At 44.9% G+C, this 67,992-nt stretch overlaps 7 protein-coding genes, 1 long non-coding RNA gene, 1 other non-coding gene and 1 pseudogene across 11 annotated transcripts; 6 read left to right on the forward strand and 4 right to left on the reverse strand.

The window, feature by feature from the left end:
- Positions 1–941: 941 nt before the first annotated feature.
- On the forward strand, positions 942–7,181 carry LOC101777642 (pyruvate dehydrogenase E1 component subunit beta-2, mitochondrial). Its single transcript, XM_004957247.4, has 14 exons — positions 942–1,180; positions 1,301–1,378; positions 2,801–2,881; positions 2,969–2,995; positions 3,107–3,169; positions 3,267–3,353; positions 3,882–4,007; positions 4,410–4,543; positions 4,620–4,692; positions 4,949–5,014; positions 5,354–5,392; positions 5,511–5,635; positions 5,719–5,833; positions 6,636–7,181. The coding sequence occupies exons 1-14, from the start codon at positions 1,142–1,144 to the stop codon at positions 6,702–6,704; spliced, it is 1,122 nt and encodes a 373-aa protein (XP_004957304.1). The 5' UTR covers positions 942–1,141; the 3' UTR covers positions 6,705–7,181.
- Positions 7,182–8,064: 883 nt separating this feature from the next.
- Positions 8,065–14,316, forward strand: LOC101778068 (uncharacterized protein At2g33490). Of its 2 annotated transcripts, none has more exons than XM_004957249.3 (10): positions 8,065–8,407; positions 9,328–9,400; positions 9,887–9,961; positions 10,655–10,716; positions 10,805–10,873; positions 11,438–11,466; positions 11,544–11,751; positions 11,850–12,086; positions 12,608–13,594; positions 13,812–14,316. In XM_004957249.3, exons 1-9 carry the CDS (start codon positions 8,273–8,275, stop codon positions 13,592–13,594), a joined length of 1,875 nt encoding a protein of 624 aa, XP_004957306.1. In that variant the 5' UTR covers positions 8,065–8,272; the 3' UTR covers positions 13,812–14,316. The 2 variants fall into 2 exon arrangements, with proteins under 2 accessions (XP_004957306.1, XP_004957305.1); XM_004957248.4 differs by having other exon boundaries at positions 8,066–8,407; positions 13,829–14,316.
- Positions 14,317–16,002: 1,686 nt separating this feature from the next.
- On the forward strand, positions 16,003–21,311 carry LOC101778725 (annotated as a pseudogene).
- Positions 21,312–21,478: 167 nt separating this feature from the next.
- On the reverse strand, positions 21,479–26,592 carry LOC101757133 (acyltransferase-like protein At1g54570, chloroplastic). Its single transcript, XM_012844087.2, has 14 exons — positions 26,039–26,592; positions 25,181–25,232; positions 25,050–25,105; positions 24,690–24,848; positions 24,491–24,595; positions 24,066–24,172; positions 23,762–23,883; positions 23,449–23,557; positions 23,198–23,328; positions 22,613–22,982; positions 22,378–22,491; positions 22,212–22,297; positions 22,012–22,121; positions 21,479–21,817 (listed from the first exon to the last, which is right to left on the reverse strand). Exons 1-14 carry the CDS (start codon positions 26,352–26,354, stop codon positions 21,627–21,629), a joined length of 2,028 nt encoding a protein of 675 aa, XP_012699541.2. The 5' UTR covers positions 26,355–26,592; the 3' UTR covers positions 21,479–21,626.
- A 3,016-nt stretch (positions 26,593–29,608) lies between these two features.
- On the forward strand, positions 29,609–30,445 carry LOC111256494. Of its 2 annotated transcripts, none has more exons than XR_002676602.1 (2): positions 29,609–29,996; positions 30,071–30,445. It is a non-coding gene; the product is annotated as an uncharacterized LOC111256494 (long non-coding RNA). The 2 variants fall into 2 exon arrangements; XR_002676603.1 differs by having other exon boundaries at positions 30,074–30,445.
- A 5,100-nt stretch (positions 30,446–35,545) lies between these two features.
- On the reverse strand, positions 35,546–35,619 carry TRNAN-GUU. Its single transcript has one exon. It is a non-coding gene; the product is annotated as a tRNA-Asn (tRNA).
- Positions 35,620–35,844: 225 nt separating this feature from the next.
- Positions 35,845–38,370, forward strand: LOC101779141 (cysteine-rich and transmembrane domain-containing protein WIH2). Its single transcript, XM_004957250.4, has 3 exons — positions 35,845–36,005; positions 36,247–36,502; positions 38,132–38,370. The coding sequence occupies exons 1-3, from the start codon at positions 35,966–35,968 to the stop codon at positions 38,187–38,189; spliced, it is 354 nt and encodes a 117-aa protein (XP_004957307.1). The 5' UTR covers positions 35,845–35,965; the 3' UTR covers positions 38,190–38,370.
- Positions 38,371–38,678: 308 nt separating this feature from the next.
- On the forward strand, positions 38,679–41,962 carry LOC101779544 (cilia- and flagella-associated protein 20). The gene is made up of 6 exons (XM_004957251.3): positions 38,679–38,835; positions 39,299–39,419; positions 39,513–39,544; positions 40,276–40,517; positions 41,268–41,504; positions 41,604–41,962. The coding sequence occupies exons 2-6, from the start codon at positions 39,367–39,369 to the stop codon at positions 41,610–41,612; spliced, it is 573 nt and encodes a 190-aa protein (XP_004957308.1). The 5' UTR covers positions 38,679–38,835; positions 39,299–39,366; the 3' UTR covers positions 41,613–41,962.
- A 4,025-nt stretch (positions 41,963–45,987) lies between these two features.
- On the reverse strand, positions 45,988–48,314 carry LOC101779934 (transcription factor bHLH137). The gene is made up of 8 exons (XM_004957256.4): positions 47,892–48,314; positions 47,549–47,698; positions 47,360–47,425; positions 47,198–47,266; positions 46,987–47,070; positions 46,727–46,882; positions 46,490–46,628; positions 45,988–46,342 (listed from the first exon to the last, which is right to left on the reverse strand). The coding sequence occupies exons 1-7, from the start codon at positions 48,120–48,122 to the stop codon at positions 46,542–46,544; spliced, it is 843 nt and encodes a 280-aa protein (XP_004957313.1). The 5' UTR covers positions 48,123–48,314; the 3' UTR covers positions 45,988–46,342; positions 46,490–46,541.
- A 4,514-nt stretch (positions 48,315–52,828) lies between these two features.
- On the reverse strand, positions 52,829–59,899 carry LOC101781413 (ADP-ribosylation factor GTPase-activating protein AGD3). The gene is made up of 19 exons (XM_004957257.4): positions 59,475–59,899; positions 58,591–58,667; positions 58,341–58,441; positions 58,049–58,119; positions 57,719–57,781; positions 57,587–57,631; positions 57,124–57,189; positions 56,992–57,039; positions 56,806–56,901; positions 56,679–56,720; positions 56,005–56,220; positions 55,769–55,900; positions 55,429–55,650; positions 55,217–55,303; positions 54,795–55,139; positions 54,394–54,536; positions 54,195–54,291; positions 53,352–53,851; positions 52,829–53,267 (listed from the first exon to the last, which is right to left on the reverse strand). The coding sequence occupies exons 1-19, from the start codon at positions 59,517–59,519 to the stop codon at positions 53,150–53,152; spliced, it is 2,514 nt and encodes an 837-aa protein (XP_004957314.1). The 5' UTR covers positions 59,520–59,899; the 3' UTR covers positions 52,829–53,149.
- Positions 59,900–67,992: the final 8,093 nt, after the last annotated feature.

Consider the following 67,992-nt stretch of genomic DNA (forward strand, 5'->3'; position numbering starts at 1 on the left):
TTACTAATACACATCATTATAAAGCATAACTTAAAATGTCATTCTAAAATTTTATCTATGTTATCCACGTATGTCGTTATTAAAAATAACCTAAAGTAAACACCTAAATCTTAATATAATTATCTTCATGTGCATCATACAGAAATATAAAAAAAAAACTAATATATAATTTTAAATTATCTATTTATGTTAATATATGATTTTAAATTATCTATTTATGTCATTGTTAATATAAAAATACTAAGTTAAAGTATATACACATGACGAGTAAGATCATTTATATATGTATGTGAGGAATTGATGAAAAGTATTGATTTGTATGCTAAACATAATGTATGGAGGATTGGAGGTGTGATACAAAATGGAAAAAATATGAATATGGATGAAAAAGTGCATTGAGTAATTATTAATTAAGAATTAATCACAACTGGGCAAAGATAGGTACATATCTATATAAGTATTATGCTGAAGTATTGAAAAATAAGAAAGTAGTAGGCAAACAATTTTGATTATTAGTTAGGAGTTTAATTTCTAAATAATTTTTAAATACAATAACTTCTAAAAATATTAGCCCGTGCACCTGCACGGGTTGATGTACTAGTATATTAAAATTAAAATGTGTTGACTACACGCGTATTTCAGAATGACGGTCAACTAAAGGCCGTTCGAACCTGACAAAGCTGTTTGTCCAGCGATCCCAAGCGTCCAATTCCATCACCTGCGGCCGGCGTCACTGCCTGCCTAGCCGAGCGAAATGCGAAACACAATTTCTACGACGGGTGAAATGCGCCGCCCCTCGACAAATCGGCCCATTTTCTCTCACCCTCGTGTCGTCTTTAACGGCTCGGCCCACTCGCTCGACAAAGCACAACCTGTAAAATCCTACCACGCGAGGGCTTTCCTGCAAAAAGCGCGCAAAATAAAAATCTCTCGCGCTGTCACACAGGAGACAAATCCACGCTTTCCTTCGTCCTCCATCGCGGTCGCGGCCATCTAACCCATCCCTCCCTCCTCCCTGCCATTCTCCTGTTCCGCCGCGGCGTCTCCTCCCTCCCCATCACCCCGCCTCTATCGCCGCCTCCGTCCCCAACGACCGGTCGAATTTCCGCACCCGCCGCCGCGCCGATCGCCGAGGACGAGGATGCTGGGCGCCGCGAGGAGGCAGCTTGGATCCGGTCCCGTGAGTGCCGAACCCATCCTCCCCTGGTCCTACCGCCGCGGGTTTCTCGCCGCCTCGCGAGGTTCTGTTCCGTAACGGCGTTGTTGATACCTTTTTTTCTTCTTCTGTTCCTGCGTGCAGATGCTGGGGCAGGTGCTGCGTCGGCTCCGCCCGGCGGCGGCTGAGGCGGCGAGGGGGTACTCCGCCGCGGCTAAGGAGGTGAGGGCCCGCTTGATCGATCCCTAATTTTTTTCTCTTATAAACGTGGGCGGGTGGAGGTCGCATTGGTGTTAGATGTCGTGATTAAATCGTAACTGCGATGTTCCGTGGTGTCGATTGGCGGCTTCATTGTACTTGGCGGTAGGTGGTTTAATCGATAGCGACATGTGATTGCAAGTTTATTGTTGTAGTAATTGCCATGAAACGAACTGTTTATAGTTTGGTGATGGGTTGGTCGATTCGTTATGGAAGTGGTTGGTGGGTCATGGAAATGATTCGATGCTCTAATCTATGGCTTTTTTCTTAGTGGGATACGCTTTGGTTTTGCGTGATGCTTATTATTTTAAAAATGCTGCTAGAATATATTCGTCAAGTGTATTTTCTGTGCTGAGATTACTGCCTGTTCATATGTCTACCTATGAGGGGAAATGCCAAAGCCTGGCTGATCATAGTGTTTCAAACCTTTGACAAATCATTTGTGCCATCTATGTAGATAAACCATATTTGTAGTTCTTAAATGTTAGAAATTTATGCAGGGTTTATACGGGTGTCTGATCACATTATTGGGTTTAGCTACATTGTTATGCATTTTATTAGAGCTGGGACTTGGTCCGAGCTGTTTGTGTGCTGCCCGAAGCACGACATTTTGGCATGGCCCAAAGCACGGCACGGCACGATAAATTTCAGGCTGTGCCAGCACGGCACGAATGCGAGGGCCATGCCGTGCCTAGGATCTCGGCACGACGGGTGGCACGGCACAGCACGTATCTTGGGCCGTACTTAGGCCCGTACTTGGGCCGGCGCGGCATGAAAATGGCCCATTAGCACATCTGTAGGTTATATCATCCTAACACTATTCGTTCTCTGTGTCATGTAGCCTAAATAACTACTACCATGGAAGGAAACCACTGAGTCTCCCTTACATATGGAATCGTGATAATGGTCATTCATAATGTTATAATGCTACGTTCTCTTATGGCCATGGGTAGGCATAATATTCACCTACAACATTTATACAATACGGTTTGCTTCCTCTATTAATTTTAGAAATTATTTTCTATGTATGAGAGCAAAAGTATGTGCAATCAAATGAGCACCAATAAAAAACAAACACATTTATTTGCGAGGGCCGTGCTTGGGCTGGCACGGCATGAAGACGTGCCGGCGTGCTACGGGCCGTGCTTGGGCCTAGTAAAAAGCTTGTCGTGCCATGCCCGGCACGGCACGACGTGCCTAGCGTACCTAGAAGTCTAGGCACAAGAGGGCCGGACCGTGCTGGCACGGCACGGCCCAAGTCCCAGCTCTACATTTTATGTTTTGTTTCTTCTTTACACTGTGCTAGGCTGCTAGTATTCTATTCCCATGTATTTGTTTCTACATCATCTCCATGTTGTTATATACATTATTATTTTACATGTTCAGATGACTGTCCGTGATGCGTTGAACTCTGCACTGGATGAAGAGATGTCTGCTGATCCTTCTGTTTTTCTGATGGGAGAAGAGGTATCACCTGAAACAAATTCAGTCTTCTGCTCTTTCTTTTTTTCCCTATAGAATGGCCCTTTTATAATTCATGTTTATTTGTGGTAGGTTGGAGAGTATCAAGGTGCATACAAGGTTTGCAAAACTTCTAAAGACTAAATGCCTTTACTTTAATCTGTTGGTAACTGAATATTGATATCTGAAACCTTACCATTATTGATAGTATCCATGGGTGTCCTGTTGCAGATTTCTAAGGGTTTGCTTGACAAGTATGGTCCTGATAGGGTTCTTGACACACCTATCACAGAGGTGACTATTAGAATCTTGAAAAAACCATTTTGGTTGTCTATTTTCAGGCTTTGTAAACATGACCGCATACTTACTCATTTCCCTTTTGTATCCTCAGGCCGGCTTTACTGGCATTGGAGTTGGTGCAGCTTATCAAGGTCTTCGGCCTATTGTAGAATTTATGACATTTAACTTCTCGATGCAGGTCAGTTTTCGATATGGTAACTAACACACAGAATTTTACTTGCTTGTTTCATAGGGTATCCTTAAATGTCTGAGATTACAGTAATGGTTTGTAATTGCTATGCAATATGCACTTGTTTCTCTAGAATGCTTAATCATCTATCTTTTGTATAGTATTACAGTATTTGTTGTATGAAAATCAACTTGACCACTTAGTTACATTATATAGCAAAAAACATTCTTTTTTTTCTCCCACATTGATTGGAAATGATGCATAGTTATAGAGAAATTTAATGTTTGCTGCTATCAATTGCCCATGCTTATCTTCCCAGAATTATTGTTAAAAGGAATCATTTTTGCATGCTTTACTGATGTGACTGAGACAAGGAGTTTATAATGCATTGTCTTTTGGCCATCTGCTATGACATATTGTAGTTTATGCACTGATCCACTGATAAGGAATTCCAAATGTATTTGTATGACATCCGCTGAATTCAATTTTTCATTTTTTTTTTGGCAAAAAGTCACATAACTGCCTATGCATGTTCAGGCTATTGATCATATCATCAATTCAGCTGCCAAGTCAAACTACATGTCAGCTGGTCAGATCTCTGTTCCTATTGTTTTTAGAGGACCTAATGGAGCTGCTGCTGGAGTCGGGGCGCAACACTCCCAGGTTTGTGGGAGGGAATGGTTCATGTAGTTATGTGTTTGATATCATCCTACTGCTTCCTAGTTTTCCGTTGTTATGTTGTTGCCACCTTTTACTGTGCCTTTTTCTTGTACTTGCTGCTGTCAAGATGTTAATACTTTGATGCTATGTGAGCCTATTTGCAAGTGTTTTCTTAGTTAACACTGTAAATAAGTCTTGAGCAAAGAAACCGAAATCTTGCATTGTGAGGGTTGTTTTACTGTGTCTCTGATACTGTAGGGAGCCAAGCAGTAGCTGTTTAATTGGTTTACTATGGTCATGAGCTTTCAAGATGCACAGTATCTGTTTTTTATACATCTTGTTGATTGCACTTTGATTATGAGGTTATATGTACTATCATGAAATTAATAACTCAACTTTATGCAGTGTTATGCAGCTTGGTATGCGCATGTTCCAGGCCTTAAAGTTCTCACACCATACTCTGCAGAAGATGCTAGAGGCTTGCTAAAAGCTGCTATTAGGGATCCTGATCCTGTTATTTTCTTGGAAAATGAATTGCTGTATGTCAGACTGATCTTGTTTATTATTTTTCTTAGTAACCAACATTTTGTTGAGATTCTTTTATACTATTTGCAGTTATGGAGAATCATTCCCTGTTTCTGCTGAAGTGCTTGATTCTAGTTTCTGCCTGCCGATTGGCAAAGCTAAGGTATGTTTGTCTTGTGTGCATGTGTATGGGTGTATCTGAAGGGGGCTGGCAGGACTAAAACCATAAGTCTAGTAGTCTACCTTGATGCTTTGAGTGGATGTGTTCTTATTGCTGAACCTCTTTCACTGTAGAGATCATATACAGACTTCTAGATATATATTTTTTTTTGGAATAATGCTTCTATTTTCGAACAAGGCTCTCCCCCGTTCCCATTTCTGTTCTGTGCATTTAATTGTGGGCCTCATCTTTTCTGTAGATAGAACGTGAGGGTAAAGATGTTACCATTACTACATTCTCCAAGATGGTTGGCTATGCTCTCCAGGTATGTCACTATGTACTTGGTAAACAGTGTAAAGGAGGATGAGATTTTTAAATTATTAATTCATTACCCTATATTTTTGGCAAATAATTAGCATGCATTTTCCCCATGATGTGGACATCATAATTTCTGTACGGATTCGGATGTACTGCATCAAGTAGTTTTGCTACTTTTAAACTGATCTGCAAAGTTGTCCATTTTATAATTGTAACTTGTTTTTGTTCTAAGAGGGATGTTTGGTTGACAGATGGTTCTAGTAGTGCTGATGTCACTTACCTTTCTGCATTTTTCTTCATACTGGGCTGTTATTTTGGTACATTCTCATTCTCAATTTGTCTTCAGGCTGCAGAGATACTGTCCAAGGAAGGAATCAGTGCTGAGGTAATTCCTTTTATGGAAGATATAGTTTCACTTGTTCAGTATAACTGATCAATACAGCATCTTGTTTTCTCCATATGCCCTCCGCAGTTCCTTACTTTCAGTTTATATTTATTGATAGGTGATCAACCTTCGATCCATTAGACCACTTGACAGAGCTGCTATCAATGCATCTGTTAGGAAGACCAACCGATTGGTGACTGTTGAAGAAGGGTTCCCCCAGCATGGGATTGGTGCTGAGATATGGTTCTCTCTCACCCGCTCTCTCGCTCACTCTCTCTATAATGCTTGAGGGTGATTTCCATTATTCTGACACATGTTTGTTGCAGCATGTCTGTTGTAGAAGAAAGCTTTGAGTACCTTGATGCGCCAGTTGAGAGGATCGCTGGAGCTGATGTACCTATGCCCTATGCTGCCAACCTTGAGAGAATGGCTGTTCCACAGGTTCACTTCTTTGTCTTCCATCCTAGATTTTCTATTGCTCTTGCACGCACCGCTCAAGACTGCTCTCCCATGCATGTTATTGCATTTATTGACAACATCTGCTGGTTTCATCTATATGTTTGTTTAACAGCATTTATGAATAGTATGCCCAGTTCTTTGAAATTTGTATTTGGGGAATACATATTGGTTTTATCTATATGTTTGTTGCAGCATGACTAATCGTGTAAAAGATGGTCAGTAGTCATAAAAAAAGGTGACTTTTTTACATTTTGACCACTAAATGTGCATGATATTTTACCATAAGTTGGGTAGCATACGCCCACACTTAATCATGAGTCAGACACTGTTGTCAGCTCCTGCATCCTTTGCACACTTTCTGTAGAATGTTGTCTGCCACCCGGATATGCCTGGAAGACTGTCCTGTCATAATTAGGAATTGGATGGTTTCTTGTGCATACCAGGTAGCCATTGTGGTCAAAGTGGTCACAGAATGGCATCGCCATTATTGGTTGGCAGCTTGGCTGCAATTGTTTGATGCTTTGCAGCAGACTGGAAACTGTCAAGACTTGGGTGTGTAGCTCATTTGGTAGTGGCCTGATTCATTTATAAGACAACTGAGGGGCATCTTTTGGTTTTGGGTTGCTCAACCGAATAATAAAATCTTGGTGCAATGTTATATCTCGCATTTTAAACTTAATATCTGCACTGAGTGCATATGCGCATAACTTCCCTGATTTGCTGTCATTTGTAAAATCTTCTTGTTGCTGGGCCTAACAGATCATGCTGCTGTGCTTGCTCGCAGGTAGATGACATTGTCCGGGCAGCGAAGCGGGCCTGCTATAGGGCAGTGCCAATGGCAGCAACTGCCTGATCGGTGGACGAGCCTTATTGTTTTCCTTTGCTTTCGCCCTCTATAGGCAGAAGAAACATGTAGTATTCATAAAGTGCTGGCAAATTGCCCAGACTCCAAGCGAGCTAATTTTGTAGATCTGCCATGGCGTGCTCAATTCCGTTAGTCGCAGATGGATGATTGCATTCGTTTTCTGGTTTCAAGCCCCATTCCTTTTCTATGATTTATACACACGGCCTAATCATGTTGGCATGCAAAACGGGTCACTTTGTTGGGACCCGTTAGTTCCGTCGCATCCAATCTTTTGCTGCTTGGAACACAAGGTCAGTGGATGGCAATAAACTACCCACCACTATTGTACATGCCTACTTTATTGTTTATCTGCCTGAAATTCACAGCAAGGGACATCGAATCTTCGAGTAAATGTATTTCCCATGACTCGAGTAAATGTGTTACCAAGGCCCTGTATGTGATGGTAATGGCAGAACCTTTTCCTGATTTCGTTGAGAACTGAAATGGTTCAAGAATTCGTTGGAAATTCCTGCATTGCTTTGTTCTTCCTGGGATCACAAGGCTCCAAATAAAACCGCGTCTCTTCGATTTGCTTGTGCTTGCCTATGTATCCTTATCGCGACAACGATCCCCCACCGACATGTTGGGTACGCCAACGACGGCGACCCTCGTCTGATGGTCGTACGGCATGGTTAATCACGAACGCCTCAATGATGGTCCGGTCAAAAGACCGTGTGTTTAATTGCTGAGCACGGATCGCTGTACCGGCAAGCATCAATCGGTATAGAGTATAATAACAGCACGTCGTCGTCACCGAACGCGGCCCGGCTTTCTGTTAGCACTAAACAACGCCCAGAACCCCCCGTGAAACGAGGACGCCGCTGATTTTGGCATCGGATCTCGTTGAACGAAAAAAGATGGATCGAGTAGCGAGTGACTCACGCCCTTGCGATTTTTGCGTCCCGTTCTTTCGCTTTCCGCAAACACACCCTCTTTGACCGGACCAATAGGCCGCCGCAACAAGCCAAAGAAGAATAGACCAGTCTTTGTTACGAAAAAAAAAGATTAAAAAGAATTCCGAGAGCAAGCAAAGCCAACACCAACCTTTGTGCTCCGAAGAAAAATGTAGTACCATACTGGAATGCGAAGGAGTGGTCGACTAGCACAAAGCATAAGCAACGCCGACGGCTCAGTTTGACCAAACAAGGACCGGACCAGGAACCAAAGCTTCGTCGGAGAGACAAGCAACCGAAAAAGAAATCATTTATATTTTGTTTCTAATTAATTAAAAACACCTATCATTAATTAAAAAGGGGCACGTTAAAACACAGTGCGCGGACGAAGTAAAGAAAGCGCACCAGCGCAGCACTCGCCCTCGAGCTCCGAAAAGGAGGAAAAAAGAATTCTCCATTTCCCCACTCGCTCGCTCTCTCCCCGCTCGCTCCGTCAGTGAGTGTGTGTGCGGGGGCAGCTAGCCGCTAGGGTTTCCGCGACCGCGACCGCGAGCCCCTCCTCGCCGGCGATCCGGGGCGCGATCCCGCGCGGGCGAACCGGGTCCCCCGGGGGGTGGAGCGGAGATGAAGTCGTCGCTGCGGAAGCTGCGGGGCTTCGCTCTGCAGCGGCACGAGCAGCGGGTGGACCGCGACCGCGGCCGGGGCCACTCCACCGCCGCCGCCGCCACCGCGGCGGACGAGCTCCTCGTGGCTGCCCAGGTGCGGGGCTTCACCTCTTCCTTTTTCGCTGCGTGGCTGCGCGACCTACCGAGCGAGCGAGCTTGGGGTGGGCGGGTGAGTCTGTCGGGATTGCGGAGATCTCGCGAGGGAGGAGCGGCGGCCTGGTCCTTTGTGGCTTTCGCGGCAGCATGCGTGAGGTATGGGTGTTGGGTTCCGGGAGATTGCTTTTGCTGGTTGGTTGATGGTCCGGAGTTGGTGCCACTGGAGTACGGTGCGAATTGCATGGGAATCCTAGTGTTCGGATCTGTGTGCTCCATTTCAGCACACGCAGTTGGAGATCGTTGGGGTTCTAAATGGAGAAAGGAGCTTTGGGTTGTTTCTAGTCCGATGGGGTACCGTCAGCTTACATTTTTTATTTCGTGTATTCCCGAGAGAATTTCCATTCGTCTGCTCATCATTTGACAGTTTGCGAATTTCAAATCAACTTTCATGGCTATCTGTCATGTTTAGTTTGGTTTCTGCTGGGTTGCACTCTCTCCTGTTCAGTGAGGTGGTACTCGAGTGATTGTGATGCCTATGTGCGGTGTCATTCTGGAGCTAGAAAAATCCAAACATTAGGCTGGTTTGTCTGCACTAGTGTAGTGTTCCAGCTAGCATGCCTTACGATTAAGCTAAATTCCTTGCGGTTATGGGTGCCATTTTGCTCAATGAGGATCTTGTCTAATCTAGTACGGATCATACTAAGTCTTGTTCAGAAATCCGTAATTGTTTAAAAATGAGCTAATAGTTAGTCAGGATGTCCTGAATAACAAAAAGTAGTAAACTAGCGATGTCCTGCTGTTTACCAGCTGTACAGATTCACCCAAATTTCATAAATGCTTTAGTTAAATTTTTCTGCATTAAGAGGTGCTGGTTCTGCATCCTGCTAGTTTTTTCTGAATTGCTGGTTTCTTTGACAGGATATGGCAGATATGAGGAGCTGTTATGATAACTTACTTTCTGTTGCCGCAGCAATTGCAAATAGTGCATATGGTAATTTTCTTGTCTAAAGTTTTAGGTTTTCTTTTTGTGTGTGTTGCTTCTTGAGATCAATTATACCTTGTGATACTTCCTCTCTAATCTTTATTAAGCTCATTTTACCACACTTATGCCCAATGATAGTTTATGGGAATATCAGTTATCAATGAAGTCCTCTTTTCTGTTTATTACTTAGGTTTGCACATTGTTTTGCGAATAGATAGCCATCTGCTGTCACATGGATGAAATATTTTATCCTAACGCAGAGTTCCAAAGATCCCACTAAGCATATTAGGACCCATTTATCTTAATGATTTACTCAATTACATAGGGAATGCAATCTTAAACATTTCTTGTTTTTCACCTTTCTGACATTATGTAACCTCAGTTCATTTGTATTCGCAGTATATTAACATATAGATGGATTTATAGATCACTGTAAGGTTTTAACAGTTAAAAGTTGTCTTGTTGATTGGATGATGTCAATAATTACTATTGCAGAGTTCTCTGAAGCACTTCAAGAAATGGGAACTTGTTTGCTTAAAAGGGTTACGCCAAACAAGGATGGAATAAATGGTAATTATGTCGTGTCTTATTCTTTTCTATGTGAACATGCTTGTTTGATAATTGACAACAATACATGAACATAATCATGATGAATATTCTGGATTTTGATAGGTTCTTGTTGTTAACTCATTGCTCATGTTGGGTTTCTACTCTAGCCTACCCCAACTTGCTTTGAATGAAAAGGCTTTGTTGTTAATTGTTGTTATTGTTATTAACTCATTATCCTGAGGGTTGCAAAGCTACCAACTTGATCTTTAGAAAATCTTATACTATGCACATACAGAATGGCATAATTATAAGTTTTTGAATCTCCTGTATAAATTTCCATTCATTTTGTATGTTGGTTCAGTCATCTCTAGAAAAGGTGGATGTGTTGATACTGTTAATCCTCCTGTGATGATTGGTCAGAAAAAGAAAAAAGAACATGCTGCATACATCACCCTAAATAACCGCACTTATATTATCTGCAATTGCAATTAGGCTCTTCAAGGAGGATGAGAGCTAGTTAACACAAATCATTTGCACTGCCCATCTTTGCTTGTTAGTCTGCACTCTGCAGTCAACTATCTCATTTTAAAATAATAATTAAGAAGAGATATAACAATAATGGGAAATATGCCCCCTCCTAATTTTTTTTAACTTGACGTGTAACTTTCAATTACTCATTTCTCTGTTTAATTGTTACATATAAATTATCTCCAGATAAGGTTTTGCTGTTGCTCGGGAAATCACAATTTGAACTTCGGAAACTTGTAGATAGTTATGTAAGTTTCTATTTACTTATTTATTTAACATGCTAATTGCTATACTATAATTTTCTATTGCTGATCCACGCAACTACCTTTCTCTCAGCGTGTGCATGTTCTTAATACCATCACCACTCCATCACAGTCCCTTCTTAATGAGCTTCAAACTGTGGAGGTATGATCTTTCACTCTGATGCTTCTAGCCATTATGTATAGGCTTATAATATTTTCTTATTATTTTGTTCTGTGCACTGTATCATATTTGCTGTTGCCATACCTTTTCATCCTGCTTGTGGCCTTCTTAACGTATAACCGATATACAAATATGCTCTCTATTTTCTCAAGAAGGGAGAGAGCTTGCAGTTTAGGCCATATTTACTTGCAAATCCATGTCTTAATACGGCTATATGTGGTCAAGCGCTCGTATCTGTACCATGTTCTCTGGGCTAGAAAATAATCTTTGCCAAATGTAATATTGGTTTTATTTGAAGAGACTCGCAATTTCCAGTATACCTCATGGTCTTACCTATGTTTATCAAAAGGTATGTTATGCAAACATGGTTTTGTTTATTTGCATAATTAACATTCTAATTTGCACCCAATTTATTTCTGTATGCTGTTTGTTGATGATTTTATTGCTTCTTAAGTTAAAATATTTATTGTTGCAAGTGCTTGTTTTAAGAGCTTTAGTTGTATGCCCACCAGACAATTTTGTGTAACAGAATGTTTCCGATTGCAGGAAATGAAGCGCCAGTGCGATGAAAAGAGGTACGAAATTTGTACAGAATACGCCCACAACTTTCACATTGTTGACATGGATTTTGAAGTTCCAATACTCCTTTCAGAGAATTGTACGAATTCATGCTAAATGCGCAGAAAGAAAAGGGAAGATCTAAGAGTGCTAAAGGTGATACAGGAGCATCAGAGCAATTGAGACAAGCTCAGGAAGATTACCAAGAGGAAGCAACTCTTTTTCTATTCCGGTTAAAGTCATTGAAGCAAGGACAGTTCCGAAGTCTTTTCACACAAGCTGCTCGGCATCATGCTGCACAGGTGCACATTCAATCACTTGGAAAATTATCCCTGTCCTTCTTTATGACAATCTGTCCAGAATCTAATTTGGTGTAACATAATTATGTTATGCAAACCAGCTAAATTTGTTCAGAAAGGGGCTCAAGTCCCTTGAGGCTGTAGAGCCACACGTTAGGCTTGCGGCTGAGCAGCAACACATTGATCATCAGTTCAGTGCACTTGAGGAGGAGGATTACTTTGTTGAGGATGAAAATGATGATGATTACAATGACAGCCATGATGGAGAGCTGTCTTTTGATTATGGAGAAAATAAAGAAGCTGAGGAATCTGGTAATGCTACCAGGAGTCATACAGAGGTACTAAGGATAGGTCATTATTAAATTATTGTTGAATATCCTACTGAAAGGACATTCTGGAAGTTGCTTGATGTGCGTCAAATGTCCCTCTTTACTCAGTTGGTCTAGTTTAATACTCCTATATCTTATCATATTAAATATAAAATATGTAACTCTTGCACTATACTCCCTCCATTCCAAAATGTAGGTCGTTTTGGCTTTTTCTAGATACATATATTTTGCTATGTATCTAGACATAACCCTATATTTAGGTGCATAGCAAAATCTATGCATCTAGAAAAGCTAAAACGACCTACATTTTGGAACGGAGGGAGTAGCACCTTATTACGAGTGTTGCCTGTATGGTATTGAAAAAAACTTAAGTTTGTTAATCAACCTTAGCTATTAGCAGAGAATTAAATGGAAGTTTCAAAATGGATTTGGCACAAGTATATATTCCCCTTTTAACTGTTTTTTGTTTTCTTTACCTAAATTGTTTCTTATCCAGTTTTGAAATCCATCTGATTTTATGATCTCTGCAGGACTTTTTTAATAGAAGCAAAGAAGAGTATTCTTCTGTACCACGTGAAAGACAGAGAATTGTCAGTCAGTCAGCACCTCTTTTTCCTGAGAAAAAGCTTGAGACAGAAGAGAAAATAAAAGATTTGCGGCGTTCTGCAACAAGAAAGTTAAATACTTACGTTTTGCCTACTCCAAATGATGTTCGAGCTACTTCTCAGATAGTTTCAGGAAATCCTACTTTGGGACCTCTCGACAGCAGAGGTCCCCTCCCATCTCCGCCCCACACATCTGCAGATATGGGAGATTTGAGAGACAATAAACTACCTAGTCCTACAAGATTATCTAATGCACAGTCTGTGCTGAAAGAGAGCAACACCAATACTGCAGAAACAAGGAAAACACTCCCAGTGGGTGATATAGCCTTACCAGGCTATTATGACCTGAAGGCTTCTGATAATAAAAAGGTGAAGAGAGGGTCATTTTCTGGCCCAATAGCTTCCAGACCACGGTCCACAGAGAACATTGATGTTCTTTCTGCAGCGCCCAGGCACAGCTCTGCGCATCAGCCAATTCATATTAGAGTATCCCCAGGCAACTCACCACCACCTATTTCCTCACCAAAAATAAAGGAGCTTCATGAGCTTCCTCGACCGCCTGTTAATACATCAAAAAATACAGCATTTCCCAGTTTGGTTGCCCACTCTGCCCCGTTGGTACCAAATTCTGCCTCATTGGTACCCAAAGTCCAAGACCATTTTAGGGCAAGACAAACACCACCAAGTACAGCATCACCTTTACCAACGCCACCAACACCACCTGGGCCTATAGCCCGCAGTTTTTCCATACCTTCTAGGAGGACATCAGGTATTTCAGATGGTAAAGAGACAGATGAACGTCAGGATAAGGGAGCTGCCAGAATGAGCCTTTCTTCTCTTCCTTCAGCGCAAACATTCTTGGAAGATCGTGAGCCGTTGTCAGCAGCTGCTGAATCAGTTAGCAAAACATAGGTGAGTTTTCACTCCCTGTTTATGTTTTATGAACCCTGTTTCAAACTTCAGTGTATTTGCACAAGCTTATCCATGTTGATCCCCGTAACCTTAAGAACAACAGTTGGATCCGTCCAAACTCCATAGTTCTTTTTTTTTAGATAAAACTCCATAGTTTTTAGGACATTATGTTTGTGGTTAATGAGCCTCAGCAATGCTGGACTAACTTTGCTCTCAGTTACTTTCCATGTGCAGGGTATTTGGTGCTGAGGTGGATTATTACATTATCAAATCTCGCTGACGCTGAGCCCTCTTCGTGGAAGAATGTTGTACATACTAGCATGTGAACTCAGCCAGAATCGCAAAGTAGTCGGTATTTCGTGTGCCCTTTGGTTAAGATGTAGTCTGTGCAAATAACGGGTTTGCGGAAATAAAATCCCCATTTTTCTCACCGATTGATTGATTGACGCGAGATTTGTTGTTGCCCCCCTCATTATTTGCTTTGAAGCAAGTTCTGGGCGCACCAGTTTTCTGCAAGCTTATGTAATTATCACCTGGTTCCCTCAGCTTATGTAGTTATCATCAGTTTCACCCCTGATCAAAATTCAAACAATCTCTGTGTAAGGGTAGGGAAATCCTAGTTCCCACACTGTAGGAGTTGTCTGGAAAAAAGAAAAAAAACAGAGAGAAGGGCTTTGTTGTTGATGCATTGGCCCAAAATTGAAGGCTTGAGTTTGGCTCCACATTGGGCTTCTCCACAGCTCTTAATATCTTGACCACCAGCAAGTTTTGTCAGGTTCTCTCTTTTGGCCTTGTGAACCATGTGAAGCTAAATAAACAAGACCAACTTTCACTGTTCAGTAAATGACTTGCTCCCCAGTTTCTACATAAATGCAACGCTGTGCATCACTCAGAGCTTTGGCTGGGGAAATCGTCCAAGATGCATCACCTAGAGAAGATTTTTCCTTTTGGTGATAATGGACACCTAGAGAAGATTTTGAGCCTGTAGGGTAGGGAGTAGGGTAGGCACGCAACTGTCATGACCAACCTGTTTGAGTCCAAGGGCCCGCAGGAAAAGTGCGGAGCACCCACATTCGATGCCTACCGAACTCGTAAAGTTGCAGCATGACCCTGGGCGCGGTTGTAACGCAACTCCATCAGACACGACGACTCAGGTGTGCGACTTCGATGAAAGTTTCTTTGGAATTGTGGGCTGGTAAGCTCGTGAGATTCTACGTACGTGGTGATCCTGACAAAACCATGACTCTCCGTGTCGACTGCACGACCCGGTGCAACAACCGGTCAAGACATGATTCATGAACTGCATCGCCTACCACACCTGTCAATCTGCCATCTTTACAGAGGAGGAGTAGAGGACGGGCATGAAACTGTGCACCTTGACCACATGCCTCGATCACGAACGGAATGGTCCGGGGCCAGCCAGGCCCCGTGCCGTGCCGCGGTGCCGGACGTGCCTGCCCGGCTGCCCCTCCCTTTTTCCGCGGGATGGCTTGGGGATTGGTGAGGTGGGGTGGGCCGTGGGCGCCGTGACGCCGTCGGGCGGGCGGAGGAAAAAGAAAAGGAAAGAAGGGCGCAGCTTTCAAGGCACGCAAACGCGATCTTGGGCTCTTGGCCACCACGTGCTTGGTCGGTGGCCACGCGCCCACGGGCGGCGTTTCTCTGCGCTTTTCCTGATTCTCTACGGTTTCTTTTTGTTCTTTGACACAAAGAGAGGAGCACACCGAATTCAGCAAAGCCCCTTGCTTTTCCTAGGGCTACTATATGAAGTTTTGGTGGCTCTCGGTGTAATTCTAGGACATACTCCCTCCGTCCCAAATGACTATTTATTTTAACTTTTCTAGATACATAGTTTTGCCTACGTATCTAGATATAGTGTATGTTTGGATGCATAGCAAAAATTATGTATATAGAAATGCTAAAATGAACAATAATTTGGGACGGAAGGAGTACTTGATACTATCTTTTCGAAGTTTTTGTTCGTACATCAGTACCGTGATGGCGTGGTTGACAAGATAAGAAATCGTATGTGTATAAGATTGGTGAAGTGATAACGTAGAAGAATCTCAACGTTCTTGACATTACCACCGTGTACATGGTATGTAAAATATAATACGAGGTTTTTGACTTGACAATATAGAGAATATATGAATTTAATATGATATCTCAAAAACTGTACAAGAAACATATTAAGAACATGCGGCGCGAAAAGGATAATCGTGCATCCTACTCCATGAACGATTCAAATCTTGCTTGAACAATATTTATCTCAAAATCAAATCAGAAGTATTCTTGTACATAAACTTCTATCGACAAAATTGTTGACAGGAGGACCAAAACACAAACAAAACCAAGTGAATGAAAAAGAGAATAAAAGTAAGAAAAAGGGTCCGATTGCTTATCGTAGGAATCTATTTAGCCATGGAGGAGGAAGGAGAGCGAAGAACCCAAGCATTCGCAAACGGCGTCGGCCAGAACAGATCGAGCGCCCTCGCGACTCGGTGGCTCCCTCTCCCGGCGACGCTGCTCCTGGCGCCGCCCGCTCCCGGCGTCTGCGGAGCCCGTGCACGGCTACGCATCGGCCCCTCTCTTCCTTTCTTTCCTGGCAGCGATAACTGGGCGATCGGCCGCATCCGGTCTTCGTCAGGCCACATTCCATCCCCTTCCCTTCCCGCTGTCGAAATCGAGCTCCCCATAGCCTAATGTAAGGCAATTATATTCGGATCTGACCCAATTATTAGTATATGGTATTGTATTCACTAACTTCGATTATTTGCAAAAGAAAATTATCCTATACTGGATCCGCCCCTGCTGCTGTGTGGTAGAGTATAGATACTAGTTAATGTCGGTGGTTTGCTTTTTTTATTCCAAAATTCTTGGGGATTTGCTAATTTTGCTGCATTGCATGTCTTAGTTCATAGTTTGTTAGCATTCCTAGGATGAATTTGCAGCTTAGTTAATATCGTCAATGCGGAATCCTCTTTGTGATAAAGTCTTGAGAAAAAAAATTGTCATAAACTCATTAGCTAGCTTATTTAGCAGTGTCGTGACCTGTGATTATATTTGCAGGGTTGTGATTTGATCTCTTGGTATGGTTCATCCGAGGTTTCTTGTTGCTTGTTCAGGCTCCAAGTTGTGCTTCATCTCAAATTGTGGCGGTAACTATAAGAGCATGATTGGTGGCGGGACGGTGATATCCTCTCTAGTCATGGGTTTGTGTCAGAAATCTCGATGTGGTTCTAAGGTATAAGTATAACCCTCTCGTGTTGATAGAGTAGGATAGATTGTTATTGGAAAATTCTCGTTGTTACTGGAAATTGGAATTTGGAAAGTGAGGGGCTCATTGTGACATCTGAAAAAACACCTTCTCGAAATAAGATTAAGTTCATTTTTCCATTTGCTGGATGGGTTTGCCTCAAATTCCTATGGTCAAGGAGGAAGTTCCTACTACACTGAGTACACCTGCAACCAGTCCTCATTCCAGTGTTAGTGGCCCCTGCAATTTGGATAAACTTCCTGTAGGATGCTCAAAGAGTGCATTTCCCCCATCCACCAGTGATTTCAAGAGAAAATCTGCACTGAGTGCATCGAATGGATTCAATAGCCATTTCAGAACCAGCCACGCAACTGATGGTCCTGCAGGCTGCCAACGCCTAAATCCTGAATCAAGAGATCCGAGTTATAGATCATGCCATAAATTCAGATCTACTGTCCAGATGCCTGCAATGAGGGTTGTTGGGTTTGATTCAGGATCTGCTAGTTCCACTGGAGTTCCTGATATGATGGTAGCTGACAAGATGAATTCATCTTTAGTCATCGACAATTGTGATTTATCAGCTGAACAGCACGGCCTTCATGCAAGGAAAAGGGTATTGTCACCATTAACTAATGTGCTTCCTGCTGGACAGTTCCATGGTGATGCACTGAGCATTGGTTCCGGCAATGTAAAAAATCAGCACACTGATTGCGTTAGACAGCTCTCTTCTTCTGGTTTCCATGACAGCAAAAAGGCCAACACTGGAACTCTTGATGCCTTTCACTCACCTACTGAGCCAATATTGAGATACTCCAATTGGAGTACGGAGCAGGGTGTTGGTAAGTTTAGCTCTAATATATTCACTGATGGTCCTCTGCTTGAGGGCAAGGAATTCTTTTCATGCTCAGATCAACCATTTGCTGAAAGGATTATGAATCTTGCAAGGGTGTCTATACCGCCTGCAAGATTATCACATTCTCCACCACTCACTCTTTCTCCGCTTGGTCCAAAATGGATGCATAGAATGACGACTACTAGAGCTCAGAGGGATTTATCTGGAGAAATTGAAAATGATTTCCTTGGCTTGAAGGAAATGGGGGGATCAAATTGTGAAGATCATTCAGAGTATGGTGGTAGAATAAGGATGAGTGATGTGTTAGAAGAAACCAGTATTTTTCATGATGGGTTTGGTACAATGATCCCTAAGAGGAGTTTTGATAGAAGATATCGAAACTGGGTCCCAGAATCTGCTCCTGTGTCTCCAAGCATTGGATGTATTAGGAGTTTGAACCTTGTCCCTGTAAGGAGGTCATTGGTTGGCTCCTTTGAGGAGTCTCTCTTATCTGGGCTATTCATGTGGAAAAGACAATCAGGTTCGCCATGTTTTCTATTACTCTTAGTTACTCAACTTTTGATGAGGATACCAGTCGTGTTTTTTTGTCTTAATTCCATCTTCTAATAGTGCAGAGTATTGATGGTTTTCTGGCTATTCTTAATGTGACTGGTGGTAACTTCTCTCCCCCAACTCAGAAGCTTCCATTTACAGTAACAAGCATCGATGAAGATAGCTCCTTGTTGTACTATTCGTCGATTGATCTTGCGGGGAGGTTGCCTACGAATAATAGCAAAAGCCCAAAACTCAAAAGAAGCCTCAGTAACAGTGATTCACGGTCAGCAAAAAGTCGGTTACGCATCCCTGTTAAAGGCCGCATACAACTGGTACTGAATTGCTTCACTTTATAATAATATTTGATTGGGATGTACTATGCCTGTGTATTTTTTATATTTCTTTTGAATTGGTTTGTAATGCCAAGATATTGATTCAGTTAATGATAATATAATGGAATATCGCATGATTTAACTCAGTTTAGGACCTAGTCATGAAAAGTTTTTTTGTGAGCTTAACTACCTGTACTTGCATATGTACCTTTCACTTCTTGATTAAGTTGCTATAAGATCGTGGAAAAATGTACATCTCATTTAGTTTGATAAATTCACATGTTTGGAGCACTTCTGTTAGACATGATGGCACATATTACCAACTTGAGCTTGAAGTCTGCATGCCCTTGTGTCAGATTTAAACTTGTGATTCAGTTGGTGAGCTATTCTGGCAAGAAATTACAGCACCTTTCTGCATCCAGAGAAAATTGTGTTATTGCTATTTGGATTTCAGTTTCATAGTACAAAATTGTGATGGGACACTGAGCTCATGATGCCACATTATTGCCATGTTTGTAGCTAACTTTGGTACTTAGCTAGTGAACCTCACTACCCTTGGATCGCTCTTTGATTGGATAGTTCTTCAAAAACTTATGTTAAATTGTCATTATGCTATTCATTTGTGTATTTCACTTCAAGCAAAACTCTTGTTTATTGGCAGTTGGTCAGTAACCCAGAGAAAACACCACTTCACACCTTCTTCTGTGCCTATGATTTGAGTGACATGCCTGCTGGAAGCAAGGTATGAGGCATCAGTATATGTTATTACCTTTTAAGTATACCCATGTTTGAGAAGGTATGAGACATCAGTATATGTTCTTAATGGAATGATACGCAGCTCTCCTGCGTATTCTAGAAAAAAAAAAGTATACCCATGTTTTTTTTGCTTTTTCTAAACTATTTTTGTCTTATTGTCTTATCTGTTATGGCTCAGATTTGTTTCCTTATTTTCACATGCATGACAGAAAATATGCATCATGTTGACATTCTCTGTTGCGATTCTCAATATTGTTGATTAAAATGGCATGTTTTTTTATTTCTCAGCTTCTATGTTGAAATTCCATTAATATTGTTGGCTCCCGTATACTCATTAAGACACATAATTTCTATTTTTGGTAGATAGACACAAGGAAAACGTTTGGGTCATCTCAGTGATCTTATGTAGAGTTGGTTATAGAAATTCTTCTAAATTCATTTTATTTGATTTACTCAAAGCATGGCTCTCTATGAGTCTTTACTGGTTGTTGTGTACCCTACCAAGGCTACCAAGCCAGTAAACTAATTTCTGCCCTTTAGTGAAAGTATTGCTTCTTCAATTTATATTGGTATATGTATCATAAGGTGCAAATACTTAATTATCTGGTACCATTTTGCAAGTATTGCAAGGCGCATGAATGATGCCTACCTTTTCTTATGAAATGGATGTTTGATGGGGAGTCACAATTTTAGTTTTATTTCTTTACTTTTTTTCTTCTGAAGTCCATATTCTGATATTGTAAATGGGACAGACTTTCATGCGGCAAAAGATGACTCTATCCTCTGCTTCTCCCTCTTATCTGACCAAAGAAGGAAGCAAGGCCAGTGACGTAAAGGTCGAGTCAGTCCAGTGTGGAAGTGAACTTAGAGAGCGCGGTGCTCTATTTTCCGAATGTAATAAAACCAATACCATTGGTAGATAAATCCAAATTACAGAGTTCAAAGTTAATGAATTTTGTTTTGACTTTGCAGTTTCTGAAAAGGGGCATAACTGCTACCCAATTGATGAGTCAGAGAATGGAGGTTACTCAAATACAGGATGTTGCTCCATGGAATGTGACGTTATAGTGAATTCAGAAAATGTAGCCAATGCTGGTGGTTGCTGCTGTCAAATAGACACATCTCTGTCAGGTGGAAATAAATCTTGTTGCAGATCTTCCAAGGTCAATGATATTTCAGCTGGAGGTGTTCTTCGGTATGCTTTGCACCTACGTTTCCTGAGCCCCTTCTCCAAGAAGCCATCAAGATCAAGGCAGCAATGCAAATCTGATCTCTCATCAGAACCACACAGTCGCAGTACTCAGACTGAGGAAGAAAGAAGATTTTATCTCTACAATGATATTAGAGTTGTCTTCCCTCAAAGGCACTCAGACGCTGACGAAGGCGAGGTATGTGGCAATTAAGATACCTACAGGCTGTCTATTTCATCCTTCTAAAACAATCTTAGTTTTGATTCTTTACGGCACAGTGAGATTGAATTATCTGAACATATAACATAGAAAGTTCCAGGATCCACAAAACTACCAATTGGATTGCAGAAGTTACAAGCTGTCCTTTGTTGCTTTTTGACCTCTTCATTCCAATATATTTGCATTACTAGATACTTTGACATGTTTAAATATGTTTTATAAAACTTAGCACACGATTCCATCTAAATCGACTACTGCTCATGTTGTTACATTTTATGCTAGCTAATGGATTTTTTCTTTCCTGGCAGCTGCGGGTAGAGCATGACTTCCCAGCAAATCCCAAATACTTCGACATAAGCAACTAAGACCTCCTTGGACACACGTATAGCTGCAGATGAAATTTGTAGATACCATTTCCTCACTAACTCCCTTATTAGTTTCTTCTGTTTATTGCCATTATCCAGATGTACAGTACTAACCTTCTGATCAAATAGCTCATTTCATCTACTTTTATGTATGATCTTCAATTAGAGTGTTGCAATCTCTTATGAATTAGGCTGCTTCATTGTGACTGGGTGAATGTCTTGCCTCCCATGCATGCACTGCTTTGGGTGAGATCTCCTTTTTTTTTTAGATAATGGGCAGAGTTTTGGCTGTATGCATCGTCCCATGGATGCAGCCCCAATTCATTTTGGATGAGATCTGCCTAAACAAATACCCTTTGTAGATGTACTTAACACATTCACAGGTATGAACTGAATTTTATTGACCTTATGCTTTGAATGAGATACAATCAAATCAATGAACATGATTGTTTTGAGGATAATGGTAACAAAGCACTTTATTATTGACAGTTGGTTTGGATTCTAACTAATGGTATTATCGAGTGAACATCTCATGGTTCAAATGTGGGTATTTCTGCATTGGGACCATGAACCGCCTGGTAGAGAAGCCTGGGCAGTATACTCCTGTAGGGGTCATTTTGTCTTTTCTCCTTCAGATAGTTGATGCAGCTCTCCACTTCAAATTTGACTTGCAAATAGAGCTGCTGAGCCTCCTCTTTGTCTCTCAGCTCCTTCTCTCTCCCTATGCAAGAAAGCAAATCAAATGAGACTTTGTTTGCAGAAATAGTACCAAACTTCAGGTTCTGGAAACATGTCAGCATGTCTCCTGTCTTATCGGTTGCTGAACAGATAAACAATGTTAATTTGTCATGAGAGAATGCATGAAGAACACTAAACTCTAAGAGGATGTCATCAGATTGTTTTTGGATTTTGTACCTCTTGTTTCAATAGGCTTTCCAAAGACGAAATAAAACCGCCCTGGTACCTTCGGTGCAAGCACTACTGGGTGCATCCCTTGATCTTTCAGCTCCCCCATGGAATCAGTCCTTTGAAACCACAACTCAACATCACTAGGTCAAATATTATCCAAAAGTAAAAAAGAAGGAAAGGAAAGAGACTTTGAATTTGCAGCATACCTTAGCTTTAGGTCATCGCGGTTTAGCGCCTCGTCGAGCATACCATAGAAGGGAAGCTTCTGAATATCATTGTAGTCTAACAACAACTGAGATAGTAGATTGATCATCATCCAAGTCTATGTTCTCAACTGATATAGAATATTGGCAGGTAGGGGATAGCACTTACATCGCCTATATCATCTTCTCCCACTACTCCAAATGGTATGATCGTTGCTCCAAACCTGGATGCCATTCTCACAAATTCAGGCTGCTCCGGCCAAAACAACTTGTACTCCTCTCCCTGAAAACCACAGCCCTCAGTGAGTCCATCTCACCTTTACTGCTGCGACCTTTCAGTCTCCGAGATATGACTTAGGACAGAGCAAATAAAAAACCGCAACCTCTCCACATCTAACCCTCACCTTCCTATGAAGCGCTTCCCGCGCGCCTCCAGGGTACAGCAGCACGAACTCTTTGTCTGCAAGGAGCTTGTAAAAATTGGCCCCCGTGACTGGTACTGCCCCCAAGATCCGGTGGAGATCAAAGTACGCCGAGTGAGGCATGAGCTGCTCGGAGTTTTTGTCGAAAATGACAGGGTGAGCCAGGCCCCGGATGTGGACTCCGGTGCTGCTCAGCACCCCTGTGACCATGGGTCCAAGCTCAAGCCCCAGGAGCATGTGGTACCCGACCAACACGGCAGGACCCTCCCTTGGCAGCCCAGCCAGGCCCCTCACTATCTTCCCATCAGGCAGTGTTGATAGTAGCACTGGGTCAGTGATAAAGTTTAGGACCCTGAAAGTTTTCATAAATTCAGTAGCTGCCATGGACTGTTTGGGAACAACTTTTTCACAAAATTCCTATGGGATTAATATCATGCGTCGTAAAATTTAATTGCTGTGTTCTAAAACAGGGTCCGGCACTCTCTGGCATCTGCCAAAACTTTGTGTGGGTTTTATTTTGGAGGACCAGGTTAGCACTGCTTGTACTTAAGTTGCTAGAGAAATGACCTGTCGCGGTTGATAGCCTGTTGGAGCTCATCAGGAGTTGGCGGTAAATAGTCTGAAACAAAGTCTGTCTTCCTAGAGCGGCGATAGTACCCAGCTCCTTTAATGGTGGTCGCGAGATCAAATTCATCTTCCTGTCAGATGTTTTGTGTAATTGCCATGTGAACTTAGAAGTACATGTAAGTAGGAGCTAGCAGTGGCCATAACCCATAAGAAGAATGATGTAAAAGATACCAAATATTTAGCTTCTATACCAGTAAGATTTTGTGGCCTTTGTCTCTGAAAAGGCGTGTTCTGCATTTCTCTAGAGCACCACGTAGCCTCTCAGCCTCTTGGCTGCTTGGCAGCAGTTCATCATTTCCACTGGCAAAATGATATCAAATTCAGATCCAATCTAAAGTAGGAAAGTATGTTCAAAGTTAAATTTTTCATGCATTTATTCCATGAGAAACATGTTTCAGACTGCTCTTCTTAACCTTTTATGGTAAGGACTGAGGATATATATGCTATATGGAAGATGAAAGAGCATTCCTCTTATTTGCCTGCGTGGACTGTGGTAAGTCTTACCTGGCTAGTACCAAAGTCTGGGCCTTGACTGCATGTAAACGGGAATTTACAAATGATGATGCTGTCTTCAACATTTTTAACTTCCAAACGATAGATTCCTTTGTCAATATATCAACCAAAAACTGCAAGAAGGCGTAAAGAAGAATTTAGATCAAGGCATAGAAAGAAACTGAACTACTGTATGTCCAACAGACTAGCAGGTATGAACTAAAAGAAGTACCAGCATCAAATATTCATAAAATCAGATTCAAAAACAAACCAGGAATAGAGATAGGTTTGCATGTTTTGATACTTTTGAACTCACCAAAAGGGAAGCAAACAAACTGGAGGTGATATCTGATAACGTCTGACCAGCTTCTTCAAGAGAGAGGCCACGTCCAATAAAAGTTAACGGCATATTCATGAAATTCCCTAAAAGCATTAAACTATGATAAGCACTCAGTAGATGTAAGTCAAATGAGTGTAGTTTTCATGCTATTGTCACCTATCTAGTCATTGGCTCATTGTGCAATGTTCAGTGAAGAACTATAAGGAGCAGATCTGACAAGGGGCAGCAAACGTGTTTCATACATTCAGGAAGATGATGCCTATATATCTCATCCATCTAAAATTTTTGCAAAAGTAATTGCCTTCCGAGTGAATCAAAAGCAAGCATGCCATTCCTCTAACAAAACAAATTCTTAGTGTAGAATTCCTCAAAAAGACTAGTGTAGAGAAGTAAACTAAAACCTGTCAGAAAATTTAGCAGCTGTGGAGTGGTCAAATGGAAGGGTTCAGGGACCAAGTCCAAGAAGGCTGAGAGAGTTTGCAGCTGTGAATTATGGAATGATGTTCCTGCAAGACGAGGCAAAATCCATGAGTTGGGGGAGAAAACCATATCACTGAAAGATCAGAGAAGCACAAAAACCATAGTCAATTGCAGCAAGACCTGGGTTTACTAGGACCAGTACCAGATCGATGTCTGGGTTTCGCACTGCCACGGCTAGAGCAATGCACGCTCCTACTGATTCTGCAACAAGATAGACTGGTCTGTCTGGTGCTCTTGAGCTCTCTGATTTCACTGTCGTCTCCACATACTCAACAAGTCCTGCATTCATTCGACAAAGTTTTTGGAGATTTTATAAGTGGAAATTTTAACTTAAGATACTTTAATTCAACTACTTAAATTGTGATAATTTTGGATGAAACTGGCTAAGCTACAAGCACATGTGCATTTCCATCAATTGTTTGAATAAAAGGCACGTCACTGTTTACTTGATTCTGGAAAATCCATATGATAAAGACGCACCTTCGAAGGACGTACGATCTTCAACTGGTATATGCAAGCACCACAGCTCAAACATCCTGCAGCTCAGAACAGTTCATCGGTCGCATCAAGGAAAATCAAAGTCACGAATTTCCATCTAGAATTGCTCTTACTTTGCCAGTTTCTCATGGTGCCGGATAAGTCCTAAACCAACTCCGTCGATCCCTGCAAGGAACCAAAATCTAAAATCAGATAAAATTCCTCAGAATCCATGATCCTAAACCAACACTGTCTGAATCTGGCAAAGACCAAAGTTCCGATTCAGCGACTACTACATCATCTGTTGTTTCTGTCCATCTAACAGTCAAACAGCATGGATGTCGCTGTCCATCAAGTCACCAACCATTCTACTTCCAGGAGCCATCACCCACCACCACAGTAAACTGTTTGCCATTTTCCCGATGCTAATAGTGAGAAAGCAGCACATGGCCCACATAGACTCCTGTGGTTTTGTTAGATCATCTTCTTTTTGTTTATGTTATCGACATGATCTGCAGATGATCGAGCAAGTCAACAAAACTAATTGGGTGGAATGAGCAGGCAAGCCACCAAATCGTCGGCAAGTTGCCGCTATTTTAATGCTGTGTTATGTTCATGATGCGCTTAAATAATATCATAACTGTTGGTCTGAACTATTGTGTGGCCACCAAATCTTGTTAGTATATGCTGCACTGCTACCTATGGCTATGGAACGCACATGACACACAAGATTTGAATGGTAATGTATACAAAGATTCGAAATATCGGCTGGAATGGTCGATATGGTATCGCACTATTGGTGTAGTGCTGGAAAGGACGGGTAACTAAAAAGTGAAGCGGCAATGGCTGCACGTCGGAATATTCAGGTTGAACTCAATCAGCTGTGTGCTTTTGTCAGAGCTGAGGCGCATTTGGATTGCAATTTGCAAATGGTAGAGAGATCACTAAAAGAGAAGACACAATTTTTTTTTTATAGAGGGTAATGGTCGTACCGGGAAGGTAGAACAGCGTGGGCGCGCCGGGGACGCGCCCGCCGGCGTCCCCGCACTCGATCGGCGACAACCATCGCGGCGGCCCGCCGTCCTTCCGCCGCGCCATCTCCCCCGCCGCTTCCACGTACTCCCTCAGCCCTCTCCTCCTCGGCGGCGGTGGTGACGACGCCGAGGCCGAGCCAGACGCCACCGCCACCGCGTGCGGCCCGCGCGCGGCGGGCGCGCGACGACACCGCGTTGCCGGCGCGCGGGCGGGGGCGAGGGTCGGCGGCCACCGAGCGCGAGGCCCCGCCGCGGCGGTGACCGCCGGCGGCATGGCCGGTGGCTGGAACTGGAAAGCTAGCAGTAGGTGATCGAGGAGCGAGGTTGGCTGGTTGACCACTTGGGCCGGGCGCTCGATCACCGCGACCAGCAGCAGTGCGCGCGCTTGTGTATGGCGGCGGCGTGTTTGCCGAGAGCCATAAAAAAAGGGGGGAAGCGCGCGTCAAAGGCGGGCCGCTCTGTCAGAGAGAGAGAGAGAGAGAGAGAGAGAGAGAGAGAGAGAGAGAGAGAGAGCTTCGTCAAAGCGGAAGGTGAACGGCAATGTCGCTATGTCTGAAGTGTGAAGTCTGAACGACTCGGTTAACCTAAGAAGGAAGGCCATCGACGCTTGCAACCTTTTTCCTTGTCCATTTATGGGAAAAGACCATGTACATCCAAAGCCACTCGTCCTGATACCGTACGGAACTAGACTCCTCCCAGCCTACTCGTACGGCGTAGCGCGGTCGAGAGAGGTGAGCGTGTAGACGGATGCGGATGCGGCAGGTGGAACCGGCGTGCCGGCGACGTCCTGCGTGGTCCGCCGTCCACGGGCACGAGCAGACGCACGCGCCGATCCTGCGGTGCCGTACCGGCGTCACACGCCTGTTACTTTTTACGGTGAAGCCGCACGCCAACGCGTTGCTCAAACGCGATGGAGTTTGTGACGTGTGGAAATGTCTGACCAAATGCTCGCTGACCACGCGTCCACGGCCGGCTCCGCCCACCCACGGCACGCCACGTGTGCGGCCTGGCTCTCTGCGCTCAGAGACTCAGACCGCCTCAGCGCGCGCCCGAGCGTTACCCATCCGCGCGTGCACCGTGTTTTCCTGAACAATCACAAGGAAGGGAAGCAGAGCGGAGATGCTGCTGCAGTCAGAAGTGTTTTCCTGGCGAGTCGTCTTCTCCTCGCTGTACTGCTGCACGCGCGTTATCCCTGTCCACTGCGAGAACCCGAAGCTGTCCAACTTCGTGGCAGGGGCAGGGGCAGGGGCTTGCAATTCCTTCAAGTCGACGGCTGTCGGCTTCCAAGGAGGATGAGTTAATCTTCTGCCTGCCGCTAGACTTGGTTCCAGTGCTGCTTATTAGCAGCTGAAAGCAAAGCAGGCGCAAGAACACTGAACGCCCAGGAACTCGAAGGTACTACCATTGCCAATGCCGGGCTGCTTGGAAAATTGGCGATATTGTTGAGCTGTTGAACTTCAGTGCATATAAACTTCAGTCAGTGAAAGGACAGGACACCAACAGGTGGACTCATGGTCGTGGATGACACGATGCACCGGGGGTTCAGCAAAACAAGCTGGGCCCAGTTGAGCCATCCACACGTGGTTCACAACTTAGGATGCACCAACCTTCAGCAACCATGGCCACCGTCAACAACGACCGAGTATACAGTAGTACTCGTATGTGAATAGCGGCACGCACTGGCATGGCATCCTAGGCGCCGCCGTACGTGGAGCAAGAGGTGGCTGGAGCCCGGAGGCAGGCCGTCGGCGCGGCGCGCGTGGAGCACGAGGCCACGAGGGCACCGTGTCGTCATGGGAACGCGAGGACGTGTGTGCGGCGGCGCCAACAGCCGCATGGGGGGGCTCTCGCTCCGCACGTGGCGGGCACTCATCGTTTGCGGCGACGCTAGAGGCGGAGGGAGGGAGCGTGCGCTACAATTTATTTGATTATTTCAGCAATAAAAGGGCTACAATTTATTTCAGCAATAATTTATTTGATTACTTCACAACGCATTATTCTTTGATTATTTCAGCAATAAAAGCGCTACAATTTATTTGAACGTGCTAGTTGATTTCTTCTCCAGTTGAGTATCCGCTCTGCTCATGCTATGACTGTAGAGAGATGTTAAATTATATGGATATAAAGATTCGAAGGATCCAGTTTTTATGGTAGGATTATATTAGTTTTTCATCTATATTTTTAGAATTGCTAAGATATCATGACTCTACATAAACAGTGCACGAGGCTCAATAGATCAAACCACTGTCTATCCAGTGTTATTCTTTTAGTAGGAGGCGACGTACCCGTCGATGCGGGGTGCATATGGTGACTTCGTCAATCTCGAGATCTGTGAGCTCATATGTGCTTATAGGAATAAGGTTGGGTGCATGTATTCATATGGATGGATGTGTTGCGTGAATGTAAATGTTCTTCTGTGTTTCCAAAAAAAAGATAGTTATGTTTGCTCCTCTCGTTTTAATGATTCAAGTGGTCATGACTAGCTCGTTTAGACATTGAGTTGGGACTCCGATCATAACAACATTTGGCGTGATGCCTAATCAACAGGGTGATTCGCGATCTTGCTGGATTACGGGTGGAATAAAAGAGGAATTTGGAGTTCAAGAGAAAAAAGGTGAAAGAACACACCGAGCTTCCTCTCTAGAGGGAAAAATTAAACACGTCGGTGATCATTGGACAAAGTGCTGGTAGAAATAAACAGGCGAGGGAAAAGATTCCAATGGTTGGCCGAAATATGCAATAGCGAGCGACAAGTTATCATGGGCTTGATTTAGAGTTGGAGCAATTGAGGTCACTGGTGACGTTCAGATAGCCGCACCGAATTGTAAAACCCCCCAAAAATGGAAAAAAAAATTCCCATCTCCACCAGTTTCCCTAGAGCGGAATAATCAGCAGGCAATAGCTGCGTAGAGCGTAGAGCAGCATTTTTCAGTTTTCACGCCATGTTGAAGCATGGATATGGTACAGCCTAGACACCCGCAAGAACCGAACTGTTTGCCACGAAATTCTCCTGCATTTCCGGCGAGTTCTTCCAGGACAACAGAGCAGGGATTTAGAGCCCAATGACCTCGCATTTTGCACATCTTCTTTAGAGATTGAAAAAAAAAACAGCACCACCTTTTTTAAAAGAAAAACTGAAACAAAATCCTTTGATATCCATTTTTTGGGGGATGCGCAGCATGTGATGTGTTTTAGCTGTTTACCTTCACTTTCAGAAGGTCAACAGATCTCCTCATTGCAAGCTGCAGTCTTGCAGAGATGCCCCAGCGTGGCGCTCGACCGAGCCGCATGGTGGGGGCGGCATGGGCATGGGCAGCGGCCACCGGCCACCGGCCACCGCACAGATCATTGCGGATGGGGAAGAACATATTCCTGTACATTTTCCAATTAGGGAAAGAGATCTGTTCAGCGCCATGGGCGGCCCTGATCTGACCCACCCTTTTCCGGTTGCCCTCGGCATCAACTTGATCCGCGACTGCTATAAATGGAGGCGCCGAGGTGGTGGTCGACCAGCCCAAATTGGGAAAGTGTAGGGGTGAGAGCTGGGGAGGTGCAGTGCAGTAGCAGTGAGCGGTGTGCGAGTGAAGCTGCAGAGAGAGCAGGAGAGGAGGGGCCTCGCATGGCGGTGAGAGCTCTCTGCTCTGGTAGCCAAGGATGACTTGCCTGTGTTGGCCTCCGGCTGCAGGAGGCTCTCCTGCGGCGTGTGGTCTCGCAGGCAGTCTCCTTGGCTAGCCTGAGCGGCTCTCATCCTTCATGCCAGGCTCATCTCCTCTTCAGTTTATGTTTATCAGTTGCTGCACGCGCTCGAGTTCACGGAATCATATATCTGCAAATGCTTGTTCAGTTATGCACATGACATTGCAAAAACTAGCAGATCAATGGTTGTATGCATTAACACACAGCACTTGGCTAGCTGGTTTGTTGCATTGCTCTTCTTCTTTCGTGAATGTAATTTGATAGCCTTCGCTTTACTCTTGACGACGTGTGCAGCAGAACCAGGTCAAGAGCTAGAAATGTTCGTGCAGACGAAATGCAGCCGTGTATTGCTTTATTTTGCCCGGAGCAAGGGACACGAGGGCAGCCGGGCAGGGGTTCTTGTTGAAGGGCACGTCCAAGTGAAGAAGGAACACGCAATTATTTGCCTTCTTCTGTCCATATTCTTCAGCTGCAAAGTCAAGCTAGATAGGTGGTTATGCAATCGAATGACACTAATATTCTCATGTATAGTTTTTCATTTGAACTAACGGTACATGTTTTTTATGAGGACGTACCTCTTGAAGGACTGTAAAAGCTTTTTTCAATTCGGTTAAGAGTGAGAAAAGACAGAAGCACAGAATAGATGGAAATCTTTTAATTTGTTCCGAAGTATCTCCTAGTTAATAATAAAATTATTTTTTTTGAACGAAATAACTCCTGGAAGCCGCCTAGAAGAAAATTATTGACCCAATTACTTCTTTGTCTGGAGAAATTTGAGAACTGATTGCCTGTGATCCTGAAGTGCATGTTCTGTTCCGGAGTCTTTGTTCTCCACATCTCTATAATCTCTAACTATCGAAATCTGCCCCATAGATTCTCAAACCACAAACTTCCACGTCATCTCTAAATAAGAGCCCTGGGATGAAGCTTTGGGAAAATCTCAATCATCCGTTCGTTAGCCTTGCATATCGTTTTTCCCTCGCGAAGACTCAGCGACGTTTCACGAGGACGCCCGGACCTGAACAACCTCGCCGTAACTCTGACTCTAGCGGCAGTTCATCTCCTCATCTCCCTGATCCCGAGCACCGCAGTTCCAGCCAGCCGATGCTTCTTCATCCCCGTCCACGAGCACCGGCCTCGATCCCCCTCCCCACGCGGCACTGCACCTGTTGTGTCGATCCACCGAATGTCTGCATCATCGACACCTCCATCGGTGTTCACCGGTTAGAGGATCAGAACAACTCCATCGAATAGGTAACGATGCATCCAGTGCTGCTCTGGAAACTGAAGAAGTAAACGTAGGCAGGGTCATCAAAAAAGAAGAAGAGGAAGAAAAAGACAAGTTCTTTTTGCTGCTTGAAAAGTTTCCACGGCCTTGAAACCCATGATAATTCAAGTTCTTGATTCAGATGGTACAGATCTAAAATTAGATCCCCAATCCTTTTATTCTTTTGACGAATCCAGATTTCAAAATGCTGCAATTTGGTTATCCAGTGCTCGACAATCCATCGATCTTAAATACAAAAGCTGTGGCCTCAATTACTTGATTTCGTACTTGGTAGGCTATACGCTTCACCTCATACATTCACTGTATGAGTTAGCATCGATGTACATTTTATATGTGTACTAAATTACTGGTGGCCTTTATTTTTTTTTTCACCATGAACTCTCAAGCCACATTGTCCGTTTGATTTGCTGCTTTCACCAAGTTCCAGTTTTCCACTAGGAGTTTTTATGCATGCATTGGTGCAGAGCCCATTGAAAGATTTGGTTAGCTTAAAATGGCACTTTCTTTGTGCCACACGATTTTATGTTTGCAATACTAATTGGCAATTTGGCATCTCTTCATTTCGTCTTACTCTGCAACTAGTGGTGACCCTGCACTCCACAACAACAGGGCACTAGTCTGTTTAGGCATCCATTTCGAACTAATATGTTTGCTCATTAACTGAATCAGCGGAGAAACTGCCATTATCCCGTAGAAAATAGGCACTACTTGCAAGATAATTAGAGAAACTGGTCACATGCACACGCGGCAGCACATTTCCATTTCCTAAAATAAAAGGAGCGAATTGTTCACATGTTCGGAGGTTCAATCTATTATATGCTGACTGTACTCATAGTAGAAATTCAAAATATAATCGCGAATTAATTTGCTCAAGTTCGACATCTCAATGTATGAATGATGTAGCTAGCTGCCTAGCCTAGCTTACTGAACAATTAAGACCTTTGTTCGACTGGCATCCGGCAATCACTGAGCAACATCACAAATTCAGTAATCTGTTAGAGAGGTCAACATCCAATCCAAGGGCCCATGGAAAATCACAAGAACACTATTCTGTCTTCTGCACCAGTCAGTATAGCTACACAATGGATCAAATCCACACGTATCCTATAACAGCTTTCTGAAGGTCAGAAGATGACCCAACCTTTTGAAGGTCAACATGATCTTCGCTGAGATCTGCAGGCACGCATTGCGAGAACGACGGCATATATTCCCCGGACCAGGTTTTTCCAATTTCGGCAAGGGATAAGGTGCGTAGCCAAATCGTTGACACACGGGCATGCAAGATCTGGATAGGATCTGCACATTTCTAGAAAAAGATGAGCCAGTGAGGATATGTTCTATGCTGCAAGTGTCGTTCTCCGTTGAGAGGAAGCATTGGTATAGCTTTCAATCTTCCATGACCTCATCACTTACTCATTTCTGTACTTGACAGGCAGTATAAATACCCGATGGGAACGCACTGCATAGCATACAAGGCGCGCGCACACACACACACACACACACACACACACACACCGTACCGTGTGAGAAAGAGATCAGTGGCAATGGCAATCGATAGGAGCCTGTCCAGATAGCCAAGGATGACTTGCCTGTGTGGCCTCTTGGAGTGAGCTCGAGCTTAGCTAGCCTTGTGCATGATGATGCTTTGCTCTCTTCCCGTGGTCTCACAGGCAGTCTCCTTGGCTAGTCCGGGCGGCTCTTATCTGAGGTAATCGTCTGAGGCAATGAAGCATGCATCCTCCTGAGTATAGCTGGGCAGAGGAGTGGCCTCGCATGGCGATGAGGGCTCTGCTACGGTAGCCAAGGATGACTTGCCTGTGGTCTCCTGCTGCAGGAGGCAACCCATTTGGCGTGGATCTGCTCTCTGCTGCGCGCGGTTGGTCTCGCAGGCAGTCTCCTTGGCTATCCTGAGGGGCTCCCATCTTTCCTGCCAGGCTTATCTCTTCTTCGACTGAAAGCCAGAGCTTGGCATGTAGTAGAGCACACGTCATGTTATTCATCCTCGATCTTTTTCCTGCACTTAACCCGATCGACAGTTTAACTTGACTTGGAGTGTGCAGCAGAAGCATCCATGGCCGGAAGGACCTGAGGAAATGTAGCAATGTGCCGCATGCTTTTCGATCATCCAAAGCAAGGGGCAGCCCGGGCATGGTTTCTTATTGAAGGACACACAGAGGTGAAGAACGAACACGCAAAGGATGGAGATGAGATGTGCCAAAAGAAAAACTCGTTGCTCTATTCATTTCTTTCGGCTGCAGCCTGCAGGCAGAGTTGTAAAGCTAGATGGCTCGATATGAAATGCAATGGCACTGAGAAAAAAAATATGGCTCAGAATGCATGGAAATGCGTGTTGTGCCTTGTGATTTCCTAATTAATGAGAATTATTTGCACAGTTACTAATTTGTTTGGAGAAATTTGGCCGTATGAATTACTTGCTTGAGCTGCTTGCCAATGTTCCCATGGAAACTGACGTATATATATGTTATGTTTCTGACCTGACCCTTGGCTCCCACGATATTCTGGAATGCAACACTCAGTTTGTGCAACAAGAAAGGGACATCATTTCTCTTTCTTAATGGTAATTTTTTTTTTTGGAAAAAATTCCGTTAAAAAAATCCTGGGAAAAAAATGCAGAGTGCTTCCAGAAGCAGAAAGGGCTAGGATACATGCCCTTGGCACCCTAGCTACCTGATGCCAATTAGGACCCCTTGTAAATATCCTAGCCCTTAAGCCAAAGGCATAATTATAGGACGTAACCTGTCTTGACAACAACCCTAGGGCCTCCAGGGAGGAGGTTCCTAACCTTCTCACCACACGTTTGCACATTTCTTTTGCTTGACCTTCCCTTAGCTTGAGTTTCTCACCTCGAGAGGCTCTCACCACACTTGTTCGGGCAAATGCTCTTTTACCCAACAGTAAGGTCCAATTCTTTACTTCCTCCGGCTGCTCTTCTTACTCCTCTTGTTTGTCGGATTTGGAACAGTAGCCACCAGTTTTTGGGTTTATCTTCTGCTCCCTTTTGGGGCGCCTACCCCATTTGTCTAGGAACCCCTTCTGTAATCAAATTGTTCCTATGTGAATGGATAGAACACTTGGTAAATCCCTTAAGAATATATCCGTTCCTTACAAGTTACAAAATCAATGTTCAAGAGCTCCAGAACTCTTTTCCTTTATCAAAAAAAATTCAAGATCTAGATCAAGAGAATGCTCACTTGTTCAGAGCTACTATGTTGACTGGAAATGGAAATGCAGGTACAATTTGAAAAAAATTCAAAGTAGTGCAAATGTGCAATGCACAAGGGAAAATAACATAAATTCGATATGCCAATACATGTATGATGCATCTAGCTGCCAAGCTAACTAAACAATTAGCACGGCTGTTGGACATCCACGCGCATCCATGGAAATACAATTACACAACTGACCATCCATATTTTCCCATGTCTGAACAACTTTGTGAAGCAACAAAGGATGCAACCTCTTGAAAGACAATACAAGACCTTCATCGAGATATACAGGCACGCGTTGCAAGAACAGGGGCATATATTCCTGGTCCCGGTTTCCAATTTCGGCAGCGATAAGGTGTAACCGAATCAGTTACATGTATAGTCTGGATGGACCTGAATATTTGTCGGAAATGGAGGAACTTGGATATGTTCGATGCAGCATGGGTCTTTCTACTTCTCTGCCAATTTAATTTCTGTACTTGGATAGACAATATAAATAGCCGATGGAGGCATTGCATTGCATACAAGACACACAAACATGACTACACGAGAGGGAGAGGGAGTTGGAGAGAGATGGCGATAAGAGCTTGTCAAGATAGCCAAGGATGACTTGCCTGTGCCCTCTCTCTGAGTGAGCTCGGGCTGCTTGCCCTTCATGTGGTCTTACAGGCAGTCTCCTTAGGTAGTCCGGACAGCTCCTGTCTGTATGCCATATTTTAATATCGAAAATGCTCTGAATATTGCAACAGGGGGCATCTCTTCTTTATGCAACACATCTTCAATTCAGAGCAACTAACACTAACACATCATATATGCAGAAATTTATTTAGTTTATGTGCTCTAAATATTGCAGAAGCCATCTGTTTTTTCATGCAAACACATTTGTTGAAAACACACACCCCTTCTTTATGCAAACACACATCTAGTTCAGAGCAATTAACACACCATATATGCATAAATTTATTTAATTTTTGTGCTCTGAATAATGTAGTCGGAACCATATATTTTTGAACATATTAATGGTTGGAAATAAACAATATGCATACAGTCTAGAGAGCAGAAAGGCAAATCTATAGAAAACGGTCAAAAGTCAAATGGGAAAAGAATAAAAAAAATTGAAAAATGAAGTAATGGTGGAAGCAAATCTATGGCAAAAATTCAAAAGCCAAATGGGGAAAAATAGAATCTAGAGAACAGAAAGGCAAATTTAAAGCAAAAGGGTGAAAAGTCAAATGGGAAAAAAAAACTAAAAAACGCTAGAGGAAGGGCTTGAACCTTCGACCTTGTGGTTAACAGCCACACGCTCTAACCAACTGAGCTACTCCAGCCGAACGGACACCACGTATCTTAAAATTTTTAAAAACTAATGCACACGTGCTACTAGTCTGAGAAATCCCGTCGTGACTCAAGTAACCGCAATCCGAGGCCCATTCTATTGATATGGGCTGCAAATGGGGAACGTAGGCCCATGACGTACACCATCTGTGAGCCCACTGCGGCTTAGTGGACCCGCAAGCCTCCGCCGAGCCACAAGAACCCACGAGACATCATTCATCAACAGGCACGCGATGCTAACGCCCCGCCAGTTGTGGAACTGGAGGAAGAAGACCTGGACGAGAAGCGATCGGGCATCGGGGTAAAGCGAGCAGGGCACGGCGAGGCGGCGACGGCGCCATGAGCTACCAAAAGATCCCGGAGTCCTACCCACCGCCAGGCAAGTACACTCTTCCTCTCCGCCCTCCCCAATAGCTAAAACGTTTCTTGATCTGAATTCCCCGTCAGAGATCCCATCCTCTCCGTTCCCAATCCGTCAGGTACAGTACAGATCGAGCCGTCGCCCTTCTGGGAGCCGGAGTGAATTTGCCGTGCAATGCAGCGCCGGATCTTATCTCGGATAATTGGGGTTTGGAAGGCTCATCGCTGATCTGATCCGGGTTCTTGTGCTGTTTCCACAGGGTACTCGCAGCCGTACCCGCCTCCTCAGGCTCCACCGCAGGGGCCTTACTACCCGCCGCAGCAGCTGCCGCCTCCGGGGTACCAGGGCTACTTCAACGACGGGCAGCAGCCCTACGGATATCCGCCACCGCATGGCGGGCATCACCACCACGGCCACCATCACCACCATGATGACCATCATCACCACTACCATCACCATGGCCACCACCACCACCACGAGGAGGATGACTGCTGCCTCGGCTTCCTGAAAGGATGGTAATACAGACCTTGCTCTGATCTGATCACCTGAGGATAGGAAGAGGAAATCATACCTGTTCTGATACAATTTATGTTTCTAGGAAAAAAAAAAGACTGACCAGATTTTATATAAGGGAAGGAACACAGTAAATGTTGCCATCGTCAAAGAAACTTTTTTTTTTACCAAAGGCATTCGCCCAGCTTTATTGAAAGCTTAGAGAACATTTACATCGTCAAAGAAACTGATTACCAATGTATCTCAAATGGAGGTGGATCATCAAACCTGACTATGAATAGCTATCCTATCCATGTATGGTTGGAACAAAAAACAAAGGCAAATTTGTTGTGTGCAGACCTCTTAATGAAAATGGGTAACTAGGCATAAAAAAGTATATACTGATTTGTAAATATGTGTTCTTATCCCATTATTAGAAAAGGTGGATAGCCTCAAAAGCAAAGTTACATCATGAAAGCTTAGTAGCATTTCACTTATTTATGTCCCCTTGCTTGTTATCTCTATTCACTGTCATTGTTAGTTCCCTTACTGTTTGGCTGTTTGCACATCTTTGCAACACTAAAGTCAAATCCTGAAATTATCCGCAAGTAGAAACTGAAAGCATGTGTACAGCGCTAACAAATGTGATTTTAGTAAACTGATTTTGACAGGTTTTATTTACTGTATGGATAAGAGCAAACATGTTTACGTGATTAATACATGGCCTTTTTATAACACTCTATAATAGTACCATGCAGATAAAAAATGAACTATGGCTGTATGCTGACTTGCTGAGCTTTGACTATCTGATTTGTTCTGAAGTAGTTTATATGACTAATGTGCTGGATTAGTTTATTTATCTTGTGGTCTGATCCCGACATCAGTTGACTTGGTCTCAATTATTTTCTTTTTGGAGGAAAATATACTGCCTTATAGGTGTTCTCTAGACTCTATTATTTGCACCAGCCACTTGTGTTGACTAAAAATGTTTGTTATTTGATAAGGGCATTGACCTAGTTTCGGTATATACCTGTTGAGCTCAATAAAGATTCAAAGAAAATAGTATACAGATTGACCTCTGTGTTATGGAAGCACTCGTAAAAGTACTATCGTAAGAAACATCATTTTTGGGCTTGATAATCATTCTAAGTGTACTTTCATAAGCGAGGCTATCTCAAAAAAAAATCATTCCAAGTGTACTTTGCATGCAAAGTTATGCAGAATAACATTAAATCTTAAATAAGGACTGAAATTTATACGTTGAGATAGGCCTGGTAAAAATGACAGTGTTTATGAGGTTTTTGTATGCGCAGTACTTGCTGAAAGCAAACTTTGTACCGATACAGGTGTATGTCTTGATTTAAAGGTTGCTCAAGAAAATTATGTCCAAATGCAGACATGCTTTACCTAGTGAAATACTCCCTCCACCCCGAATTACTATTCGTTTTGACTTTTCTAGATACATCAGTTTTACTATGTATCTAGACAAGTACATATCTAGGTGCATATCAAAGATGTGTATCTAGAAAAGATAAATGAATAGTAATTTGGAACGGAGGGAGTACTAGAGAACGTTGTGGTGCTGCCGCCTATTTCACTTTATTTCAAAATTGCAGAGTTCTAAGCTGACCTGACCGTGTTTCCTTTTGCAGGTTGGCCGCTCTTTGCTGCTGCTGCATACTGGATGAGTGCTGCTGCTGCTGCTTCTGACATACATGCCCTTGAAGCCTCCTTGTGTCTGGCATCCTGGGACAGCAAAAATTATCTGTGCATTTGACTTGCTATGATTTTTGGACAGTATGAAGTGAATCTTGGTTGTGTTACTTTTCGTAAATAAGTTGACTCTGTTTCTGTTAATAAAAGGTTTATACAAATTACAATGTTTCGTCTTTATCTTTTTGTACTGGTTTTCGTCGGTCCATGAAAGGATGGTATTGCATAAGGATCACGAAACACTTTCGATGTATTACTAGAAGTGGATGAATTGCTTCGTAGTTTGCCCTCCATCGGATTCTGATGGGGAAATAGAAATGGGCTTATTGATTTTTTTTGGACTCCATCGCGTAGAGATCTTATCATGGCTCACTCGGCCCACAGGAGACATGGCCCACTCTAGAGGTCTCAGGAACCCGCTCGGCCCATGGGAGGCATGGCCCGCTCACCCGGGAAGGAAGGCCCGAGACTCCGAGCGCGTCGTGTCCAACCTCTTTTTTTCTTCCTTTCTCCGCTTTACGGCTTCACCCCTCTCTATCGGCCTCTCTTTCCTAGCGGTGATCACAGGGCACCCGGCGGCGCCCTTGGCCAGGCCAGATCTTCGTCGGGCGCTTCGACGGCGACGAGCATCCGACACCGCCAGGTTTTTCCGCCCATTCTCTTCCTTTCCTGCTGCGCGAAATCGAGACCCCAAACCCTAACGTATGTTATTTGTATTCGGATCTGACCATGTGTTTTTACCTACTAACTTCGATTTTTCGCAAAAAAAAAAATGCGTTCTGCATGTGTGTACCCATGCCTTAAACTGGGCTGGAGTTAGGACTTAAGAGTCACCTTTATTTTTTTTCAAAAAAAAAACCCTTAACAAGCACCTCTGTTTGTCTAATTTCATATCTCAAGTTCTCAACTCGCTGCTGAGACCAATGATGCCATTTTACCTGTAGTTGCCTCGAGAATACAATGATACAATTAACAGACGATACATCATCAGAGCCATGTATATTCAGAGGAACAAAAACCTTATGTCCTTACATTCTCATCTCAAACCGTTGTAATGTTTCTAAATGTTTAAGCCTGAGCCCCTAACTGATACAACATTTCTGCAGATTGCAGAGTGAAGGTTTTCTTATTTCTGTTCCTGTATTTTGGAGTTTAACTCTACAAGCTTCGGAACATGTTCAAGAATACATTTCAGTCTGGGTTCCTTTCCATTCTTTATAGCCTTGGGTAGGTAGTGTGGTTATCCCATATTAGCTCCTTTATGCTCTCATGTGATCTTTGAACAAGATATCTCATGCTTTTGTGTTGTAATTTATTCAGGACCAAACCATTGCAGATATGGGACAAGGAAGGTTCGTTATCTTCTTGATGTCTCCTCTTTAATATTCGACGCTTCTATGCTGCAAACACCTTTTTTTCCTTTGTTCCATTCTGTTTTGTTGACAGGGAATCAGGGCATTGTTTAATTTGGTTTGGAATTGATCTTTCAGCTGCTGAAGCACTGCTTCTGATTGTTGTTTTTCTTAACTTTTTGTTTGCTTAGTGTGATATAAATTATGAACTTCATTTGCTAGAACATACTTGCATTGGGTTGATTGTTGGATTCCACACTCAGATAATCTGTTACAATATAAGTTAAATTCTGGAGCATGAGTCAGTCTACTGGCAGATTCTTTACAGTTTACATATTTCTTTTTGTATGAACACTGTGACCTTGATTTTAAGGAAAAAAAAGTGCTTTTGATATCATCCTGACATCTGAGATTATCACTCAGAAACAATATATAATTTATATGAAATAGTTATATGAAAAGAGTATATGAAAGCTTGGATCGTAAATTCCTGAGTTCTGCTAGATAGCTGTTGTACCCTAGTTATAGTTGACTGTACCTAGGTGAGTACGGTGTTTAAATACTAGAAAAGTAGCATATTTAAAATTTGACTTGTCCATCAGTACATGTGTTGCAACTTGCAAGTGTGAAACTTTTGCTAGAACCTAAAGACATTCATGCTTCATTCTGATTTACACTAATCTTTTTGTCAAATGCATCATTTGTGTTTCTAATGCTTTGTCCATATGCAGTTGTGGATGGGCACATTAAACGGCCTCAGGATGAGGATATCCAGTCTAATGTACTTGAAATCATTGGAACAAATGTGCAGTCAACTTACATCACATGCCCAGCTGATCCTTCTGCCACTCTTGGAATCAAGCTTCCGTTTCTGGCCATTATTGTGAAAAATCTTAAGAAATACTTCACGTTTGAGATCCAAGTTCTGGATGATAAGAATGTCCGTCGGCGATTTCGGGCATCAAATTTTCAAGTGTGTAAGAGCTGTTAATCATTCCATTTTCCGTAGCAGTAAATTGTGCGCCGTGCTTATCTGTTAGATTTATTATGTTTTCATCGGTGACCCCATATCGTTACCTCCTTTCTAACTTCAGTTTTGTTGATCCTTTTTACTGTTGAACATCATCAGCTATCTGTAAACAGTATTTCACAAGAACATAGATCCTAGTAAAAAAATGGTGGAATTGCATGCCGCTCTAGGATCAACATTTGGTACTTGCAATTTTCTATTTCATACTTAAGAATAATAGAACTATGTCAGTTCTTGGATTAAACAAACAGTACATGCAAATACAAGTTTTATACCTCAGCTATTTTAATTTATTTGAGTAGTGTTATCCAGTCTCCAAATGTCTTCTGCTTCACCTTTACCTTGGGCTTTGGGAAACCGGAAAGAAGGATATATCATTATCCCTGCAAACTTCTACTCATGAATTATGTAATTCTAGTACTTAATGCTCCTTACCTGGGCCTGTCGCTGTTTTCGGCATCTGTCAACAATATGGGTGTGAAAATTCTGCAGTCGTCATGCAAATATTTAGTCTTATATTTCACCTTGTTTTTTCCTTCCATTAGGCACCTAGAAGTAATTGTAGACATAATGGTTGATGTATTTGAGTTGATTGGCGTGTTCCGTTTTTGCACCTTTATTTTTTATTTGAGGCGCCTAAAGTGTGTACACAATGTGCATGCAATCATCCTGACTTGTAAAACCTTTTTGCAGTCTGTTACAAGGGTGAAGCCATATATCTGCACAATGCCGTTGAAGCTTGACGATGGCTGGAACAACATTCAGTTGAACCTCGCTGATCTGACAAAAAGAGCGTATGGCACAAACTACGTTGAGACGCTCCGGGTGCAAGTTCATGCAAACTGTCGGCTCCGCAGAATTTATTTCTCGGATCGCCTCTACTCAGAGGAGGAGCTGCCACCTGAATTCAAGCTCTACCTTCCAATCCAAGTGAGAACTCCTCGACGTCTTTACTTTGTTACTTTGTTCTAAACAAATGTTTCTACACTTCTTACCTATCTACTATATCCTTTTTTTTGTGAACTTCAGAAATCATAGGAATCGGAGCAAGCATGGTGAGACTTTGGTCACCAGAAGGCAGAAGCCGGACCACATATCGTTTCGACGCTCGCTAGTGCACAGCTGCGCATTTTGCCTTCCTGAGACCAAGAAAAGTGTCGGAATGTTTTTGTTGGTTTGCTGATTGGTGTCCACTGAACGACTAGGCTCCTGTGCTCAGAGCAAGGTGACTGGCTGTGGTCTTACCCAATGACCTTTGTGTATGTGACGACTTGAAATGTTAATGGGAACCCTTTATGTACTGGTCCTTCTGGTCCAGAGCAAAAACCAACCCTTACTGGCCGCTGCCTGGCCATTTAACGTGCTTCTTCCGCAGTGGTGTGGTACTATGTCTATGATGGTAGTGTCATACTGTCATGTGACCACTGATCCGTTAGATGCATGCCAAGCGTGATCGCATTAAAAGCTTCACTTCTCTTCAGCGTCAGCCGTGCCGACTCCCGCAGTCCTCCAGTCCTCTATTCTGGCTCTCTGAATGTACCCGTCTACCTCTACCCGAGAGCACTGCGTGATGCTTCAGAAATCTGTGGCCCTCTCTGTAACCTGTATCGAACTGTTAACTGTTCGTGTGATTGGACACGAACAATTGAAATTACTGACTGGGCACGAACAGTCGGATCGAGCAGCGGCCTCTCGCTTTTCAGTGGAGATTGGAGGCGCTGCCCTGCCGGCACAGGGCTCAGGCCGGCAGCACTAGCAGTTCAGCTGAAACGCTTGCTGAACGCATGTAACCATGCCGCTTTGACGCTAGCGTTCGTTGTTGGCGTTGGCGGCGAGCAAATGGTCGGGCGGCCTGCGTGCGGGCCAAGCACGCCACCAGGGCCGCAGCCGCAGGGGGACCAGCGCGGCGGGGCGGGGGCGGTGACCACCGGCCGCGCGGCCCCGGCCCTCATGCCGCCTGATCCACGGCGCAGAGACGGGGGCGGCAGGGGCTCGGGAGGGCCGAGCGGAGTAAAAGGCACCGCGCAGGTGCAGTGCAGTGCAGCAGCATGCGCCGCACGCCACGCGCACAGGCGCCGCGAGCGGTGAGCCCGCCCCACGCCCACCACCCGCACGGCACAGCCGGCCCTCGTCCGTGGCGGGGCAGGGTGTGCGTGCGCCGGGGCGCGGGCAGGGGAGAGGGCGTCCAAGGCGCTGCGCGCGGCCAAAAGCTGGCGTACGTAGCATTGAGTGGCCGGTGCAGCAGGTCGGTTACTTGGCCGTTGTGGCCGGTATGCGCGCCGCCCTCGTCGTACGGGCTCTCGTCGCCGGGCCCCCGCCATGAATGACGGACGGACAGATCATCGTGCCATGGCATTGGCATCGCAGGTGCACGGCGGCTGATCTCTGATCGAATAACCCGGCCCTGGATCGTCGTGGCGACTTGTTCGTGTGCCGCCATTAGAGGCTTGTGTTGTGTCTAGAACACAGCGGCATTTGGAACTTGGGAACCTTTCGTGACTGCCCTAAGTTACAACGGGTTCCCATGAATGAAACGAAATTCCTGGCTTTTCAGACGAGATGGTAAAACCCCCCACCACGGCGGCGAACCCGGTGGCGACACGTAGCATCCTAGGACAAGCGCCTCCGCCACAAGCGCCAGCTACAAACAGCTCCGATCCAAATGGCTGTTGGCGGCATTGCCTTGGCTGTTGGCTTGGCTCCCACCGCGCGCCAGCGCCTTGCCCCCACCCCGGTACAGTGCGTCCACGCAGACACGCCGCCGTCGCCGCCTGCCACCTGCCGTCGCCGCTGGCCGCCTGCTAGCACGTGCATGCAATGGTGCAACCGGCCGAGCCGTGCCGGGGGTCCATGCGACCATGCGCCCGTGTCCCATCGATCCCACACGGCCGGTAGGGATCGGAGAGCCCGCGCGCCCATGGCACCGGCGGCCCCGCGCGCGCAGAGATGAGAGATCCATCGACCGATCGATCCCGTCCGGGCGTCCCGCCCTGCCCCGGCCCGCCCGGGATCGGCAGCTCCGCCTCCATCCCTCGCTGCCGCGCACGGTGCCCGTGCATGCATCTCGTCGTCGACCGAGCGGCGCAGGGCCCATCGCCTCAGCCAGCAAACTGTGCGCGCGACGCGACGCGACCGATGGGCCGGGGCGCAGTGATCTGAAGATGCTTTTCGGACGCGGCTGTGCTCGGCCGGATCGGTTGGAGCTGCCCCAAGTGGGACAGCGACAGGGACGGGGATGGGGAGGGCCACTGTTTCGGGCATGGCTGGCCGATCGACGCCTCGACGGGACTCCGCCGATGGTTGCAGGCGGATGAATGGATTGACCCGGGCAGCCAGCCAGCGCATCTCATCTCGCTGACCAGCGGCAGCCCGGGATGGGAATCGGGTGACCAGAGGACCATCGGTCGAGACACGAGAGGCTCCCTGGCCCTGGCCTTTTCTCACTTGAGCTGACAGCCTGAAGCGACGCGGCTAACAAACGATTAGACAGACGAAACGAAAACCTCCATCCCGTTACCGGCACCGGCACTGTCCCTACTCTCCAGTCTCCATCCTTGGTTTAGTCTTTCATTTTCCTTTGATATTTTTCCTTCGTCCTGCATGCATTGAATTGGCTCTTGCAGCAAGTTGAAGCGACTGTTTGTGGTTGCTTTGCGTCGCAGGCACAGGCTTTTGCGTTAATGCCGTCGTCTGGATTGATTCAGGTTACTGTGCCTGCGGCGGCAGCTGCCCCAGCCCACAGGAAACGTAATGCGCGAGGATTCAGCAGCAGTGGCATCATGGCGGGTGTACCCCTACTACCGCTGGATTGTTTTGACCGGGCCGTGCTTCTTCTAGTCCGGGACGCTGGAACACCCTGCACTGCAGGCCGTGAAAAGTGAGGAGAATCAGGGAGGGCATGCAGCATGGAGCATCGTGCCTCCTTCGGTTCGTACATCAAGCCTGCAGTGGGATCTCTTCCAAATAAACATGCCCAAGTTTTGCAAATTTTACTTGAAACGAATCAAAACTTGTGAACAAGATGAAGAACACTGTGGTGATAATTAGGTAAGTAGCATGTCCCTTCGCGAGGCAGCCTCGTTCTGGCCCCAGGCCGCTGGCCGCGGCGACCGCTCCGGGACACGGCCACGCATCGGCCCATGCCCCCGTGCCGGCTCGCTGCCCTTCCCCCGCGCCCGGCCCCGGCGCTAGCACACGCATGTCGCGTCGTCGTCGTCATTGTCATCGGTCATCCCCGATCGATCGGACGCGCAATGCAACAACGGCCTGCCGCTTCGATCGATCGAGCGAGCGAATCCGGCCGCGCGCGAGGGGTTAGCGTCGCCGTGTCAGCCTCGTCCCCTTTTCATGCGTAGCCGGGCACCGGCCGGCCGGCGGGGTCCGGGCGGAGAAGCTAGCCTATCGAGATCGCCCTCGCTGTCCGGCCGTCGCCGTCGTCGCCACCGAACCGAGCTGGCCGTGTCGCGCGGCCGGGACGCCGAGCTGATGTGCTAGCTAGCGACCGCGTGCGTCAGGGCCGGCCGGGCTGATTGGACGACGGCCGTGGGGGTTATGCACCGTCGCCCACGCGGTTCCGGGCATCAGATGGCGCCGCGCCATCGCTCGAGATCGACACGGATTGTTCGCATCGGTCAAGTGGCACTACTGGCAGATGGAGTCTGGAGGAGAGGCACAAATGATTGGTTTCCTGCTGGAAAGCTTGGCCACCCACCTGCTCACTGAACTTTGCGGTTTTTAACTTATGATGATACGATGTTTTCACCAAGAATTCGGTTCACAAAAAAGAAGTAACCTAACCCATGGAGTGAATAATTCCCTTGTCGTTGCAGTAGATGGTAAGGGGCCGGCATGATGGTTCTGTTTGGTTTCTATTTTGCGGTTTTGCCAGCAGAACGATGTTGTGGTTGAAGGCTTCGGCAAACAAAATTGGTGGATCGGAATAGACGGCGCGAGTCTTCTTGCATTCAGGGTGGTGCAAATTGTTCCTAACGTACAACGCCAATCTGAAGAGGAATCACAGCTGAGCCAGAGCCAACTTATTGTACATGCAGGGACCAGAAGTACCCGATGGTACAGACACATTTACTGCACGATATTATTAAGTACACTATTCTAGCTACTTGGTTAAAAAGGATTAACAACAACTCACGAATAGTCCCATCATCGTAAGGCATATTTTGGTAGACGAAAAGTCTTCTAGAGTAGATTTTGACCTTTAATTCTCCTGCAATAATTTTAAGTTGATATAAGATCACTACCATCTGAAAGCTGATTTGAATATAAATCTATTGATGCAACTTTTCTGCTCTCAATATGTATATAATGTGATTAACCTTTGGTCAAAATTTATAAAGGTTGTTTTTTCCTAAGTCAAAATATGCATTAAATTTAAGGACAGAGGGAGTACAGAACATTGACCAATTTCCATGCTGTAAATATATATTCAAAACTTAGTGAGACACAGTCGCTCAATGGGCAGCATAAATTTACTTTTTGTATGAACAAATGACCTTTTTTTTCCTTTTTCCAGGTAGAGTACAATGGCAAGAAACCCTTTGGGAAGAGCCCCAAGAGCAACAATGCCTAACTGAGGTCATACTAACATAGACTTCAAATCTAATAGCGTGTAACAAAGTCTACTACTACTGCTAATGCTAGCTACTGCAGGGTCCCGTTACAACCACCAGACAAGGGGATGGATTACGTCCAACATCACAAACTCATCTGGTGCTACCTTCTACCTCCGTCGATCACAGCATTATTTCCTCCTGCAGATGCGGAAAACAAGCAAACAAACACAATTATTCAAAATGAATTTTGAGAAAGATATATAAATTCTGCAGGATATGTGTCCTAGTTATCTTGGAACATAGCTAGAACTTCAAACATGGCTCCACTAAACTTTGCTGCATTACCTGTCGTCATCGCGTAGGGTCCTCTACTTGGTTTCTCCCTCATTCTCTCTTTCTACTGGAAAGAGCACATGTGGTTACTGAAAGCCACTTGATTGAACAGCTCTTGCCTTGGCTCTTGCACCATGTAGCTGCCACTGTCCTGAAGGTTAAGCGACGTATAAGTGTCAGCTGATAACAGTACTTTGGAGCTGAATCCTGAATGATCATGTGGTAGAGGGCAATGAACAGAAGACGAACCTGAGGGAAAGTGATGTTGGCGCTGCCATCGCCGTGAAGCTCGTAGGAGGGAGAGGAGTTGGAGGTGTTTGTGTCCATGATAGCTTGGGATGGAGCTCGGTTCATGACAGAGGTCGGCATTGCAAGCGCCTCATGGTGGAGCATTCCTTCCATTTTCTGATGCAGTTATGATTGTGAACAGTGAACACCATGACAAGAGGGGATGGAACAGAGATGATAAAATATACAGTTTAGCGAAAAGATTGTAAGATTTTGCATACTTGAGTGTGGTCACTGAAGGCATCACTGTCCATGCCAAAACCATACAGCACAGGACTCAGGGAAGCAATTCTCATGGAAAGGAACTGCAACACATTACACAACCAAGAAGTGAGCTTGTCAGTTGTCACATAGTAATATCTTTTTTTAAAAAAAAATCAACTTTTATCATCTACTCTAGTTTGCATTTATTTATTTGGTAATGTGTATTACCTCAACTTGGTTCTGCAAGGACTGAACATAATTGATAATCTCATCCAAAATGAGGGCTTTCCCAGTAACCTACATTAGAAAAAACATATATTTCCCTCTGAAAATTAGTACCATGCATTAATTTTGCAACAGGCAATTTATTTGGTGGTTAGCAAAATTAACCTTGTCACAGCCAGGGACCAGGGCCTGCAGCATCCTCATCCTCTCACTGATTCTCTCCCTCCTCACCTGAAGAAAAATGCCCCAACAAAATGAGCAAAAAGAGGCCCAAACAACCACGCTAAGCAACACAAAGCCACAAGTCAACAGGAAAGATGATGGTGAAAATTTGCAGGCAATGGTGCGCAGTACCCTCTCTGCAAGGCTGTGGCTGTCTGTTGCTTGCCCTCTCCTTGCCCTGACATGGATGTACCCCTTGGGCTCCTCCTCCTCATCTACCTCCTTGCTGCTTCTCTCTCTTTTTCCTCCCCTCTTTTTGGTGCTCTCCTTTGAGTTTGAGTCCTGCTTGTTCAACCACACAAGATCAACAAACTGTATAATGAAATGCAGAGCTCCTGCCAATTTGCTTCAGAAAGGGAAAAAAAGATCAAAACTGTGTGCCACACCTTCATGAAACTAATCTCTATCAAGAACTATAAGCTTTTTGTTATGAATGAAACACTTTTCTAGTGTTGGATGTAGTAAGTTAAACTACCTTGGATTGAGCAGAGCTCAGGCTGGCACAATCTTCCCTGGTCTTCCTGATCTTCTTGTCCTCAGAAGCAGTGCCTCGTGGAGGGGTGTCAAGGACCCCAGATGAGGTCTCCAGCGAGGATGAGTCTGCCGGGGCCGTCCCATGGCAGAACAAGAAGCTCGGCGTGCCGTGGGAGGCGTTGGCGAGGCCATGCTCCATGTGCTGGTGGGAGAGGTGCGAGAAGTTTGCCATTGGCCAGCAGCTAGGCGCCTGCTAGTGATAGGCTACTACCTGCCTCCTGTGTGCTGATGCTTAGGCGTAGTTTTCTTGGCAAGGAGGTGGGGTGGAGAAGCAACAGGCCGGGGGTTCAATGGTGACTCGCCATTGGTTTATATACAAGAAGCTCGGGAGGGCAGAGGAATGTGTGAGAGAGAGAGATGATAAGACCAAATCATTACTCCTACATCTCTATTGATGGATTATGGCAGTAGTAAGAAAGGGCCCGGGTGTCCCTTGCTGTAGTAGGATATGATGAAATAATTGAAGAAATGTCAATCAGCAATTCAGCATATTGGTATGGTCATGTGGGTAGGGCCTTACCCTTTTCTCTTTTCTATTGTGCATTTGTGCCCAAAGTTTTTTTAAATTTTCTTTTGAGGGGTAGGACTATTTGATGGTCAAGTGTTGTGTGCAAGGCTGTGAGCAAGCACACTGTTTTCCCTCTTTTGGCAGCAGCTGTTTGCGTATGAGAATTCGGAGGACAAGAAGGAGCCTCTGGCTGAGTTCGCTAGTATGATGTGGGTGGTAGCCTAGCCAACCAGGGTTTGACCCTCCCTTTTGCTAGATTAGTATAATTTCAGCGGGGCTTATTGAGAATATGACTCTTGTAATGGGAATGGTTTTTAACTTTGATCACCAATAACATGTGAAGAATCTCTACAGTTTCTATCTCTGGTCGTTGGCTGAAGTCTAAACAAATTAAAGTTTGTGAACAGTAATATGCAGGTTAAGCATTCTTCTCATGCACGCCATGAGAAGGTTATATGAAAGTTTGCAGAAGTTAAGGGTAGAAGAGATTAAACTCACCTGCGGTGTGTGGTGGTCCTGCGTGTCATAATGGAAACATCAAACGTGATTGAGGACTGAGCCTGAGATAAGAGCTGCTGCCCCTGCCCTTCTGGTTTCCGGGCTTCTTCAGTCCCCTGCAACATCACCTACAAAGTAGCTGCGTCATTAACTGCAAGTAAAAAAACCATGTGACAGTAAATGGTAACTATCACAGTGACACAACAGATCTTCTCCCTGGCATGGTCATCAGGATTCAGGACGGGGTAGCTTTTGAGTGGCTGCAAGCATGAAGCAGGCAGGCAGGCAGGAGCAGGACGGTCCACGACGATCGATGCATGTCAGTCTACGGCCTTTTGTGCTTTCCGGAGGACCCAAGAAATTGCAGGGTTTTTTTCCGATCTTTCAAAAAAAATGCAGGTTTTTGCCAAGCATTATTCTTGGTGTTCTTTTTTGTTATCACACCAAAATAAGGTTTTTTCCATTTCTAAGCTGACTTTTGTAATATGTCTCCTTTTTTTTCCATTTGAAGATATATAAGGCTCCTGTTCGGTCGCTCTCAAATATGAATGTCACAGGTTTCCGTGAACGATCAAACTCTCCGAGACTTATGTGTTGTTTTCTTTTCTTTTTCTTTTATTAGATTACATAAAGGAAGAGGTGTGTGTTGTTTTCTCCTAGCATGGAGTTGCATGAGTCGATCAGATGAACCCTAACACACATTGTTTCTTCAGCGTGTAGTATATGCATCTAGCAGGCGACATTGGCGAGCCTTGCACCTCCGGTTCTCGATCTGACCCTGAACAAAACTGCAAGGTTTCTGCGAAGCTGATCGTGTACTGCAGTGTTATTAAAGAACTGGATCACAGGGTAGCGAGCTACGTCCTACGTTGGTAGGTGGCTAGCTCATCAGTTACTCGAGATATTCAGATATGCTACTCAAATCTTTCACGCACACTGTAAGGACCGATCTTTCCTGCACGTACGTACCCCGTTCCTGAATTCTGCAAACGTGCCGTACGCACGCACGCACGTACGTGCATCTCTAGGTAGGAAATAGTGTATTATACATGACCCCCGAAGGTGCTTTCGCAGGCTCTCGCAGCTGGGTACATGTCACCTACATGTGTGCGCACTTGAGCAATAAGATTACTCGTACCCATGGACCGTCACCATCTGGTAAAAACCTTTTTCAACTTCTGAATGGACACAAAGTTTTGGTGGGAGTTACACTGATGACTGATCCACTGATGATCGAGGACAAAGGTAACTTAAAAAACAATATACAAATAGCAGCGCTACAGCGGTTGATGCTAGCTGCCGCTACAATCGTATTGTACTAATTAGCGGGTTATAGCGGTACTATAGTAGGCTATAGTAGCACTATAGCGGTTGAGTATAGCTCTACGCTAAATCCCATAGCCACTATTTTGTACATTGTTAAAAACAAATGGTTTGGATTTTTTTTAAATACGTATGTGCACCGGTTTCAAATCCTAAACTCAACATAAGTGCTTGTACACGCTGATGAATTTATTCTAGGAATCGAATAAATCCTATATTTGGTTCATGCCTAATGGTTTGGTTTTTTTTAAATACGTATGTGCACCGGTTTCAAATCCTAAACTCAACATAAGTGCTTGTACGCGCTGATGAATTTATTCTAGGAATCGAATAAACCCTATATTTGGTTCATGCCTAACATAGTACAATGCTAAAGGTTAGGCGCACCATAACTTTTTATGCTGTTGTTTGGTTCATTTCCACTGTTATGACTTACCACGATTTCTTAATCACATATCCCATATACCATATCCATATTTTCATGCCAAACTTAGCCACAAGTGTAGCCAATTTTGTTGGCCACACTTTCTTTGGCAATTTACAACTTGTCTAAAATTAGTACCAACCAAATAAGTCTAGTTCATCCGAACGCCGCCAATCGGGGTAACAGCTAAGGATGGCGGCGATGGGTGAGAAGTAATGTAACAACAGACTTAGCGAACCTCCTTGTTGGTTCTTCAATTTAGTGAGCGAACTCTGACCGAGACTTTGCAAATTTTTGGTATTTAACAAATTAATTCGGAGAGTCAGAAAATTAAATAAGTCCGTATACATACATCGGGTACATGTATCATTGAACCACTCGGCAGTCGGTGCTAACCGTTATATTAGTTACCGAATTTTATCACATATATATATATATAAAAAACATATATAGCGAAAGGCGTGCGCTGCTGTGTTGATGTTCGATCGTCCTATGTATATACCGTACACGGGCGCGAGAAGTTGCTTATCTCCGTCCGTAGGCTTTAGACCTTTGCATGTATGTATAGCCATACATGTACCTGTACTGTGGTTAATGTTCTTCATTGCACACTGCATTTCCGGAAATTTGACTTGTGACGCGCGCTGCTGTGTGCAGTATCTATCATCCTTTAACTCTTCTCGTCACTCATGCACACGTACACGTACGGTTTGCTGGGCACCAAAATTCTGGGCACGCACGTACGTGCCACGGATATGATATTTCCCATCGATGGACGACGTCAGTTGGGCAGCCTAGTTGAGGTGATGGTAATGTAGCCGTTCTAACGTGGGTCAGAAACAAACCCCATAGACGCCCATTCAAGTTTGTTTTTCCCTTCTTGCTCTTAGAAGAGGCGACAAATTGACTATTGTTATCATCTTCATAGCTAAGGATCTATTTGTTGAGCTTTCTAATAGCTTCTCAGCGTGAAAAGCTAAAAGCTCAAATAAATAGTAAATTTTTTGTGTAGCTTCCGGGAAGTTGGAAGCCAGAAAAACTAAATTTATATGGAAAGCTGGAAAGCTCATTTTGTAAGCTTTTTATAGTTTTTTAAGCTCAGAAAACTAAACATATCTTCTAAAGGCTAGTGTTGTTTTTTCAAAACTAAAAAGTCAGAAGCAGTTTTTTAGAAAAGCTCAAAAGCTGCAGCTCAAACAAACATCTCCTAAGATATCAAGATTATAAGGCCAGTCTCAAATGCTTTTATAATTTTTTAGAGGTTCTTGACACGCACGATCTTGGTAGCGAAGGCTGAAAATAGTCTTGTTTTTCCTAAAAATAGCTGCGAATATGCTCCCACTTAATTTAGTCGCCCTCCACCGTGTTCTGAACGCCCCAACTCGCGTCGGTACCATTGGACTAGCCTAGCCACGGGTTCGGCGGCGATTCAGCCTGTTCGATCTTGTACGCCTTTGCTCGTACAGCCAGAGCCAGCCTTGCAACCTTCCAAAAGGCCCGCCCTGCTGCTCGGCCTCGGCGCATGCGTGCACGCGTACACGCCGCTCCAGACGCCAACCAAGTGGGCCGCCGGGCATCTCTCGTTGTTGCCTTGCGATTTAATTTCGGCATTGACATCTGCGGGCGCTGGGCGCCCTGTTCATGGCGCGTACGGCGCATCCGCGCGAGATCCACTTCTCCCCGGGCGGCGACAGCGACGCCTGATCGGCGACCTGGGCATGGACGACGCCTTCTCGGGAGCAGCAGATCTCTGATGCGGCAAAGCCACCAGACCAGCCATGCCGCCATGCAGCCGATCCTGGATCGGACTCGATCTGTTGTCACTTGTCATCCACAGGAACTGGCTGCAGACCTGCCCATCCATGCTTTGTTCAACCTGACTCTCAGCAGCCAGTGCTAGACCCTGCACAACTGCAGCATAGCGATGACTGCAGGTGGCGGCCTGTGTGCAAGATGGGTGTGACACTGACGATGCTGTGGTGTTTGTGTTACGCTTACACACATCTTGCTCGTCAGATTCGGAGCAGGCTGCTGCTGTTCGGCTACATGTAGAGCAGCGGAGTAGAAACATCAGGAACAGCGGTTTGAGCCGTATTTACACACTTTTTTTTTTGTATCTGATCGATCAGGGCAGCCACATTTCTCAGCTCACCAATCTAATTCTTGCATGAATTACGACGACACATCATCGCTATATGTACAACTGTCACAACAACGGGCAGACACTTCCCAATGTACAAACTTACACCGCAACATCTGCAAACAAAACCAAACAGCTTGCAAACTGCATCCACGATGAACAGGTCACCTTCACTCTAACCGCGACCAAAACCGCAGATGGCCCTAGAAAGCTATAACTTCCTCTTGACACAAACTGAGAGTATCGGCGAGGTATACTTGGCGCCATGCCACCCACCGGTACTGGAGACTTGACTACCTACATGATTTATCTACTCGGGTCCTCTAACAAAACAAGGATCTCTTCATCGTCTATGGCTCCGCCATCCATTGCATACTGTAATGCTGTTCTATCATCTCTGTCCGTGGCTTGAGAATCAGCCCCCCTGCACGGGATGTTGAGCAAGTAAATTAGAATCTACACATCCCAACTTTCGATTAAGGTAACCAACATGACGAAATCTGCATACCTGGAAAGCAGCAGCCTGGCGTACATGGGTCTGCCTTTCATGATGCAGTGATGAAGTGGTGTTCGCCCTCTTGAATCTGTAGAGTTTACATTGGCGCCGTACTGCAAGAGTAGCTCAACCATGCCCAGGTCCGCAACGCGGCATGCTAGATGAAGCAAAGACAACCCTTCGACATAATCATCCAATTCGTCTATACGGGCACTTGTGCTGGCAGGAGAAATAGAGTCCCCAGAAGAATCCTTCTCAAGCGGATTGCGATCAAAACATCTAGAACTTCCATTTGATGGTGAAGCTGGTTGCTCTTGTAGGAGGAGCGCTTTTCCCAGAGTCAAAGCCGAATTGAATGATGTATGTCCGTAAGAAAAATTTACATCGGCATTTGACCCCACAATCAGACTGTACACCCCCTTTTTGTTGTTTGAACTTACATTATCCCACATCAGTTGTGCTAGCTGAATCTCATCCACATTATGCTTCCGCACAAAATCCTTTTCAGCATACTGAAATAATTAAGAAAAAAAATCAACAGCTGAGTATACTTTACAAAGTTAGAGAGGAAAAATGTCTCTCGACTATATTCCTTTTCAACAAAAGACAATTAATTAGCAGTCCCAGATTTAATTGACATTTCTAATATCCCAAGGATTTAAAACCCCCTTTTCCAAGCAGGGCCTTAAAGTTTCGCAGACAACTCCTAAGAACAGATCTAACCTATAGATGCTGCTCATGAAACATCACTTGGTACATATAAATCGTGATACCATTGCTGATCACGATGAGTGATATAATAATTTTTGATGAAAATTTAGAGTAGACAAAACTAACAAACAAACTATGAAGTACCTTGGCATGAATAAATTTCTCCTTCACGGTAATAGGATCAGATTGTTTAGGCTTGCTGAGTGTAAAGCCATGCAATGTGTTTTCTAATTCATCAGCCCTGCATAACAGTAGAATTTACAAGTTAAATGAATGGCAATAAAAGGATAGTAAATTCTACAACTTTTGTAATGTTGGTTTGTATAAACGGCACCAATGCTACCTTGAAATATCACCATGGTCAGCGCAGCTTGACGAAGGTAACATTCCTTCCCAGACAGTATTGGCAAACGTGTTGCCTAATGACTGAAAGAGATTGATTACAGATAGCTCCCAAACCCTGACATCAAGCGTCAGGGATCTTACCTGCCATTGAAAGGTAAGTTCGGTTGGCTAGTCACATTAATGATAACTTCCATCCAACACACCCAATCTATAGTAGAGAGCTACATGTCACTAGTGCTACCTGCGGTGCCTGGTTGGCACAAAGCCATGGGCAATGCACAGATACACATCATCCCAGACCCCAACAATTCCAATTGCAGAACAACAATGTATATGAATTCTACAGTAACACGGTGAAACTTTTGATCATGTAAATTGCAGACAATACTGCTCGTTTACCTTAGATATATGCACACCCATATTTCTGTGTACCCCAGAACACTCTATGCATAAAAGAATTCCAAGGTTCAGGGATGCCCAATCAGGCTCTGCAGCACCACAGTCAGCACAGTTACCATTGCCAGCCACTTTCCTAAGCAAGTCAATTGGCTTATCAGGCTTCATCATGCTTGTTCGGTGATGCTGTGTACCCCTGGCAGAATGATCGAAATAACCACTTCCTGAGTTCTTTTCCAGCATGCAATCTTCACTTATTGAATGTTCAAGTTCTGTTGAGCTACTGAAAGAACTGCTTTCGCTGGCAGTTCGATGATGGCTGCTGCCCTTAGGGCTCAGCAGAAGACGCTGTAAACAAAAATATAATTTCATATAAATCAAATTCAGATATATAAATAATTCAATGTATGCCACTCATCACTAACCCGTTCAGGGGACTGGGAGCTCAGCAAAGAAGCGATGACGCCAGTAATTTTTTCAATCCAATCCATCTGATCCATTGCACTCTCTGCCTGCATAATTTTAGGTGCGTGTCACTAGACTGAAATCAATATGGCAACTATAGCTATTAAACAGCTTCGCACATCATTCTGTATAAAGAAAAACAGAAATAAAAACATACACTTAAGCTTCATACCTGCAATGTATAGTTCTTTGTGGGAGAAATTATTCTGAAGCAGAACCGCAAGTCTGATTGGTCTGCATCAACTTTAATGGTCGATGTTAGCAAGTTTACAGTATGGCGTGCAACAGATTTCTCATCATGCACGCCTCCATGGTAATGAGATGAAAACCATCTGCTGAGCAACCCAGAACCATGTTCGGAGGGAGTGCTAGTTCTTTGATTAGAATAACCGCTCTACAAAATCAAAAAACAAAACAAAAAAAATGATGAAATAGTATTTACCTGAGACACTCCTTAAGCGTGTGAAAGTATAATGTGAGATTGAATGTTGTAAGGTGTTGTGAATACTTACAGATGGCCTACTGTTTTGCTTGCGATAATAGTATAACATTCCTCGACTGTCGAGTACAAAGAACCTCCTTTTCCAGTCACCTCTCAAATTTGAAGATCTCTTAGAAAGATAGCCTTGTCGAATAGTCTGAACCTGAAAATAGTTGCTTACTTTCAGTATAACGTGAATTTCCCTTATTGAAGGTACACAACCATGCATACATGAATCGATCTTCAGATAGCACCAGTATGTGTTACCTTGCCCTTTGAAGCTGATTGCATCACTGCCTCAATCATCTTATGAGAACTTCTACCAATTGCTTGTATTCCATCACCATTAGGGGAATCGTTCATTCCATTTGGTGACCACCGACTTTCCCGATCAATTTGTCGTTTGAACTCTTGCATTCTCTCAACAAGAGCAGCCTGCTCATAGTTAGACCTTTCTCTTGATTGCTGTGCATAAGCAAGAACCTGCAAAAAGAGAAAGCGTGATGAATGATGTAAACAACCTTTCTCAGGTTCAGAAATATGGAAAGGTGAGGAGGAAATTAGGTCTGTAATACAGCCATGCGAACAATTACAGAATTCAGTAACCAAGGGTGATGCATTGTAATTCATGAAATCATAATATATGAAGGTCAACATGACCAAACAACAAAAGGATTTCAGCAATGAAGCAAATGGAGCAGAAGCACCTAACACCTTAATTACAGGTATTGTAAGGTCTAAAGAAGTCAATATCTTGAAGCAGGAACAAGGCAGTTGTGTGATTGGCAAGGATAATGAATGGTGCACCAGTTTCAGGATGTGTTGTTGCCTCCATTAAGCAGGACATGTTTACTGCCTCAACAAAGTTTAGCACTGTATGATGTATTCAACAAGAGCACTACAAACAATATCAAAAGAAATGCCATGGCTGAAAGAGTTACTTGGTTGATATATGGTTCCATCTGATGTAGGAGTTCATATCCCTGAACAAATAGCAACAGAGGAAGCTTGAATTACATTTGTACATAACCTAGAAATGTCAATATGAAAACAATGGCAAGAATATACTTGTTTGAAATAACGAAGATGCGCGTCCATTGTCCCACTAACAGCCTCCAAAAATTCAAACCTCTTCTTAGCCTCGATATTTGAAAGCGAAGTCACCTGAATATAAATACAGATAAGACAAAAAAAAGGCATTGCAACAATCTAAATAAAGAATCCTGAACAGTGGCAAATAAATAGGGTATGTACCAGATTGAAACGAGCTTGTTCAAATGAAGATCTGGCACTGTGGAGCTCCTGATTATGTCGCAAACAATTTAGTAGCAGAATGTAACCTTACCTTTTAGGTTTCAAAAGACAATAAGGTCAAAGTAAACTTACGTCCTCTACAGCAGTTGCTACGTCAGTCCTTGTACCTTTCTTCAAGGATAAATACTTCTCACGAGCCTAGGTAAGAAGAAAAACAAATGGAACAGGCTTACTAAAAAACAACTTAAGTTTTGTTATAACTGCACTGTCAACTGATATGTCAAGCATGATAACACATATCAAAAAGACAACAAAGCTACAAATTTCATGCTAGCCCGTGAAACAAACAGCAGACTCATCCTAGATAACTTACTAGAACATTTTCTATGAGTTAGAATTCAGTAGCTGGAAAGAAAAATAAAAAATAATACCTAAGCATCACCAACAGATCCTATCTGAATCTAGTGCAAGTTGTCTATTAGGTAACAAGGTAAAGCAAATGGAACAATAGATCATTTCTACCATAATGAGCTATTATACAAGCTTCTGAGTCTCCTTGTATGGCCATTACAAAATAGCATCAAAGCAGAATTACCTGGTCATAAAGAAGGCTAGCCTTGTCAAAACGTTTCCTAGCATCCTGCAAAAACGTTGTTAAATTAACACCATATGTAATTCCAAGTGTGAATTCTACAGATTTAATGTTGATACAAAATTATGTCAATACCTTCATTTCATGTAAATCAATGTCCACAAACTGGAGCAGCTTGTCATTTAGCATATGCTCAACCTATCACAACAATACATCAGCAGCTATACCACCTAAGGTGAAAGTGTAATTGCAAGCTTGTAAAACCTAACAAAACCGGAGTAGATCCCCTCTCAGTGATGAATGTAAATCAATACAACCACAAGAATGAATTCAACCATGTAATTGTCAAAATAACATTAAAATGAAGTATTGCAGAGCCAAGGAGATGAGTCATAGCCAAGTTACAGTATCAGAAGAAGGTGACAGGCAAACACTTCCATAGTAATGTATATATGGATGCTCTACCTGGGAGCGCAATACTTCTTTGTATGTTCCAATTTCTCTCAAGGCAATTGTAAATTTGGTCATAACAGGCCCTGCAAAAGAGGTAAGCATCATGATTTAAAGAGAACCGACCAACTAGGAAAGCGAAAAGGGAAAAACAACAGTGCTGAAGGTACAAATATAGTAAAGGTGACACGATCAAATTAATCAGTTTCAACAAAGAATAAAAGAAAAGGAATTTACGTAGACCATATAACAAATTGAGTACAGAGCTGAATACATGCATTATAAAAGAGAACACCAAATAACTAACCTCCAAATGCAACACTGATTGGATCATTATGACCCCCTCCAAAAGTTTCAAGTGAACTTGCGAACGCAATATCTCCATCATATGCTTCCCCTAGTCCTTCCCTGAAACAAAAGGGAGAAATTAGATAGAGTAACCCTGATAATTAAAACACAGCCTATATAATCCGATAGAATTCAAACATCAGAAACAAAATTTTCAGGTTTGGTAAGTCCAGATATGCCACATAAATGAGATGTGAATGATCACTTACGTGTATTTCCGGCAACCTTTGTGAAACTTGAAACATCTTTCTCTTAGCAATTCAGCACCTTCTTCAAGTGATTGCATCTATTAATGCAAGGAAACGAGTTAAATAATGTTCATGAACCACAGGAAGCAAATACTGGAATTTAATATCGAGATCCCCAAACATAATACAAAGGTTAGGTTGGCCTCATCGAATCAATATGACGCTTCATAACGAAATTGAATAGGCTATTAAGGATGAATAAATCGAAGGCACCTACTTTACAAACAATTTGTGACTCCTCATACTCCTTGCATAATTAAGGCAACCCTTTTTCTGTCGACAACTGACAAATTAATGGAACATTTCCAAAAATGTACACCAAATGATCACAATGCATGCCAAATTTACACATTGAAAAGCAAGATGCGCTACCTAATTCGCATCGAAACAAACAACAAACTGTCCAAAAAGAAATAGCAATCAGAAGACCAGAACACATATAGAGAATCTAAACTTTTAAAGGGCAAAGTTCCAAGTCGTGTTCGCATCAGTACAGCCTAACAACACAAAGTGCACTCGTGAACAATCATCAGACAGTCCACAAAACGGTTAAAAGAAGCGGTTAAACCTGCAGGTCCTACACTATTAATTCAAAATTGATTGGAGACCGAATTACACCGCAAGGGATCAGAGTCTCCGCCCTCATTCCCCATCAGCACAACCCAAAAGGAAGGGCAGATCCGCGCAACCACCCGCAACCCAATCCGGGAGCCACCGGAGCAAAGCATTGCACCCAAAGCTGAAAACTTTATCCCTCCCGCTCGCCCGAGAGGCCGAGATCAATCTCCCAGCAGCTACGCAGGATCCCCGGACCGCAGAAACCGAGATCCGGAGCGACCCCTCACCTGCTTCCTGAACATGGGCGAGTCATCGAGCCTGCTGAAAAACATGGCTGCCTCCGCCAGCCCGCCTTCCGCCGCCGCAGCCACTTATTCTCCCCCCACTGCCGCACTACCTCCACATCGACCCCCGCGCAGCCGCGGCGTCGGAAAGACTCGCTCGCCGGAGACCCCGCTCCGCAGCCACCGGGACCACAACCACCGCCACCTCCGCTTCACGGAGAACCGCCACTCCACCTCCGGCCTCAGCGCGACACGCTTGGAGCGCGACCCACGGCCGTAACCCTCCGGCGCCGCTGGGACCGAAACCCTAGGCGGCGGCCGGAATCGGCGAAATGGCGGCGATTCGCGTGGGGGGCGCGCGGAGAGAGAGGAATCGAATGGCTCGGCGAGAGTGGGGGAGGGGACACGCAGACGCAACGCCTTGGGGGGGCGGGGGGGACAGGGAGGGGTAAAGAGAAAAGTGTGAGATGGAAAATAACGGGGCGTTGTTTCTGATTAAGCCTAAATATAATTTAATATTTTTTGTTTTCGGGGTTAATTTAGTCGCTGATCGTGTGGGAGTGGCGTGGTAGGCCTGGTGCATCGTGGTGCCGAGACGTGGGGCCCGGGATACAGCGAGTGGGGAGAGGGAGGAGGCGGATCACCTACCGGTGAGTGGACGGGTGACTTACCGTTGATTGTATTGCCCGTGTGCGCAGGGTGCCACTTGTCCATTTCTTCTTTTTAATTTTAAAAAATTATAAATTTAAAGAAAAATCAGGAACTTTTGCACTGGTCAAAACAAGGTGAGGCGTCCGAGTTGTAGAACCAAGTGCATAACAGGGAATTAGATGGTGTCATTCGTACCTGTAATTTTTTCTCTTTCTCTTTCTCTTTTTTCTACTTACTTAATGCTCAATTCAGCTAGGTACAATATCCGTTAAGAGCAATGGAGCCCTGTGCAAAAAGTTCGGTATTGATGCAATAACACCATAAAAGATTGGTTGTTGGTTGAAGACTTGAAGTGTATTCTGCTACTAAAATGTTCTTGAGGGGATAATAAAGCACGAGTTGAGGAAGATAAATAAATGTATGGGTCGAGAAAGAGAAAAGAGATTGCAATTTTGATCCCTGTTACAGTGTGAGGAAATAAGGGAGACTGTCCATTTGGCAAGCAAAGCGTTGGAAGTCGTCGCCTTGGATATCTTTGCCAAGAATAGATGGAGAAGTAATAATAGACTTGGCTTTTAATTTTCTCCGATTGACTGTATATTTTTTCATTATTATTTGTGATCATCCTGCGAGCTGAGAATATTAAGAAATTAGGCTGTGTGTGGTCGCAGAGGCTGGAAAGGATTCCTTTTAAAAAAAAAGAAGAGAAATTAGAAAATAATATATTATTGTAGCAAGTATGAAATTGGCTCAAAATGGGTGACGTTCCCATAAACATTCCTCGAAAAAAAAATCTAAAAGTATGACACGAGGAGGCAAAATTGACAACACTATGTAACATCCATCTAGCGATGTAACGTAAGATTAAAATGGCAAGCAAGCTATGAACTTTGCATATGCTCGGCAGAACACCTCCTTTGCTAAAAAACACAAACTGAAAAAAAAAGAGAAGTCGAACGTAATGGGGAAAAAAGGAGGTGGTAACCTCACCGGTGGCACGGCAACGGCACCACGAGCGATCGTGAGGCGCGACAGTAATCATGCACGAACAGCGCAGCTCTCGATTTGAATTCTTTTTCTTCTTGGTTCGAGATTAAACAAAACGTAATTTACGAGAGGAATTGGAAGAAATAGGAAAGGCAATCAGACAGTTCGTGGACGCTCGTGAGTGGGCCCAAAATGCGGCCTCTGCTCTTCTTCGGCTTTATTGGATGCCAACCCCCTGCGGCCCCACCAAATAAACCCCCCTCAAAAAAATGTTTGGAAACGCGCTTTCGCTAATCTGGTTATCAAAATAAGCTGCACTCGTGAGCTTCTTTCATCGGCCTTCCAGATCAAATTCCGAAGTGAAAATTTTCTGAAGGTTTTGAGGGGGTAAAAGGAATTTTCTTTATAAGCGGCAAAATGGCAAAACCCTCTCTCATTAGGAAGCGGAACTGGACAAATACATGCGCTCCTTTTCGTCGATTGTGTCACCCTAATCATGCTAGTGCTCCTGTCCATGTATTAGTGTTCGCCGTTTGTCTTGTCTTTGTTTATACTTTCAAGAAAAGTTTTGTTTTAGCTTGCTCTTAATACATCCACGCATAAACTATACTAATTTGCACTGCCGCTTTGGACAAATTGAGTTCATCATTATGAGTCAAACTGACTATCTTATTCGCCCACGATCAGCGCCATTTAGCATTCAAATATAAAATTCTGAATCATAGTGCAAGACTTTTTAGTGCAGAAAATCTAAACATTCAAACGATTAATGGAAATGACCCTCGATTACAGTTAAACACATGATTGCTGGGACACCCACTGGATATCCCCACAATCTACAACATGTTCCCTTTCGCCTCCCTTCCCTCCCGCCTCCTCCCCCACACATATCAGTATCTACACACATCAGTATCTTTGTCAGCCCATATGCTACGTATGTATATAAAGATCCCAAAATAAACACATCCTAAAAGTGGTTTTAGGGGGCGTTTGGATTTTTAGCTAAAGTCGAGTCCATATCACATCGAATATTCGAAGATTAATTAGGAGGACTAAACACAAGCTAATTATAAAACTAATTACACAGATGGAGGCTAATTCGCGAGACGAATCTATTAAACCTAATTAATCCATCATTAACACATATTTACTGTAGCATTATATTGTCAAATCATGAACTAATTAGGCTTAATAGATTCGTCTCGCAAATTAGTCTCCATCTGTGCAATTGATTTTTATAATTAGTCTAAATTTAATACTTCTATCTAAATATTTGATGTTACAGAAATTTTAGGAGGAATTAAGGAATCAAACGGAGCCTTAGCCTAAAACCAGTTTAAAGATGTGCGAACTGGCAGATGCTCTTGAGTCTTGGCTGAGGTTAGTGAGTAGGCAGCATGCACTGCAGTACTGCACTGGCTTTTTGGTAGGAAATTGGTGTGGAGTGTGGACAGAGTGGTACACAGCACAGAGGAGTCCTGGCGACGGCGACGGATAGATGCGACATGATTGCGCTCAGGTTTCCCTCCCTCCCTCCTCGGTTTGAGTGGGGTTGGCGCCCACTTCTGAGAGTCCGCTGTTTCTCTACGGTCTGCTCACCTCCACGACCTCCTCCCCTTTTCTGAATCTTCTCTAATGCCGCGGTTAAAATTCAGGAGGCGATACACAAAGCGACTTCAGGGGGGGGGGGACTTGATCACTCGGGCATAGCGTCTCCCTTTGTCTTTTGCTGAATTGCTGTTCCAGCGTTTAACTTTAGGGGCCATGCCGTGGTGGTCTTGACATGCTTTGCTAATATAATGCCGACGCTGGGGGATTTACGGTTCCCCGTTTCAGCCTCGGTGAGCTTCTGTATGGGTTGGGCTGTGCTAACTGTGAAGTGAAACACAGCACGCGAGCAGGCGCCACGGCCAACGAGGGGGGACAACAAAGCATGTCGTCGCAGACACAACTCTAAAGACGCCGCCTTTCTTTTCGGGACGGCAATGATTCCTGCACGGTGCCACCGGACCGTGCTGGTGGCCGGCACGCCCAGCACGGCAGCCACTGCAGTCCCCATCAGCCTCTCCCCGCTCTGCTCTGCTCTGCTCACCGGCGGTGGCCGGAGCGCCGGCGTACGTGCGTGAGCGTGAAGGACAAGGCTCCCCGCTCCGGCGGCCTGCCTGACGTATCCCCCGGCCCGCGGCCAGCAGCCAGTGAGCGACGAGCAGCAGTGTGTGCCGGTGGCGGTAGGTGCCGGAGGCACAGTGAGCAGGCCCCCATCGTCAGGGACTGCTAGTCTGCCGCTGCTTGCTGAGCTGCTAGTACCGAGTTTGGTGAGGAGCATTGAACAAAGTCGGCGGGTTCACATCTGCTTTTATCCAAGGAATCTCCTCTCTGTTCCTTGCGGCTCGCTTTCTGGCCGTCCACCCGGAGAAGCTTTGAGCCAACGCCTCCTTTTTCCGCCGCTTTGTGTTGGCCTAATGACCTTGGCCGATGGACGAGGCCCCCTTTTTTTTCTTTTCCGTGTGTCGTTGATCCTCCGTTGAGGATGAGATATTCGTCGCCCAACAGAAAACATGGTCAGGTCAGCTGGTACGAACAGTAGGCCTGGGGTTCGGTTAAACCGAACCGAACCGTCTGTTCTTCGGTTTTTTGCATAGTTTGGTTCCCAGAAAATCGGAACCTTAAGAACCGAGCCATTTCAGTTTCAGTCAGTTCGGTTCGGTTATTAACTGAATTAATCGACCGGACCTGTTTGGCAGGATCCATAGAAAAGTGTGGCAGGATTTTAGGTAAAAGTTGACATAATCAACATTTAGCAGCACAAATCGCAAATCGGCTAGGCTGTCGAGGTCTCGAGGAGGAGCTGAGGATGGGGCACTGGGGGCAGGTCCGACGCCGGTGCGGCAGGCTGCGCGGCCGCCGTGCCCCCAGGCTGTCGGGAGGCTGGGCCCACGCCACCGGCGGTCGAGCCCCTGCTGCAACCCCGCGCTGCCGGGCTGGGGTCGACGCCCCACGGGATGCTGGAGCTGGACGGGATGCCGAGCCAGGCAGCTTGCGGCGGCGGCGGCGGGTGGGGTGGGATGGCCGGTGCGCGCCTGGACGAGACGAGGAGAGGGTCAGGGGGCGGATGGGTGGGTTGGCCGGGGTGGGTCTGAGGGTGAGAAGTGGGGAGTGGAGGTTATATACGTAGGGTTGATAGTTCTATTGGGCTGGGCTGAAAGCATTTGTTATTGGGCTTCAGTGTATATTTTGGTTAACCGAGGGGTTGATAGTACCTGTAACCGAAGTGAGAACCGATTCTGTCGGTTCCGGTTCGATTTTTTCACTCGGTTCTTGGTCAATTATGCCCAGCGTAACGAATAGTTCGGCTGAGCTTCCAAGGCGTACAAAACACACGGGTGCAGCAACAACGGACGCTTCAGATAAGAATAACCACGAGATTCGCATATGCGGATGGTGGTTGCACTGCAAGCTTGGCGACATCGGTCGCGCTCGCGCACTGGCATCTCCGCATCTGAACTGAAAATGGATCCAAGCGTGCCCCTGAAACCTCCCTTTCCTCAGGGCACAAGGCTTGTCTCCGACCGGACGCCTGAGATTGGCCGGTAGCGAGAGCAGGCCGAGCAGCGCTGCCGCGAGCCCATGCGCGCGGCGCGCGTGGGAGCACGCGAACAAAAGGATAAAGGACAGGACAGGCCATGCGGGGAGATGGAAACGACGGTCGACGGGGTCGATCAGGCGCGGAGGAAGCGAGGTGGTGAAGTGATGGGCAGGGGCGCAGGGCAGAGCCCTTGTCAGCTTGTAACAGATGCCGGTGACGTCGCAGTCGCGCGTTCGCTCCTGCCCTGCCGCGGCGCGGCAGCCGGGCGCGCGAGGGTGGCGCGGGACGATAGGCCGTGTCCCCTCGCTCGCACCGCGCTGCCGCTGCTGGCAAATGTGTTACTGTTTCCGCTTGCAAATGTGTCTCATGATCTCTGATGGCGTCGGATCTCCAGGAGGCCCTGGGACCTCGGGTCGGGGGGCGTTTGGGTTTGGCATCGCCGTACGTTCTCGGCAAGCGTTAAGGACGGACGGCGCACGGCAACACGAGTCTATACAGCCTCTACGCTACGCCGTCGTGCCACGTACGTACCGGACGCAGCGACATGCTAACGGGCCCGGCACTGGCCGTCAAGTACAGGTGAGTACTCACCAGGTGACGTGCGGCGGTGGCTAGACCCCCTGCCGCGGCCGGCCAGGTGAGCCCGGGCCCCGTGCGCGGCCAGAACCCGGAATCAAAGATGCCGTGCCGGTGGTGGTTCCAACTACCAACGGCCGTGACGACACGCTAAGCAATTGTAGAGCTCTGGAGTAGGTAACAAAAGCAGGGTGGGCACAGAACGCCATTACGCCAAGAACTGCAGAGCAACCAAAAAGCACGCCCGAAGTGTGCCGATCCAACCACCTGAACGACGACATCTGAGAACTGAAAACATCCGCCCGTCGCTGTCCTTGGGCGTCTTGGGGGCATCGAGAGCGGCAACGCCCACCTCTCCACCAGACCAGAGCTGTCCTCTCGTTCACCAAGCATAGAACCCGGTGTGCTAACACGATCCAAGACGCGGATTTTGGGCGCCTTTGCATGAATGGAAAATTGTGCAGGCATGGGCAACAGATAAATTTCAATCACGAATCGGAGCACCAGTTTCTGAATGCAACCGAGTCGTTTCAGAGAAATAAAAGGTACAGTCCCGGGCCCCCAACTCTTCTGAAAAAAGTTAAAAAATAAAAGGGCTTAATCTTCTATCCTGGGCCGAGTACATACCACACTCACCCCTGTTTTCTTCCCAAGGCCCAAGGCCTCTCAGACCTTTCGGATTTGCTTTATCTAGTTGGCTGAAAGGGCCACAGGTGTGAAACTGTGTACTACTAGCCTGCTAACACTGCAGCGGTGTACCTTTACCTGCTTCATGAAACTTTTCAAAGCACGTGTCGTGCCTGACTCTGTCAAGCAGGTGCAAACAGGAAACCTACGAAATCGAGATGGCACATGTGAACACGGACGGAGCTCTTGCCTACAGTTCACACGCGCTTGGACGCACACGTTTCTGCGCGCTCATACCGCAGGCTGCAGCTAGCTGTGGAATTGAAAAGCTCTAGACGCTAGGCCTGAAGAAGAACGAACGGAACACTGCAGCTGCGAGCTTGTGAGATTGTTCAGCCACCACGAAATCGCTGCCCGCTTCCCGCACGGCTGAGGGGTTATTTGGATAACAGGTGCTAAATTTTAGTCATGTCATATCGGATATTCGGATGCTAATTAGGAGGATTAATCATAAGCTAATTATAAAACTAATTGCAGTACACCTGAGCTAATTCGCGAGATGAATTTATTAAGGTTAATTAATCCATCATTAGCAAATGGTTACTGTAGCACCACATTGTCAAATCATGGACTAATTAGGTTTAATAGATTCGTCTCGCAAATTAGACTCCATCTGTGCAATTAGTTTTGTAATTAGCCTATGTTTAATACTTCTAATTAGTATCCAAACATCTGATGTGACAGGTGCTAAACTTTAGCACGTGGGAGCAAGCTCTATAGAAGTGTCGAGCTCTTTAAAACTCCATACTATGCTTGGTGCTATAGTATACGGATGATTTAACTATCCATTACTATATCCGGTGTTATGTGTTATTTAATAATTATTACATTATATGAAGTGAGATCCCAAACGAAATTGCGTTGCAGACTTTATGCTTGTTGTATATAAAAAAGTATTGTTGTGATGTTATTTGTGGTTTTGTCTCGTGATACCGTTATATTATCTATACTACCCATATATACCACACATTACACATAACGTTTTTAATAATATACAATTAATCTTAATAAGTAGATGTTTTTATACCGATTCTTTCAATATTAGTCTAGTATATATTTACGAACGAAGGGAGTATAAGACATCATAAAAGAGTTAAACGTCTGCCTCCTGTGCTCCTAGCTACTTGCCATCGTGACTATAACTGCCGTGCTATAATCGACAACTAGGGTAAGGGAGAGTCCAACAATAAAAACGCTGAATGGTTAGGGCATCCGCAATGGTTATAGTAAGATGCTCTCTATAGTGATGTTCACGTAGGATGTAGTAAGCTCTTAGATCATCCACCCAACAGTCTTACTACAACATTAATTTCATGTGGGTCATATGCTCCAAGCCTTATCATCTCCTCATACCTTTTCTCTCTCCGACTCTCCCATGGCCATGGCGTCACAGTCGGCACTACCCCTGCTATGGCCGCCACTTCGACTTTCGTGCCACCCGCTGCCCATGGCCATGGCATCGTGGCTGGTCCCCGTCGAGCGCCACCCCTTATCTCTGTGCCACCGCACCCGTCCCCGGCCAAAGCCCGCCCGTCCTCCCCCGCACTTGCGCTAGCCACCACCCACACCTCTGCTAGCGTCGCCACCCCCTCCTCCTCCCAGCTAGCGGCCACCTGTCCTTTCCTGTGATGCACGCACGCGGGCCACGCCTCGACCTCCCTCCTCCCCACGTCGCGCGGCTCCACCTCCACACCCACTGGCCACTGCCCTGCTCCTCCCCCATGGTGCCGAGTTCGAGCTCCACCTCGCCCTCGGTGGTGCCCGCTGCGTGAAGCGTCCCCACATAAGTAGAGACTAAATGTGATACAAATATCAGTCCCAGGAGGCTGATAGCACATTTATTTGACAGATAATTCAGTTACCGTACAACTCCCGAGGGAGTGGGCGTGAAAGCCACGCAGCGATAAACAGTAAATAAATAACGGCGGCTAACCAAGCGACTGCCAAAAGACAGTACTCGGGACTACACGGCAGCAGCAGCATTTTGGGCAGGCCAACACCACAGGCAGCGTCGGGTGCGGACACAACCTCTAC

This window comes from Setaria italica, chromosome II (assembly GCF_000263155.2).
Source record: "Setaria italica strain Yugu1 chromosome II, Setaria_italica_v2.0, whole genome shotgun sequence".
Classification (NCBI taxonomy): Eukaryota; Viridiplantae; Streptophyta; class Magnoliopsida; order Poales; family Poaceae; genus Setaria; species Setaria italica.

Coding starts and splice junctions, on each gene's coding strand:
- LOC101779544 (XM_004957251.3), top strand. CDS start 39,367: ATGTTCAAGAATACATTTCAGTCTGGGTTCCTTTCCATTCTTTATAGC. Junction 39,420..39,512: donor TCCATTCTTTATAGCCTTGG/GTAGGTAGTGTG, acceptor TAATTTATTCAG/GACCAAACCATTGCAGATAT. Junction 40,518..41,267: donor TTCGGGCATCAAATTTTCAA/GTGTGTAAGAGC, acceptor ACCTTTTTGCAG/TCTGTTACAAGGGTGAAGCC.
- LOC101778068 (XM_004957249.3), top strand. CDS start 8,273: ATGAAGTCGTCGCTGCGGAAGCTGCGGGGCTTCGCTCTGCAGCGGCAC. Junction 10,874..11,437: donor ATGAGCTTCAAACTGTGGAG/GTATGATCTTTC, acceptor TTCCGATTGCAG/GAAATGAAGCGCCAGTGCGA. Junction 11,467..11,543: donor CGCCAGTGCGATGAAAAGAG/GTACGAAATTTG, acceptor TACTCCTTTCAG/AGAATTGTACGAATTCATGC.
- LOC101781413 (XM_004957257.4), bottom strand. CDS start 59,519: ATGTTTTTCAGCAGGCTCGATGACTCGCCCATGTTCAGGAAGCAG. Junction 56,902..56,991: donor AACAAGCTCGTTTCAATCTG/GTACATACCCTA, acceptor ATTTATATTCAG/GTGACTTCGCTTTCAAATAT. Junction 55,304..55,428: donor CAAAGAACTATACATTGCAG/GTATGAAGCTTA, acceptor AAAATTATGCAG/GCAGAGAGTGCAATGGATCA.
- LOC101779141 (XM_004957250.4), top strand. CDS start 35,966: ATGAGCTACCAAAAGATCCCGGAGTCCTACCCACCGCCAG. Junction 36,006..36,246: donor GGAGTCCTACCCACCGCCAG/GCAAGTACACTC, acceptor CTGTTTCCACAG/GGTACTCGCAGCCGTACCCG. Junction 36,503..38,131: donor CTCGGCTTCCTGAAAGGATG/GTAATACAGACC, acceptor TTCCTTTTGCAG/GTTGGCCGCTCTTTGCTGCT.
- LOC101757133 (XM_012844087.2), bottom strand. CDS start 26,354: ATGCCGCCGGCGGTCACCGCCGCGGCGGGGCCTCGCGCTCGGTGGCCG. Junction 25,233..26,038: donor CACGCTGTTCTACCTTCCCG/GTACGACCATTA, acceptor GGTTCCTTGCAG/GGATCGACGGAGTTGGTTTA. Junction 24,596..24,689: donor ACTGGTCCTAGTAAACCCAG/GTCTTGCTGCAA, acceptor CTCGTCTTGCAG/GAACATCATTCCATAATTCA.
- LOC101777642 (XM_004957247.4), top strand. CDS start 1,142: ATGCTGGGCGCCGCGAGGAGGCAGCTTGGATCCGGTCCC. Junction 3,170..3,266: donor TTGACACACCTATCACAGAG/GTGACTATTAGA, acceptor TTGTATCCTCAG/GCCGGCTTTACTGGCATTGG. Junction 5,393..5,510: donor AGGAAGGAATCAGTGCTGAG/GTAATTCCTTTT, acceptor ATTTATTGATAG/GTGATCAACCTTCGATCCAT.
- LOC101779934 (XM_004957256.4), bottom strand. CDS start 48,122: ATGGCAAACTTCTCGCACCTCTCCCACCAGCACATGGAGCATGGCCTC. Junction 47,426..47,548: donor GCCACAGCCTTGCAGAGAGG/GTACTGCGCACC, acceptor ATTTTTCTTCAG/GTGAGGAGGGAGAGAATCAG. Junction 46,883..46,986: donor CCTTCAGTGACCACACTCAA/GTATGCAAAATC, acceptor TAACTGCATCAG/AAAATGGAAGGAATGCTCCA.